The sequence below is a fragment of the Pyrus communis genome, chromosome 13, assembly GCF_041283825.1.
Source record: "Pyrus communis isolate YQ-2024b chromosome 13, ASM4128382v1, whole genome shotgun sequence".
NCBI classification, from domain to species: Eukaryota; Viridiplantae; Streptophyta; class Magnoliopsida; order Rosales; family Rosaceae; genus Pyrus; species Pyrus communis.
The window spans coordinates 20359039-20424316 of NC_142577.1; the positions used below are offsets into that span (position 1 = coordinate 20359039).

At 36.5% G+C, this 65278-nt stretch overlaps 8 protein-coding genes and 2 pseudogenes across 15 annotated transcripts; 4 read left to right on the forward strand and 6 right to left on the reverse strand.

The window, feature by feature from the left end:
• Positions 1–265: 265 nt before the first annotated feature.
• On the reverse strand, positions 266–4230 carry LOC137738283 (acyl carrier protein 1, chloroplastic-like; annotated as a pseudogene). The gene is made up of 4 exons (XR_015955339.1): positions 2855–4230; positions 1704–1811; positions 948–1070; positions 266–620 (listed from the first exon to the last, which is right to left on the reverse strand). The product of XR_015955339.1 is annotated as an acyl carrier protein 1, chloroplastic-like (transcript).
• A 643-nt stretch (positions 4231–4873) lies between these two features.
• On the reverse strand, positions 4874–6536 carry LOC148691918 (uncharacterized). Its single transcript, XM_088683581.1, has 6 exons — positions 5993–6536; positions 5807–5883; positions 5660–5722; positions 5516–5578; positions 5203–5292; positions 4874–5118 (listed from the first exon to the last, which is right to left on the reverse strand). The coding sequence occupies exons 1-6, from the start codon at positions 6438–6440 to the stop codon at positions 5068–5070; spliced, it is 792 nt and encodes a 263-aa protein (XP_088539707.1). The 5' UTR covers positions 6441–6536; the 3' UTR covers positions 4874–5067.
• Positions 6445–10266, reverse strand: LOC148691919 (protein FAR1-RELATED SEQUENCE 5-like; annotated as a pseudogene).
• On the forward strand, positions 10049–13675 carry LOC137736646 (uncharacterized). The gene is made up of 8 exons (XM_088682215.1): positions 10049–10452; positions 10604–10674; positions 10879–10960; positions 11360–11475; positions 11557–11739; positions 12078–12410; positions 12914–12991; positions 13257–13675. The coding sequence occupies exons 1-8, from the start codon at positions 10398–10400 to the stop codon at positions 13371–13373; spliced, it is 1035 nt and encodes a 344-aa protein (XP_088538341.1). The 5' UTR covers positions 10049–10397; the 3' UTR covers positions 13374–13675.
• A 382-nt stretch (positions 13676–14057) lies between these two features.
• On the reverse strand, positions 14058–18863 carry LOC137736644 (sodium/hydrogen exchanger 1). Of its 2 annotated transcripts, none has more exons than XM_068475879.2 (15): positions 18434–18863; positions 17867–18098; positions 17566–17684; positions 17072–17169; positions 16722–16781; positions 16592–16638; positions 16310–16504; positions 16173–16219; positions 15936–16002; positions 15739–15839; positions 15521–15622; positions 15263–15401; positions 15110–15172; positions 14806–14889; positions 14058–14705 (listed from the first exon to the last, which is right to left on the reverse strand). In XM_068475879.2, the coding sequence occupies exons 2-15, from the start codon at positions 18041–18043 to the stop codon at positions 14349–14351; spliced, it is 1656 nt and encodes a 551-aa protein (XP_068331980.2). In that variant the 5' UTR covers positions 18044–18098; positions 18434–18863; the 3' UTR covers positions 14058–14348. The 2 variants fall into 2 exon arrangements, with proteins under 2 accessions (XP_068331980.2, XP_088538340.1); XM_088682214.1 differs by having other exon boundaries at positions 17867–18354; positions 18434–18654.
• A 5805-nt stretch (positions 18864–24668) lies between these two features.
• Positions 24669–31479, forward strand: LOC137738214 (uncharacterized). 3 transcript variants are annotated; one of them, XM_068477846.2, is made up of 13 exons: positions 24669–25096; positions 25388–25610; positions 25741–25827; positions 26103–26149; positions 27361–27418; positions 27883–27996; positions 28276–28401; positions 28868–28979; positions 29680–29768; positions 30254–30337; positions 30551–30672; positions 30806–31019; positions 31162–31479. In XM_068477846.2, exons 2-13 carry the CDS (start codon positions 25529–25531, stop codon positions 31212–31214), a joined length of 1188 nt encoding a protein of 395 aa, XP_068333947.1. In that variant the 5' UTR covers positions 24669–25096; positions 25388–25528; the 3' UTR covers positions 31215–31479. The 3 variants fall into 3 exon arrangements, with proteins under 3 accessions (XP_068333947.1, XP_088539084.1, XP_068333948.1); XM_088682958.1 differs by having other exon boundaries at positions 24738–25096; positions 25435–25610; XM_068477847.2 differs by having other exon boundaries at positions 24738–25096; positions 25482–25610.
• Positions 31480–35804: 4325 nt separating this feature from the next.
• On the forward strand, positions 35805–39198 carry LOC137737125 (tubby-like F-box protein 3). The gene is made up of 6 exons (XM_068476511.2): positions 35805–36521; positions 37208–37295; positions 37553–37682; positions 37771–37950; positions 38190–38663; positions 38905–39198. Exons 1-5 carry the CDS (start codon positions 36216–36218, stop codon positions 38659–38661), a joined length of 1176 nt encoding a protein of 391 aa, XP_068332612.2. The 5' UTR covers positions 35805–36215; the 3' UTR covers positions 38662–38663; positions 38905–39198.
• A 1837-nt stretch (positions 39199–41035) lies between these two features.
• LOC137736684 (inactive beta-amylase 9) lies at positions 41036–43796 on the reverse strand. Its single transcript, XM_068475916.2, has 3 exons — positions 43373–43796; positions 42269–42751; positions 41036–42168 (listed from the first exon to the last, which is right to left on the reverse strand). The coding sequence occupies exons 1-3, from the start codon at positions 43595–43597 to the stop codon at positions 41287–41289; spliced, it is 1590 nt and encodes a 529-aa protein (XP_068332017.2). The 5' UTR covers positions 43598–43796; the 3' UTR covers positions 41036–41286.
• A 6155-nt stretch (positions 43797–49951) lies between these two features.
• LOC137736718 (putative serine/threonine-protein kinase At1g54610) lies at positions 49952–54072 on the reverse strand. The gene is made up of 7 exons (XM_068475956.2): positions 53199–54072; positions 52599–52883; positions 52157–52474; positions 51725–51952; positions 51435–51535; positions 50899–51010; positions 49952–50566 (listed from the first exon to the last, which is right to left on the reverse strand). Exons 1-7 carry the CDS (start codon positions 53574–53576, stop codon positions 50270–50272), a joined length of 1719 nt encoding a protein of 572 aa, XP_068332057.1. The 5' UTR covers positions 53577–54072; the 3' UTR covers positions 49952–50269.
• A 4674-nt stretch (positions 54073–58746) lies between these two features.
• On the forward strand, positions 58747–61814 carry LOC137737110 (uncharacterized). Of its 4 annotated transcripts, none has more exons than XM_088682488.1 (9): positions 58747–59100; positions 59210–59313; positions 59411–59583; positions 59868–59961; positions 60161–60271; positions 60388–60477; positions 60611–60696; positions 61202–61266; positions 61365–61814. In XM_088682488.1, exons 1-9 carry the CDS (start codon positions 58911–58913, stop codon positions 61469–61471), a joined length of 1020 nt encoding a protein of 339 aa, XP_088538614.1. In that variant the 5' UTR covers positions 58747–58910; the 3' UTR covers positions 61472–61814. The 4 variants fall into 4 exon arrangements, with proteins under 4 accessions (XP_088538614.1, XP_068332589.2, XP_088538616.1 ...); XM_068476488.2 differs by having other exon boundaries at positions 58867–59100; positions 60161–60268; positions 60385–60477; XM_088682490.1 differs by having other exon boundaries at positions 58911–59100; positions 59206–59313.
• The last annotated feature ends 3464 nt before the right edge of the window (positions 61815–65278 follow it).

Below are 65278 nucleotides of genomic sequence, written 5' to 3' on the forward strand. Positions count from 1 at the left end.
CATGGCAATTTGTCCGTCATTTTGCACTCAAGTCTGAATTCCTCAAATTCTTCTATTGAATACTAGGGCAATTGTCCACCATTCTGCAGTTAAGTCCGAATCTCTCGAATCCCCTTCCCCGTAATTAATTAAAATAAGAATTTGATTTGTTGAAGGGGCTTCTGAATTTGCACAAATTAGTGTTTGTTATTAAATCATACAAACTGGTGCTTGTTGCATTGAGAATTGTCTCGTCCATGAGATTTGAACTCGAATGCAAATAAAATTTAGCACATTAGCAAACAATTTTTCATTGTTTTTCTCGAGATAAAAGTAAACAAATACAGAACATTAGAAACGCCACTAACGATCGACCTTCAAATTAAGAGCACTAAAACATCCATAACAAAAGATTAATAAAAGTACCAAAATCATAGTATAAAACTCATACAAAGAAACTAAAAGGGGAGAAAAAGGGTCCACATGTTTGTGTTGGTTCTCTCTAAAATTCATTAAGCACTTTTCTTTGCAACGAGATCCTCGATCAGATCAGCTGCATCTTGAACAGTAGCGATGGTCTGGGCATTTTCTTCCTCCACGGTGATGCCAAACACCTCCTCAAGTCCCATCACAATCTCAACCTATATCAATGGGTGGGAATATATCAATCAGGATAACCAAGTAAACATAGAAAAACAAACATCTGTAACAAGTTGCAACCAGTTTTGCACAAAGAAACACGTCAAAAAATGTTGTAATCTGAAAGTGGTAAGGAAATTTACTCTTTAAAACTAATTAGAGAGGATTTAGAGATAATCGGACTCCATAGAATGATGTATATATCCACCCTATAAAACCCCTATAATTTTGTAATTCTAATTGCATTCTAGAAAAGGAAAAACAATATAAAGCTAATGATTAATCAACATGGTAGAAAATGAGAGCAACAAAAGATAATTGGTAATTACTGTGTCAAGAGAATCGACGCCAAGTTCTGAAAACTTTGAGCCGGCAGACACATCAATGTCTTCTGCTAAAGCCAGCTGCTTCTTCACTATGCCACACACCTCAGTGATAGTCTCCGGTTTGGCCTGCAAAAAGTTTTTAATACCATATTACTATTATAATTGTTACACAATAGGGATCTGAGATATTTCATTAATATAGACCACTAATCACTGTTACCTAACTTGTACTCGACAGAGTTAGTACCTTCAAAGAACACAAATGTTTTCATAGACAACACAAGGCTAAGCATCATATCACATGGTTATGATATCCAAAGGATAATTTGTTTTGTAAATTAAAGAAAACTATGGAAGAGTGTAGGAATCATAATGAGCCATGAGGGGATGGATACAAAGCACTGGCTTTTTGAGATGCCATTATTTGTTATCAGGCCCTCTTTTAGCAAAATAAAGAAGACAATCTGAGGTATGCGTTAGAGGAAACAACACTCCATGTCTCTCCCTCAAAGGATAATTTCTTTCATTACAGAAATCTTCTAAAAAATGGAGCGGAAATGTTAAGGCAAAAAATGGATTTTCCAACTTGTCCAACCAGCACTATATTTTATCAATTCAAAAGAAAATGTACATTTATAAATTATAATCTAATGCCACATCACAGGAAATGAAGATACATTTACAATGCACAAATTTATGTATGAGAGAGACGACAACAAAACTAAAAGTTACAGTAGCTTTATGATCAATTAAGCTTACCACACAAGAAACTTGGAAGGGCCCACGTCAGGAACTGATGGATGGAAAACGCTTTCCAGTAATGGAAAAGTAAACTGATTTCAAACCAGAGCTCCTGCTGCTGGGTGCCTAATTCAACATTAAACCATAAAAACAAAATGTCACGAATGAAAATATAACATATGAACTTGAAAAAATAGCAGCATCTAAGAAATGTTGTAAATATGAATTAAACAAAACAACAAACTAACTAAAAACAAAGTTCTAGAGGGAGAGAACTCGTGGAGTGGAAAAAAACCGACTCAATACCGTATTCCTGAGAAACACATTGTATTCCTTCGGTAGTACTTGTACCATAAGATTCTCCAAGTACAATACACGCAAGTGTCCTTTTGGAACTAATTAAAGTAAAAAAACACGAGAAACACAACATATCCCTTCAGCAGTACTTGTACCATGAGTATCTCCAAGTACAATGCATACAACTGCCTTTCGATATCATTTTCAATGTCATTAGCTTCGATAAATCAATCACTAGCATTGGTTAATTTGAACTAATTGTGTAAACCAACTTAACGAATTGTGTAAACCAAATATGATGTTTTGGTTAATCTAACTCAATGCATACAACTATCAGCACAATCCAATAAACGATTTTCGGAACAAGGTTATTTACTGTTGTGCCCAAAAGCTAGAACTAAAACAAAATCATGAAGTTCAAAAGCTGCACCATTATATCAAAGACTGATAAATAGCTTCAAATCACCAATGGGACCCATCAAATGTCTAACCCAACTAGGAACATGCAAACATTTTCCATTTCCAAACTTCAAATTAGCAGATGATATTATTCTAAAAAATCAATTCAATCATAAATGTTATACTCAAGCTACTCTCATATCATTAAAAGCTCAAACTTTGTTAGCAGAAAAAGTAAAATTTCAAATCAAATCAATTTCAATTAATTAGAAGTGAAAGCAAAAAGCTTCTAGGTTTACACCAAAAACAATCAATACCCAGCTCAGAAAATCTACCCAGATTCACAAATTCCACAATCTGAGGATCCAAATCTACACCCACAAACCCAAATCCAAACCCAAACCCAAATCCAAAACACAAAACAATAAAAATAAAGAGGAGAAGGAAGAAAGACGGAAACTTTATCCAATTACCAGAGTGGGCTTGAAGGAGGTGGAAAGGGCAGTAGAAGCTTGGGCGAGGGAAGCCATTGGAGTCGACAGAGGAGAGATCTGATATCGAAAGAGGTGAGAAATGAGGGAGAGAGAGAGGGGCGGCGAGCACGAAGAGTGTGAGTAGACTATAGAGAGAGAATGTAGGTTTATGATTTGGGAGAAATTTTTTAGAGTGACGGGAACACCAACTCAACAAAGCCAAGTGGTGTTCCCAACCTATTAAATTTTGACAGTTAGATGTTGTCATTTGTTCACTTAAAAAATACTTGAAAAAGCTGAAAACTCAAAAACCAAAAGATTCCTCATAACTCTGTTAACATTTCCGTTTCTTTGTTTCAAATCAAAAGCTTCTTGCGAACTTCAAGGGAAGTTGCAGACTCAATTCCCTCTTCTTTCTTTGAAAAATAACAACAATTTCCCTCTATTTCTCACAAACTCAAACACAGACCAAGGTATTATGGATGGAGACTCAAACCCAGACCAAGGAATTACGGATGGAACCTCAAACCTAGACGAAAGTAGCTTTCTACAGGTAGACTCAAACCCAGACGAAGGTAGACTCAAAGAGGTGGAGGAGGAAGAGGAAGAAGAGGAGCCCCGCATGGAGTTCTAGGACGAGGAACCGGAGGGCTAGAGGTTGAGCTGGGCCCTGGAACCGTAAAGGATGATGGCGGTCCAGTTGTAGGTGCGGGCAGCGTCCTCGGTAGTGGCGAAAGTCCCGAGCCACTTGCGCGTGCGCTTACGCGACTCACGGATCTTAGCCATCCATTTGCCCCAGCTCCGCTTGATCACGCCGCGGTACCAGAACTTCTTGTTGTCAGGGCTTCCGTTGCCCTTGCACTTTCTGTTGTTGTTGTTGGTTATTTTTGTTGTGGCGATGGAAGTAGTGATAGAGCTGCCCTAAACCCAATTTAGTTTTCTGCAGGTATGATTTTTAATTTTGTTAGATTTTCATGGGTAGAATAAATGGTCTGAAAACCTTAAATGTTGAAGTTGTTTTCTCAGACTTAAACCCAGATTTCAATTGAAAAGCTTTTGCGCAGTCAGGCGATCACAACAGGGCTACTGCCAAATTTTTTTGCTTTTCTAGTTTAGGGGTTTTCCAAATTCTGGATGGAGACTTGGCCTCATCACAACAGGGCTGCCAGCAATCTAAAGTCCATCTTCTTCCTCATCCTTGTGGTTTTTAGTCTTTGACATTAAATTGGTGTAGCTTTGCTAGGATCTCTGTTGTGGCAGTATGTGATTAGTGCTAATGTAATTTCAGCATTGTTTCTGAGCTATTGTTTGAATTGTTATATCTAAGTATGCATTATACATTCAATTGAGCCAATGAAGCATGTGTGCCAACGAATTTTGAAGAGTTCGGTTTGGTTTTCTCTCTTTGTTCTTTAATATTTAAGTGTGAGGCGCCTGTTTGTTGACTAACTGAGTCCATTCTCTAAGTTTTTTTTAGTAGATATTGTGTAATTTGCTTTTATGAGCACTTCTTTAAGTTGTCAAATTCCCAAAATGTACAAGGAGATACCAAGTTTAATAAGTCACGAACTGTGATCAATCCAAATGCAGTGAAATTAAGGATTTTACACTTAAAAACTCAGTTAGCTTTAGACCATAGGATTAGCATTTTGCACATGTGAGTATCATTGAACACAGCCTCTGCTTTGTTTCTTCCTTATACAACACTTGCAGAACTTCAAACAAACTCTGTTTATCAACTTCATTGATCACCTCTAGTCTCCACTAAATGGTTGAATATATCGATCCAATTCATTAAACAAATGTCGCCCCAGGATTTAAGGAAGGTAAAGTTACAAGACTTCCCGTGTCCGTGTCCTGCATTCTATCTTTGCAAATTTGACACTTTAAGCACTATCTGGGGTTAAATCTCAAACTCATTTCTGTTTCAGCATAAATAGTAACTGGGGTTAAATCCCAAACTCATTTATGGGGTTAATCCAAACTTCCTGTACCATCACATTTTAATCTAAAATCAAATTTAACCATTTTCAAGTCACATGTATTCTAATGTCAAATTCCAAACTTCCAAGCTACATATTCTAATGTCAAATTATGGAGCTTCATATTTATGATAACAATTCCGACATAGTACAACAAGAAAACATTCTTTCATGAACTTGATGTTTGTCAAAACCATTGAAATCTTGATGTGAAGTCTAAAATGATCAGAATTAGGAGTTACAAGCATCTTGATGTTCCTCAAAGCCATAAGGAAAGGCATCCTGCATTACATAGAATTTAACTTCAACAATGAATTTACACAAATACCTAATTCAAAGCAAAGGATAGAAGGAAAAACACAATACCTGATTCAAATGTGTCATACAGTTTTGACTTTGGAGCACATTGGTAAAGACAAAGTTTGGTCGGGAACATGACCAACTGTAGTTGGGACTCTGAAAGAAAAAAGAAAATTGTAATATATAAATATTGAGAACACCAACACAAATTTCAAACCTATAAACTTGTTTACTTGATTAGATAAAGGCAAACTAGTCTTGACATTGGTGGTTGACAATCTCGTGATTGGATAGAACTACAAACATTGATACGAGACCCAACGTAAATAATTAAATAAAATATATAAAATATACTTAATCAAACATAGAACTAGTTTACCTTATTAGATGAAGGGAAACGAGCATGTGCATTGGTGGTTAGCAAACTCAGTGTTGGATAGAGCTACAAACATTGATACGATATGGAACATGAATAATTGAACAAAATCTATAAAATCTTGCTCAAAAATATAAACTAGTTTACCTGATTAGGTGAAGGGAAACAAGCATGGGAATTGGCAGTTGGCATTGTCATAGTTGGATAGAACTACAAAAAATTGATCGATATCGAATATGAATAATTAAACAAAATGTATATAGAAAATCCAAATCAAACATACATATTAGTTACCTGATTAGTTGAAGGGAAACGAGCATTGGCATTGGCAGTATGTGAAGGACCACCACTACTTGGTGGTTTGGTTTTCTCTGAACAAGTAAATAACAACAACTACTATTAATATATATATATATATATATATATATATATTAGAAGAATAACACAGATGTAAACATTTAAAATGCATAAGTTTCTTACTAGATGAGCCAATACTTATTCCCTTTGGCCTCACACTCGGAAGATTCAACACCGGTGCCTCATCAGATGAGTTATTGACTCCATCAATATCACAAACAATAGCATCATTCAAAACGTCATTGCTTTCTTTATTAGCAATTTCTTCCCCATTTGACTTCATTTCTTTGTCAAGCAATTGTGCCATTTCTTTCAATTTTTTCATTGCAATTCTATGACAACTTTTTGTCTCAGCTCCCATACTCAATATACCATAAGCAATCCGCATCAAAGTATTCCGACGCAACGTCACTGACGAATTGTCACTTACATGTAAAGATTCTCCATGCTCATTTTCATTCCATTCTTTCTTTGCGTTTTTCGTCCACCATTTCAATATGTATTGATTTGGTATTTGAGAAACTTCTTTTACATTCATTACTCGTAGAGCATGACGACATAACAAACCCATGGATTCAAACCTCTTGCAACTACCTGAGATGTTGAAAGTTGAAAAGTTGAATTTGACAACATAAACTGTTCTGTGACCCTCCTCATTAAGTTCAAAGGTTTGGAGGGTTCCATCACTTTCAACTTCACGCATTTTTACCGCCAAACTACCAACAAACTCATTCTCAAGAAATTTATAAATTTTTCTCGTGTAGACACTTGCAGCACGTTTAAGAAAACCACTGTTTTTAGCTACTATAGAAGGCAAACCTTGCTTGCAACGAAAGGTTTCTTCTAATTCTTTTGAACACATGCCATTTGCTTGTTTTTCATAATGAAGCATAAATTCAGTAAGAGTCATCGTTTTAGTAGACATACGATGGAAAACATTATTCATGCTCTCACTTCTTTGTGTGGATTTTATCCTCACAGAGAAAGCATCTTGGCTAAACACGGGACACCACTTCTCACGAATGGCATGAAGACCTTTAAGCCATTTGTTTTGTGCAACATTAAATTCCTCAATCATTGCATCCCAAGTATGCTGAAATTCTAACTCTGTTTGACATCCGTCAAGACACTTGTTGAATAGCCTCTTGAACTCAGGGATTCCATAAAGTGTTGGTATATTTCTTGTAGCATTCGTTAATATATGCCATGTGCATAAACGATGGCATATCCCAGGAAACACCACCGTAATGGCATTTGCCATAGCTTGACACTGATGAGTGAAAATGGTTGTAGACTTTCGATTCCCCATTGATTCTAAGAATGCCTCAAACAACCATTCAAATGTAGCAGTCTTCTCATCCAACAAAAAGGCATAACCTAGCAACACATTGCTCCAGCGATGGTTAACTCCAACAAAAAGAGCACAAATCATGTTGTACTTATTGGTTCGATATGTAGTATCAAATACTACTACGTCCCCGAAGCACTCATAATCAATTCTAGACCTTCCATCCCTCCAGAAAAAGTTAGTCATTCGGTTTTCTTGATCAACTTGCACCATGTAGAAGAACATTGGATCTTCAGCTTGCTTGTGCTTAAAATGATTCAAGTCGGTGATACTTCATCAGCTCCTCCACGTGCTGCAACGATCAAAATCAACCCACCTGAAAGTGCTTGACCAAACCCTAGCACCGATCTATTCACACTAGGCACATAAATTGTTGAAACATCTTCAATAAATGTACATACTTTTGTTTGCTTAGTTCAAATTGTGGGTGCATATAATTTGTTGCTTTAGAGCACAATGAAGTTAGATAAACAAGAATTATATGGTGTGTAGCCTTTGACTTTTGGTTGCTTTTAGCTATAAAATTCCTAATTAACCAACTGAAGCATGGCTTAAATGTTAAGGAAGATTGTCTAGTTGTTAGGAACGCCTAACTTTGCCTACACTTGCCTACATACATTGCCACCGCTTCATTCCATAACAGTCTGTTATGATGGGAAAGCAATTTTGGCTCATTTGGGAACTTATAGCATGATAAAAGGCAAATTTCAAGGGGAAAAGAATATGGAAATTGGGGATGAAGATTCTCTGAGTTTAATTTTCGTCTAGATAGGTGAAATTTCATAATTCTAACTATGAAGAGAATTGCAAATTCATATGAAAAAAAATCCTTCGCACATCAATTTTCATGATTAGGGCACCAAATTTCACTATAAAAGGGCTGCATAGTTCACTTTGTTCACTCTCCAATCTTCACGATAAAGGGTGATGCTTTTTGTTGTGAGTTATACCAAAGAGTGTTAGTATGTTATTTTTGTGTGTGGAAATAGTTTTTTTGTTATTAGACAAAATATATAGTTAAATGAAAGGATATAATAAAAAAATCTAGAGACGCTGCTACATTTGCTGTCTTTTGCATACTTTATTATTTGCAAGGGATCCAAAACTGATTTGCTTCTTTTGTCCATCTAAGTGCCTCTTGGTAAAGCATTGCTTAATTAAATATATAATTTGAGTTTTTCTTTACAAATTTAAATATTATTGGATTTGTAGTCTACAATCAATTTGCACAAATAGCATGTGAAGTAGTATCAAAGTGGAGTTAAAAACATGTATGAGTTTAGGGTAGTGCTTTCTATATACTTATTTTTACTTTTTACGCATAATTTTTAATTTTCAGTCGTCGAATCGAAAAAATAGAAGAGAATTAATGGCAAAAAATTAATAAGAATACGTGGGAGGTAAAATTGAGTATAACTAGGACCTTGCATGAGTTTAATAAATTATTATTTTTTGAACTGAGTTTTCTTGGGTGCTACATGACACCAGACGGCACCAATCTGTGGACTGTTGAATTTCATCTAACGGTGGAGAATTAATGATCGGATGACCTTCTGCAGACTATTATAATGGAGGCATTAGGAAAGCTAGGAAAATCATTAGAGAATGGTCAAAATTCGTCTGTGAGCAAATGGACTAGGATTCTCTCTCCTCTTTTTTTTTCCATTCCATTACATTCTCTCCTCTTACACTCTCTATTTTGTTTTTCTCTTTCTATAAAAAATTAAAATAAGATGTTGACGTGGCTTAACCGTGACCGTTCAAATAGGAGGGGAGGGAATGAGAGGAAAAAAAAAGAGGGGAGATAATCTTTCTCCTGTGCGAATATGACAAACCCAACAGAGGATTTGACGATTTGTGAACATACAAGTCAATGAGTTACCATGTGGGGTTGTACAAAAGATGTAGTCACTGTTGTCTGGAATCCAACCCTCCCCGCGACCCTTTCGTCACCAATGAGTACCGCCACAACTTCAACCCATTCCAAAACAAAGAAAAATGACAAAAGATTTGTAGCTCAAGTAATTATAAAGGTATATCTCTGCATTTGAGGTCTTGTGTTTAAATTCTTCCTCCCTTAATATTGTTCGTTTCACAAAAATAAGGAAAATGAAAAAGAGGAAATTATATAATTTTTGACTTCCAACCTTTTCCTTTGAAAAAGGAGAGGAAAAAGGGCAGAAAAAGAAGAAAAGCTTTGTTATTTTTTATGGCTTCTCCTTTTAAGCTTTTTACTTTCGGTGGGGTAAAAAGGGAAGGGAGCTGTACAGGTCCATGTGGTACACAATGGCCAGCAGTCTTGTCTAAGTTTGGTGGCTTTGCCTTGCTACTTTTCTTTTACCCTTCAATAGGGCAACTTTAAGATTTGTGGTTAAAAACTTCTTAACAATGTTCGTGTGGTAAACTTCTTTTCTTCGTCTCATTTTCCATTCAAATGATATCCAATTTGGACCAATGTGTCTTTCACTTTTAAGTGAAAAAAAAATTCGATGCAAGTCTAAATTTAAGATCCAACAGGTTTATTAATATCTTTTATTCAAGCAATATTCTACTTTAAACTAATCTGAATCGAGAGAATAGAAAAACTCTCAATCGAGTGCATAAGTCTATATAAGTTATACAAGCATACTATATTCGCTTATATATAGAAAAATACTCCTGCGTAACAAGTGACGTCACATGACAAATATATATTAGATGATTGAAGTAATTTTCGAACAGATAACAAATATTCAATGGAGGAGTGATGCTACTTGAACTATGCATTGGTTACAATTAAAACGTAACCACAAATATTTACCTCACCATTTTGGGGGGGGGGCAATTGGGTCAATTTGGATTGCTTGGGTGTTTGCTAAGAAAGAAAATGAAAGAGGGAAAAGCGGGTACAACCGTTCAACTTCAACAGTTGAGAGAGAGAGAGAGGAGAGAGAGTGGCAGTGTTCAGTGGTGATATTTCAGCAACAGCACCACCATCAACATCTCCCCCACAAATCCTTACTTGCCTTTCACTGCTCTGCTTCACCTTCTTCAAATAGTCCTTCACCATCACCAACCCACCAAACCCATTCCTCCACTTCCAAACTTTCTCTCTCTAGAATCCCACACTCTCTCTCTCTCTCTCTCTAGTTTCTTCATCTGGGTTCTTCTCATCCGCCTGCATTCTCTCAAGAACTGCTGATGACGACGCCGCCAGAACTTCTGGAAGTTCATCCCCGCGAGCTCAAATTCACATGTAATTTCCATTCCCACTTTTAATTTTCTGGGTTCATAACTTTAATTAGTAAATTAGTATAATCTCCAAGAACCAAGTGATTGCACTTTCTTGTTTAATTATTACTATTATTGTTATTTAATCGTGTCTTAATTTTCTTTCCCGATTGCAGTTGAAGTGAAGAAGCAGAGTACGTGCTCGATTCAACTCGGAAACAGGTCCGACCACTATGTTGCTTTCAAGGTATTGCACTTCCTTCAATTTTTTTTTTAATTATTTATTGTTTTTTGTAGATTGTGTTTTGTGTGCATGGAAACATATATGATTAGTCAATCTTCATGAAAATGTGGCCAAAATTGAGATAAATTTGGGTTTGATTTCAGATTTAGGAGATCAATTGGGTGTGCTTAATGTTTTGGTTTGAAAATTGGCAAAATCTATATGCAGGTGAAAACCACTTCCCCGAAGAAATATTGTGTGCGGCCGAATGCAGGCATTGTAAAACCCAAGACAACGTGTGATTTTACAGGTCTTGTGTTCATCTCTCTTCTTCTTGGGTTTTTGTGTTTTTGTGTTTTTCTGTAATGTGTTGTTGTCGCTGTGGTTTCAATCCCAATGCATACATTGATGATATGTTGCTTCACGCAAAGCATTATCCGTTATGTTGTTTGATTGTTAACACGGATCAAATGTTGGAACACAAATTTACTTGATTGGAATTGATGGTCTAGCAACGTTTCACAATGCAACATGTACTGTAATGAGTTTGTTTTTATAATTAAAGTAGATGATCAAGGGCTGTACTGGATTAGGAGAAAATAATGTCAAGCCAAAACTTACATCTGCACTGTTTGTCGCCTGTTATGGCTGACCTAAAATCTAGTGTTGAAACTAAATGGATTTTCACTCACCTTTTTGGTCAATCCAGTTACTATGCAAGCTCAGCGTGTTGCTCCACCTGATTTGCAGTGCAAAGACAAGTTCCTAATACAGTGCACTGTTATTCCATTTGGGACAACTGAACAGGAGATAACATCCGAGATGGTAAGAAGTTACAAATTATTGGGTGTCTCTTGGTCTAAGTTGTTCGGTGAAATTCTCATTTTAACGTCTCGTTTCTGGCAGTTTTCAAGAGGTAGTGGACGAAACATTGAAGAAAGGAAGCTAAAAGTGTTGCTCATTAGCCCACCCCCGTCCCCAGTATTTGTACCAATTAATGGGGAGTCGAAGCAAGATCCATGCTATGAAACATCGGTGAAAAAGGATAGAGTTCTGACTGAAGTTGAAAACATACCTCCGAGTCATAGGGTAAGAGCAAAAGCAATAACGTTGTTCGTTGAACTGAATTCTTGACTGATTGCTTGTACTTCTTTGTTTGTTTGGTATTCCTCTTTTATTTATAGTTTACTTGCTCTGTGTGTATGTGTTTGAATATTAATTTATCTTGATTATGTGCATGCGTCTGTTAGCGCCAAACGATATCTGCAGTAGCATTTTGATGTGGTAGGCAGAAAAATACCACATCAGTTTGTATTTCTAGCAAGATCAGTTTGTATTGTAATCAGTTCTGAAATTAGACTTGTCAAAAAAGAGTTGTTCTCATATTATAATAACCTTCGCACCATAATCTGTTTTCCTTGTGCCAGGTTGCTGAGGATGTTGACGTGTTTGAAACTTGTAAGGACATGGATGAGTCAAGAGCAGTTAAGGATGTGGTGGCATCGAAACCAGCTAAGGATGCGCAGGAATTGAAACCAGATAAGGATGTGGAGGAATCAAAACCAGCTAAGTATATGGAGGAACTGAAACCAGTGAAAAATATGGAGGAACCAAATCCAACGAAAGATATGGAGGAATCGAAACCAGCCAAGGATACGGAGGAATTGAAACCAGCTAGGGGTGCTGCAGTATTGAATTTAACAAAGGATTTTGAGGAACTGAAATCAAAGCTAAATACGGTGGATTCAAAGCTAAAAGAGGTCTGTTTTTCTCATCTAGATATCTTTATAGCATGGTAACCGTGAAAAACTTATTTTTGGTAGAAGGTCTTGTAATTCTCATGAAAGGATAGTTGGGAAAATATCTGAATTTAAGAAAGCTGACAGGGGAATAACGTGGGAAGAGGTTACTATTTAAACACGTTGAAGTGCTGTAGTTAACTGATATGCGAAATGTTGCGGATACGCTCACCCTCTTGTCCTTCCTCTTCCGCATTCCATATCCCATTGTGGTGGACTAGGCTTATAACGCATCAATTCTTCTCATTCCTGGGTACGAAGATCATATGATTTTATCCCATACATGGCCCAATTTTCTTTGACAAAAAAAAAAATACATGGCCCAATTCCAGGTCTGCATGCTCCTCAAATTTCCATTGGGTGGAGCCGACTTTCTAGTACTCATTGTAATGTTAACCTTCGTATAACCCCTCCTTGAAACTGTAAAGAGAAGTGATTTTATATTTGTCATATATTCTTTGCAGGCTGAACTCACCGTCACGAAGTTAACTGAAGAGAGTAGCAGGTCCACTCGAGAGAAGAATATGCTTAAACATGAATTGGTGAGTAATTTATTCCGTGAATCCTTTGGTTTTATATTATCTTAATCCGAGGATAGCCGCATAAGCTGTAAGTGTAGTATATGCTCTCACCCATAACTGCCTTTGAATCAAATAGTATGAAGAATGAGAGAGATATGGATGAGTAGTCATTTTCCATCCAATCAATTCATTATTTTGTTTCAGTCTTCTTTTTTTCATAATCAGAACCTTGCTGCTCTTTTGTGCCCCGGTCTGGAGATCTGATGTTCGCGTTTTCTCTTTATAGGAGTCATTGAGGAGGAGGAAGAACAATTTAAAAAGGGTTACGGTTGGCTTCCCTCTCTTTCATGTTTTTATGGTTGCCCTTATCAGTCTAGCATTCGGATACTACATCCATCCGTAGAGAAAATTTTCTGTGCCAAATATTAGACAGTAAAACAAAGTTGTTTCTCCTTCCGTGACTGAGTTAGAAGGATCTGCGTGCATGTTTCTGACGCCATAGGTGTTCTTCAATGTGATGTGTAATATATGGATCCATCTGAATTCTCCATGTAAGAACTGCTCCTAAATAATGTTTTGTTTTGTAAAAAATATCTTTCTGTGGATGCCAAGTTTATTTGAAGCTTATGCTGCAAGAAATTGAGTGATCAGATGAGTGTGATTACTTTTTTGAATGTTAACAAAAAAGTTGATAAACATTCGAAATTGGGTTGACAAGTACCACAAAACTAAGAGTTAGTCGGTAATCTCTCTTTTGCAGCAACGACGTTCGGCCAAAAGGGCATTTTCGTCCATTAATGGTTGAGTGCCTTGGCATTCAACCATAAGAGCTAATGTCTGAAAACGACGAGTCTCGAGTATTCAACTAAGGGGGCAATTTGTTTGATATCACGATATCTGAAAACGACAACTCATGTGTACAAACGACATTAATCTCTTCTATACATGATGCGAATGATAGCGACGAGCTGCAAGCCTCATCTTATTTGTCATATAACGGTTGTAAAGATGCATTAGATCTCTATATGCAAGATCTAACCGTTGATTTTTAAGATTACCCAGTAGTACGCACATGCAAACACAAAGCTAGTTTAACAATGCAATATCCGAAGTCAAAAATTTGAAAGATCATTACAATAATATTCAGTACAACACCAATCCCACAACTTACAAGGCCATCAGCTGTGTTAAGGAATTAACCTAATCAGCAACCTATGCAGACACTAAAATTTCCGAACCACCACACGAAACCAGCAGCTCATCCTGTGTACAAACAAATGCACACCGCAGCCACTCCCAAGCCCGACCTAAAAATTACATAAATTAGTGCTCATCTGCAAACGCGTATAAATAGTTATACATGTGTGTTAGTTCCTTCTCAACGCCATTGGTGGCCAATTTCTTCAGCAGGTGAGCCTGGAACGAGAGGCACAAAACCCCGCCCACCAAAAACAGGCCTCATGAAGGCATTATCAAATCTTCGCCAGTAATGGTGGACAGTGTGAGAAGAAGCGCCTAGGAGCATTCGTAAACTACTTGGACGGGGGATGTCCACGGGCCCTATGTTTGCCTCTGAATCTTCCACCCCACGGTTCACTTCTGAATCTCGGCCATTGCTGAGTAGTGGCACAGTGATTGATTTAGGGCTAGATGGTTCAGAAGATATCATACTTGAGACGTGTTTTGATACAGGAAGCAAGATTCTCACAAGTGGTTTAGTCATCAAACCAAACACCTGCATAAACAAAAGTATAATATACAAAACCAGTCATTTGTGGGCTTATATACAAAATGTGTCCCGAATGAGTCTGGTTTTTAAGTCGCCGGTGTCTTACCACTGTACTGAAAAGAACAACTGTGATGGTACTGGTGATCATGGTCGCATTCGCACGCAGGTCCGTGTGGCCAGAGCTATTAAACTGCATACGCATTCACAACAAAATATCAACTTTAGTGCGACAAAACTTTCCCAAGCTTAAAACTGCTCAACCACATTGTGAGAGCAGCATAGAACAAAGATCACAAGTACACAGTCATGAATTTATTCTCACTTTCGTCCAACTGTCTTAAAAGTCCCCAAAGACTATAAATATCAGTTTCATAGGCAACAGAAAGGACTGTGTAACGTTCAATCTTTACCTGATTATAAGCAAGTGCCATAGAAACAGAGCCACGCATAAGCCCTGCCCACCAAACTGTAACCTGAAAACCGGGACATGCATGGAGATCTGTAATATTTCATTTGATTCAAAGAATGTACACCAAAAGAGATCAAATAAGATAAACTCTTACTTGTTCCTTTAAACTGAGCTTGGCTTGTGGAGATTTCTTAGTCAAGTTGGATAAGAAAGATAAGGGGAAAACAAAGGCGGCTCTTCCAACCAGAACCAGCGCCAACAGAATCGAACTCACTGCTATGGATTTTCCTGGGCTGAACAAAGAAATAAAGCAAAGCAAAATTAACCTAATATCGGAGAACAAGTAAACATGATGTACATGACGTAATGAGTTTAGAAGGATGCCAGTTTCCATTTTATGCATGAATCATACCTATCACTCGCAAATCTCCATTTGTCAATGTCAAGGGCATCCATGCCGACATAAAGAAAGATAAAGATCTCAGCCACAAATGACAGAGTGGCAAAAGTATGCCTGCATTAGTTTGTACAGAGAATTGAAACATCAGAAATGATTTCCATAGGTGTTGACAGATCGAATGAGAACGCTTCTCAATTGTCCAGGAAGATGTTTATGGATATTTAACGTACTTGGTTGTCACTCTTGAACTTTCAGTCACGTTATGCCATGTGTAGTGAGACATAACAATTCCACAAAAGAACACAGTGAGAATGGCACTCAAATAAAATAGCTGCAAGATAGATCAACATTTTATTTTATGGTCAGAGCCCCTTTTCGATAAGAAAAAAAAAAAAAGAGATGATATACAAGTTGTCAGAAATCTGACTTCAGATAGTATGTATGAAAGGTAAGCCATGAGTATCATAAGAGCGACTTCACGATCAGTTGAGTGCCTGATTATTGTAAATTAGAAAAAACAAGTATAAGAGCACTACTCAAAGTCACATTGAAAACTACGTCTTTCAGCGTAAAATTATACAAACTTGAGTTTGTTATTTTTGCTCTCATTGATTGAAAATGCTATTAGAAGAAAAATACAAGTAAGACACTAATTTTTACAAACCTGCCGAAGTAGAGCTTCTTGATGATATATGCACTCAATAGTCCAGCCTGCAAGAAAATGGCGTAAGAAAAAAAGACATGTGTAGGGAGGAGGGGAGAGAGAGAGAGAGAGAGAGAGAGAGAGAGAGAGAGGCTTACTGCGACTCCTAGCATTGTACTTGTAGCAAACAAATATAAAAAGTTTCCAAAAAATTGCAAAGCAGTGCTTGTATTGATGTTAGAGAGGTCGAAGCTCTGGATTGCATTGAAAAGAACTATTGATGTAGCATCATTAACGACACCTTCCCCAAAAACCAGGCTGTACAACAAAGGCGTCTCATCCTGATTAAGCACCTGCATTCGACAGTTTGGATCAATTCAGTGGTCATTACCAAGTCTAAAACAGAACCACATCTTCACATGACACAAGACCATGCGTACCTGTAAGGTGCAAACAGAATCGGTTGCTGAAAATATCGCGCCAAGTGCTGCAACCAAGGGACTGATCCAATTAAGCAGAAAAAAAATGAAAGAAAAACAAACAGCAACCATTTAAAGTCATAAAGTATACCGAGATAATCTCCAATCTTGAGGGAACCAATATTGAACTTGTGAAAAAAGTGCATCGCACCTGGTTCAAAATAGAAAAGAATTCATGACCACAAGTAAAACCATGATTGAAATTATCCGCTGGTCAATTGAAATCGAAGAAGCTAGTGGTACAGAAGCTTGTTTGAAACCAATTATAGTGAAGAGGCAGTCCTGCTCAAACCTTAAATGATCTATTGTTTCAAACAAATATATATATATATATATATATATATAACGAATATCCTAACATGCATAAAGTGTCTCACATCTTTAAACCTTATAGCATAAAGCTAAGCTACGAAATCTAAAATCCTCAGGTTGTCGAGTTACCTAAGGATATGATGGTAAAGGATATGAGAGTGCCAACAGCACCAAACGTCATGATAGTCATGAAGTTACGAAAAAATTGCTTCTTCTTTACCTGGAACCTGATGATATATTGCAAAGAAATATCAGTTATAATCTACTACCACCTGTTGAATAACAGTTTGAAACTAGATTTTTACAAAGTCCATTAATCTACTCTTTGAAAGATTTATACTGATCAAATGATGACAAATCATTGGTAGCCTTTTTTCCGAAAAATAGACACCCTCATTGACTCATCGCTCGCAACTCAATCATGCCACATGTTAAGCTTATAGCCAGAAGCTTTTGTTTTTTTAACAGAACTCCAATCATTTGATACCATTTACGTTAATCAGAACAGTTATCAAAGTGTGTAACAAACCATATAACAATTGCATACTTTGTGAAACTTGTTACACTGATTAGACAAACCCGTAATTACAACAACTACATCCATAAAACCAAATTTAACTTACCCTGCGTTGAATATGATAGGCGGAAGCAGATATATAAAGAAGAGATCTTCACTAAACTCTAATAAATGTGAGCTTTTTCCTCCAGTTATGAGTAAAATTACAACTCCAGTGCACAGTCCCTGCCCACCAAAATAAAAAAATTCCAACAATATGATTTCCAATGCTCCATAAAACACACACACACACAACGGCAAAAAATCAAAAAATCAAATATGATTTCCAATTCTTTATTTTCCGGCAGTTGTACAGAACATATATCAAAAAATCATATACAGATATCGAAAAACCAAGGCTGACTCACAATGGCAAGGGCTGTGATGGACTCATTCATCCATCGACTTTCCTCCAGCAAATGACCGAGTAGAATACAAGCGCAGAGAAGCGCCACAAAAAGGTTCATAGAAACCACCGATTTGTGGTCAGAGGACATCAGAATTCCCATTGATTCCGTTGCAATTGAGCTCGCATCGACCGCCATTACTAGCAGTACTAGAGCTCAATTCAATTCAATTCAAGCCTCCGCTTCTGGGAAGCTGAAATGTGGAAATTTGTAAGAAAAGTATCTTAAACTTTTAATTTTATTCGAGCGATATTCTACGCTAAGTTAATCTATATTATTCGAACTTGAGTAACTACTGGAGCATGCTGATCTGACCAACCCAAAAAGGAAGAGAATCTGAAATCAGATATTTTATCAGTGGAAAATATCTCCATTTGTGACTGTTGATAACCCCCAAGTCAAATTTTCCTCCATTTTCTCGCCAGCCAAACAGAGACCAACTATTTCACCTTAAATTGTGGAAATTGAATAAAAAAGAATCAATTAACGCTTAAAAAAACAGATAAACTCAGTTTTTGATTCACTCACCAGTTTTTGGTGCTCAAAGTTTTGATCTTTGAACAAGAAAATTGAGCCGACCAATGATCGAAATTTGGATCTGGATTCTGATATTCCAATTGCAAAAGCTATCAAATTTCAAAGCTTTAGAGAGAGAGAGAGCAGAGCAGGAAAAGCAGAAGTGTTGGGAAGAGGAAAAGAGACCGCCAAGGGGAGTTGGAGCAAAAGTGACCGTTGATTCAGCAGGCGGTATTGAAATGGAATCCAACAGGAAATATTTGTACTTGTTTGTTCTGTTGTGCAACATCGTGTTTGTGTTAAGGATCTTTTTACATTTTATTTATTTATTTTATTTTTGTAGAAGGTTACATTTTTGTTTTTGCATGTCGACAAAAGCTTTAGTACATTAAATATAGTGATTGTAAAATTTTTTTTCAAAGCATGTACCTAGTTGTGTGATGATTTTTATTCTCGACATACTAAAAAATATATTTTACATGAAACACATAGACATCAATACCTCGGTTGAACCAAAAAAAAAACAAAGATTAAATTCAGGTTTTTTTTATTAACACCCTACATAATATTAAATGCACCTCACATTAAAATTTAATATTAAATAACTTGTGTTCCTTATTCTAAATACATTACAAATCACTTAATGTATTATTTATCTTCTTCAACTATCAAAACCTCTTTCCACCTTTCATTGTTGAACAAAACCCTAACTAGCAAAACTACAACATGTTGCTTGAGAAAAAAAAAATTTGATGAATGGAACACGAAATCGATGTTTTAGAAACTTCACATGAGGTAAACCGAAAGCATGCGAGAATCATTTAGAGAATGCATCCCGAGAAAATGACAAGTATTGACGGATATTAAATAGAACCAAAGAATCTGGTCTTTTCCAGCCATATATACTAGTTAAATTGGGAACACAATGGCGCAATAACACACCTAAAAAATTATCTTAATACACTCCACTTACTTCTCCATAATACCCTCACACTCCACATTCTCAACTTACACCTTACATTTTCACATGCACCCCACATTCATTAAATTTTATTATATTAAAGTTCTGTTAGTCGATGCATCTGTTACCTTAAATAAAACATTATAAAAAATTGATCTGAGCTTATATTCTTGCTTATGTGCCTTTCATTATTTTCCATGGAATGATCTTTCGTTTCCTTCTTTTTGTCCGACGGATAGTTTTGCTACTTTGACTTTCTCCTTTGCTTCTATTTAACATATTGAACTATCTCCTCTCGGTGACTAGGTGTTGGCATCTTGGTTGGGGATGATGGTATTCACTTGCTTTGTTTAAATACCAATTTAGCCATGAAGATCTTTTTTTTTTATTAGAGCTCATAATTTACTAATCTATCTAATTGTCAAATTCGAAATGTTCAGTGCCCACAACCAATTTAGCCATGAAGATCATTTAACACTAAATATTAAGTGGAGTGTATTCAATAATTTGTGGGATGTTATTAAAAAAAACCCGTGTATTAAATATGTGGGATTTATTCAATAATTTGTGGAATGTTAATATAATAAGCTTTAAATTAATTAAATTTTTTAAGAAAGTTCGTTTTCATGCTTGCCATATGCGCGGTCTTAATATGAATGAAATGGGGATCTTAAAAAGTTTTTTATTATTTTATTCATTTTATTGTGCATGGTAATATGTTTTTGTTTTATGTCAAAAGGAATCATATTTGGCATCGTGTCCGGATTGGGAGGTGTCACACATTGAAGAAGTGACAAAATTTAATAGGATTTATCTCTAGTGGTTCTAATTCTAATTATGTTAAATACACCCTCACTTACCGTATTGTGCAAGTAATAAGACACAAATTGAATACAATATCAATGTGTTTAGTAGTAGATAATTGTCTCGTCTATCTAAAATTTGAGGAGGATTCTCATTGGATTCTCTTTTGTAAGGATCATGGGGATCCTCCAATCACATCCGTTCATTGTACATCGTGCGGTCATAAATTATTGTAAATTTTTTTTATTTAAAATTAAATATAAACAGTACCTAATAAAAACTGACCGTACAATGTACAATGAACGAAAATGATTGGAGGATCCCTGAAATCCTCACAGAGAGAATTCGGGCGATATCCTCTCTCTAAAATCTTAACAAAATCTAAGTACGTTTTGCTCTATAAAATATAGAGTAGGTATGTGGCAACGTGGCAATCACTATAAACTAAATTCTTAAGTACACACTGATAAAGGTACTAATACCTTTTTTAATGCCTAATTTGCAAAGTTCTATGCATGAAAATATTGAGTAGGACCATTGAAGAATCTTAACGTATGGGCCAAGCATTGCTCCCCAACTTAACACTGCACCAAACTGGTTCCCCACGTTCGCAAGGCACGATGCTGGTGGAGGGTTCGAACAGCCACCATCATAGAAATCATAATATCCACACCAGTCTCATCCAAATAATTATGACTTATTCTCTGGTTGTTAAATAATCGGTCATACTATTTGAACACACAAAAATGATACGTTCATACTACGGATTCTAATATAGTAGAATTTATGTAAATATCAGACCATGCTAAAGCTTATATGTATTAAAGAATGTGTCAATTTGTGTACTCAAATAATTTGTTTATGAATCGTGAACCCTGACATTGACATTCTAAGGTGAGAGAAGACGGTGAAAAATAGAAATCGAAGCTGATACCCTAAAGTGAGAATTGTATGTCAATTAATTTGTCGTGCATGCTCTTTTATGATGGCCCATCTGTGGGTGCAAAGCTGTGATAACTGGTTAGCTTAATGCCGGAACCTTTAAAGATCGATCCATCTATTTATATACAGGGGCCGACTGAGTAGTGGAAGAAGAGGAATCATCATTATATTGGATCAATCAATCGCATGGTCCACAATCATCACCATTCAATTGACACGTGGTTACGTACGCATGTTCATCGGGTTAGAAAATATTTCGGACGATCACACTATCGCATATAGTGGCAGGGTCAGAATTTTAAAACAATAAGGTCATAATTTCAACCAAGAAAAAAATTTCATTGCACTATTCTGTCAAGCATTTGGTGATCGCCTATCCAAATTTACCAACATTCGTCGAAAGCTTGTGATGACATCTATCAATAACTATTGTGTTCTTCTGACATCTGCATCTGTCATGGTGTGCCCAGGATAGCAGACTGTCAAGACCTGCTTGCCAAGACTTTTTAGGGAAGCATTACGTGGAGTGTGTGGTGTGCACCATTGGGTTGCACACAAGAGAAATGAGAAGGAAGACATGGGAAAGAAAGAAGAAAATTGGAGAATCAAGAAGCAACAATAGGTTGTAATTCAACATTGTTCACTCTCATTAGTTGGGGTCAAAGATAAATATACCAAAAAAAAAAAATTCATGGATGAGGAAGCTGTTGGGGTTATGAGCAGCCATTGACACCAATCTAACTCCGCTACTAATTAATCACATGACGTGTTATAGAAATACTCACATTAGAATATAGTGATACATCATAAAAAGGTGTAAAGATCACATAAAGGAAAATTCGATTGGAGAAATTTTTGACAGGGAGAATGGCTTAGGTGGAATGGGCTCACAGTTGTCATAGTGTTTCCAACCACTAATACAAAGATAAGAGAGTGTTACCCATAACCTTGTATTAGTAACTCGTGATGCCGCTGACTCATGATACCACTATAACGGCAAACTCCTTTCATATAAGTCTCTCTCTTCTAATAGACCAATAGTAGTACATACCACATTGCATCATGCATGGACCCATTGTTTGCATGAGTTTGCTTCCTACCCAAGTTGTACCATGAGGGGTACCCTATATCAACCAAAACCCTTCTCACTGATTCTGTTTCCCAATTAAGCTTCTAGCATGGATATATGCCTAAGCATGATTATTGTGTTGATCTTGTCTTTGACAACACTCCAAATTTTTTCATTGTTGGGGCGTGAGATTAAAAGTTATCTCCCCTTTTCGTGCATGATGTCAGAATTTCAAAATCCAATGCTTCGATCTCTTCGACTGAACCTAAAGAAGACTTCGATCATTCAACTTTAGCTTTTAAAGGAGTAAAAAATATATACGTTGAGAGGGTTATCTTACATCATGAAAGTAAAATCTTGCATCGCATACTAAAATATAATTACACTTGAATGTAGCATGTTAGTGGTCGTGGATTGCTCCAAACTAGAAATACACTATTTTATTGTTCTATACCTCTCACGTACAATGTTGAAATCAAACAACAGTGAGAATTACAGTATCATAAACATATGGAATTGGATCCCATTGGGATCCACTTTGTGGGGATCCCACATCTTAGACCATAGGATCCCCACATCTTAGACCATCTCCAAAGGAAATGTCAAATTATAAGAGTCAAATTACAATTGATCGTTGATGTGGCAATCTGAAGCCTTATGTCAAATTTTGTACTTCTCCAACCAAATTATAAAATATTATTTTATTATTTAGATAGAACTTTAAATGATTGTAATTATTAAAAACACGTTGAAACAAAATTTTTATTGGTTGAAATATTAGTGGAATAAGGGACCCACTATTAAAAGGAATTAAAAATAAATTTGACATTGATGTCAAATTTGACATTAAATCACTAAGCCGGTAAATACAGTTAGCAAATAACATTTCGGTTGGAGAAACTTTTGATGTCAAATATGTATAGTGGCATTTCACCTAGAATTTTGACATCTCATTTGGAGATGCTTTTAGCCATTCATTGTGTATCGTGCGGTTAGAAATCATTTAACTTTTTTTTATTTAAAATTAAACACAAATAGTATTTGACGAAAACTGACCACACTATATACGATGAACGGTTAAGATGTGAAAACAAAATGGATATGGAGAGGATCCTCTTCATGAACATATAAACATATTGTAATATGACACTAATAAGATTGCCCAAAAGCTAGATCTTATTATAATGGGCCTAAGAGGAACATCACGAAGACCAATTTCAACATAACTTCGTCACCATGGCCTTAACCAGCCCAGAAGGTTGATCTGGGCTCATTAGGGTTATATGAGGAGTTAGGCTTGGGCTATATAGTCAATGGGCTTGGATCCCATAGCTCCATGTCTAAGCCTGTATGGATACTTGTTGGGTTGGTTTACCACCATCTTCATATTGCAATAAACTCAATTTGGTTTTCAACCCAAGAGAAATGAAGGTAATAAAAAAAGAAAGGAAAAGAAAAGAAGAGTTGGCGTTGATGCACAAAACTAGGTAGACTTTGAAATAATGTAAAATGTTAAAATTGTGACCTTCGTTAGGTTGCTTCAGTCACCTAATGAGAGTAATCGTTGCGCTTCCTTATTGTTTCTTTACACTATTTTATTATTATTATTTTTTAAATTGAATAAATCAAATGCAAATTTTAAAACAAAAACATAATTATGGGTACAAAAAGCGCTGTGTATAATGTGGAGACAATAAAAAAGAGAACTTACCAAATGTTATTACTATGAGAACAATTTACATGTCACATATACACTGTCATACATCCCATGCAACGAAACAAGAGCATATAAATAAATAAATATTTATAAATATTTTATTGTATTGACACGAGAGTCAAAACATCACCCAAATAGGATTGTTGCTATCTTTTTTGCCACTTTTGTAGTTGCTGAAATTATGTGGTATGGTTCAACAACTACCCTGATTGAATTATTTGGTCCCACTCGTTATCAATAGGATCAAAAATATTTCCAACAAGAAATATATGGAAAAATTGGTGCTTGGTTAGCTGAAAATCAAAGTTTAGTAATAATGTATCCATACTTTTCTTGAATTTATTTATTTATTTTTTTTTTTAAAAAGAGATTAGCTGGTGACTTCGTCATGACAATCCACCTTTTCAGTAGTTGGAAAGATTCACAGAGGCATTTCAGCCTTTTGTTGGTCACCATCGTGTGATTCACCAATGTTATGAATCAAACTCAGGATGTGCTGTATAGAATACGAGCTAAAATTTAGAGAAGTTTAACGAAAAGCTCCTAATACTGTTTACTTTAATGAAAAATCATATTTTTACACTAAAAAGTCAATCCTAGTACTATTTATTTACCTTTTATTTAGTTCTTATTATTAAAATTCATAGTTTTTTAGTTTTTGTCATTAGTTTTTCTTAAAATTTATCCCTAACTACTGGTCCGTGATAGTTCTTCTCCTGAAATTTGTTTGAAACCCTTGGGGGCCGAGATACACGTGTCGGCAGTTGGCTTACAATTTCAAACGCGCGGCCAAACAAATTCAGGAAAAAGACAAAAATCTATCGGCCGTCCCCAGCTTTGCCACCTCTTCTTCTCTCCCTCTTTTCTTCTCCCCCTCTCTCTCGGAGGAGCAGAAAACGGAAAATACAGAAAACCCACCCACACTCAATTATCGTTTTCCGGTTTCAAATCTCACTCCAAAAAAGGAAACAAAAAGGAAAAGTGAAATTCTCTCTCCCCTTTCGTTCTAGGGTTTCCGCATTCGCGCATTCTCTTCCTGCTCCGCTACTGCGAGCATTGACTGCTCCGGGCTCGCGGAGACTTTCGATTGCTGCCGATTCGGATTCTCCGATTCGGTGTCGTTTCCGATAATTGCGAGGGCTTTTGTTCGGAGGAATCTTGCGAGCACGGACTGAGGTGTAGGTGAGGTTCATCGGCTGCTTGATTTTTTTATTTCGATTGTTTGAGGTGGTTGATTAAGCATTTATTCGAATTGATCTTTAGGATGAAGGTTTTGATAGGGTTTTGGATTGCGGTCGCACATTGATGAATCCCTTTTTTTTTTTTTTTTTTTTTTTGCTAAATTTGGGTTTAGAGCAGCGGTTAATTATGTGCTTGAATTGCGAAAAAAGATAGGTTCTTTCGTGCTTGTAATTGTGAATTGGCCATGCATTTTGAAATGTGCTTGCTATGTGAATTTATTTTTACTTGCAGGCTCACAATCCGCGTAGTGATTTTCGGTTCTTCTGTGGTAATGCAAGGCTGGATAATGTTCGTACGTTTTTACGTGGATTCATTTTTTCGACAGTGGAAGTGAGTAGTGCTGATTGTTACCTACCAAATATACGAGTCTCAATGGTCTGTCCACTTGGAAATGGGACGATGGCCGTCATGGCAAGGCTTCTGGCGGGCGTGAATGTCTCACAGAGCATAACAGGTACTATATGACCTTTGCATGTAGTCTTGTTCATTATGTGGGATTTCTACACTCTGCCTCACTATAGTCTATGGCATTGCATTGCCTGTTTGGTTTGTTATGAACCTCATTCCCTGTATGATCCGTACAGAAGGAGTTGGCCATCACAAGTTTGCTGCTCAAATAATCTGCAGAGAATTAAGTGAGGCAAATGAAGCTAATTTACTTGATGAAGAAGGTGATATCTTTAATTAATTCGGACACGGCTTTAATAAATAAGTGTACTTGTTCTACGGTCACGAGGTTAATGATAATCGCCTAGGAACATCTTTTATTCGACATTAAAATACTATATATCCATAAACATCGTTAAGACCATTTTGATCAACTTTGGCAGATTAATGTGCAACTTTAATTATTTTCATTCTGTTTCTAAAAATTTAGTTTTCCAGATGCATATGTATCACAGTTCTTGGTTCAATTTTGTTTAATGATTTCATTATGGGTCTGCAGATATGCATGTGTTTGGTTTGAAGCCGATGGATGATCCTCTACATTTGGTAAGGTTTAGATTACATCGATTTGCCCATGTATTCTGAGTATTTCTGCTTTTGCACAGAACAAACTTGTACCTAATCATGTACGTATGTAATACTGTTCAAGATGGCACTTTCTTTATATCTCCAGTCATAAACATTAGAAACTTATATTTACTACCTGTGTGCTTGTAAGCGGTCATAAGACTCATAACTTCCTCTTAACTGGAAATAAGGGAGACCTTAACCATCTAAGTCTCTAGTGACTTCTTTTGCTAATAAATGAACATGAATTTATTTTCTCGGGGTGAGTAAACTTCAAGTAGTGGATAGTTGCAGTAACACATTGAAGAAAGTAAATGATCGCGAAGTCATCAAAATTCAAATTGAGTACACTGGATCAGTGTGATGATCAACAATTACTATGGTCTCTGTCTGTAACAAAAAATAATTCGTTTTATGTACAAATAAGTCAATATGAATTATGGTGCAGTGAGAGGCTGAGTGGAACTTTATACAGTTTTCTGTGTGATCGCTGTAGGAACCTTATGACTTCTTGGATATAGTAACTAATATGGAATATGATTTTGTGGTTAGCAGAAATGTAGGTAAAGTACCTTGGGGTTTATATCCAGGGACCAGGGGTTGAATCTGGCCTTTACCTTGGTTTGAGGTCTTGTGGATGAGAGAGGACTACCATCCACTGTCCTTCACTGGACTGAGAAATTAAGACATTTCTCTCAGGTTTAGATTATATAGGTCAAACAGGTATCATCACCCGATTAGTGACTACTTTAGCCTGTGAGAGTGTTTGTGTCAACAATAAGACCTCTGCTTCTATAATCTGAAGACACTGTTACTCCAAGTATTTATGTGAATGCATATAATGACTAAAATCTTTATCAATATCCCGGAGGGACAAAAGTACTTAAAATTGCGCCTTTTGTCTCTCTATGGTCTATTACGTATCAAAATGCCATGGTAGAATCTTCAAAAAAAACAAAAAAAAAAAACATGATATTTTGATTATGCACAAATTGCCTTTACTAGATGGATTGTGTTAGATATGAATACTTTTGTGTTTTATATAACTTATCTACTTTAAGTAAAAATAAAATAAAAAAAGGTACCTAACTTTACCTAACTGATCTGTGTAATTGTTTATATCTACGTGTTTGTGTGGTTATCTCTATGCATAACCTCTATCCAATTTGATTATTTAACATACTGTGAAGGTATGTTGCAATGGTTGTAAAAAACCGGTCAAGGCCAGTCAGTATGCAGCTCATGCAGGTTTGGAGGTCCTTTTTTCTGTTATTTCCTTCAAATAGTTTTTTTGTGTTACTTAAGCCTTTTATATGCAGACGCACATGTTTTTTCCCCTTTGTTATATGTGTATGTGTGTCAGCGCAGTATTCTTGCGCGTTATAATTTGAAGCATGCTACCATGTAAAAAAGTACTCGATGCTATCACCCAATGGAAACCTTTGGATGTGAAGTAGTTCTCTTCACAATATTTATTGCTCAAATGTTTGTATGTGGTGTGTTGCATGCTTGATGGAGAAAAAAAATTTGTTGCATGCTTGATAGAGAAAAGAGTGTTGCATGAATATTCACGTTCCAATCTAGGATCTCTCAATGTGGCAGAGACCTTATCCATGTTTATTGGACTGCATGTAGTGTTTGCTAATTGGTTCCTTCCTAACTCTTTAAGTCTGCCGGTTTAGCCCGGTGCTGAAATAGCCCGAAATTTTCAGAACTTTGTAGGTTATTAAAATCTACGCAGGAAACTACTTTGGAGCTTGATGGAAGTATGGGGCAAAGGAAGCCTCCAAGAAAGGAGAGGAAAAAGTCATCAACTGCTCATGCTAGTATCCTACTTTTTATTTATTTTAATAGTAAAGTTTAGTGTTTCCTTGTTCTTTCTTACATTTCTTACTGATGCCTCATCTTGTTTCTCTTATTCATTTCTATTTGAACCAAAGTGTATTAAAGTTTAGTGTTATGGAAGAGTTAATAGCAGTTATTATGTTAACACAATTTTCTAAGTGTTCTGCAAGTAGCATCTTGGTGGTATTTTTTTTTTTTCTGAATCAGAGGATACCGTTTTCTAATTGCGTGACACTTCAATGGTTCTTAACCTTTTCTAGACCAGGCCACTTTAGTTGGAGAGCTAGAACGATCTGAATCTGTAGATGCAGACGCTAACTCTGTGTCACAATTCCAGTTGGATGGGCAAATTGGAATGAATCCTGGCTCTTTTATGGAGGCAAAAAGTAACTCTTTCTTGCACTTATTCTTGTCTTCAATTTGATATCTTGACTTTCATCATTTCAAAATTCTGCTTTGTTTTATCACGCTTCTCCTTTCCTTTCCCTACTTGTTACTTTTTCACCATTAGGGTACAATTTGGCATTTAAATCATGTTCCTCAACAAATTAATCAGGCTATAACTTAAGGCCTGGTATGTGAAGTATTTGGCATATTGCAGACTCTGTGTATATATAAGATTCTCCCTGGAGTTTAGTTCTATTCTTGGTATCATCTAGCAATGTTACAATAGCTTTCTTAAGTTGATTTGCTCAAATCTGCACTCTTCCCTCCTTTATTTTCTTCACTAGGGAGGAGTGCATAATGACTTTATCAGAGAGCAAAAAAGATCTCCCAAATAAAGCAATAAAATAAATTATTATACAGCTATTCTGCATAAAGATTTGTTCAATTATGTACCATTTCATACAGTGAATTCAGCTTATGCGGACGCGACGTACATGATTGATGGTTCTGGAGTTAGTCCAGGAAATACTAATGGCTCAACATCTGTGACCCTTCCACCGACAAAACGATTTAAAATGTATGTTTTTTATTCTTGTAACCATTAATCATCCTTGCATTATGATTATATATACATATCTTAAGTACCTTTTTAGGCCTCTATTTGAACTTTGAACATATAATGCACATTACTGTTCTCGCTGTTTTCCTTCAGTCAGTTTCTTTCGCTTCCCCAGTTCCTCTGATCACACAGCCAAGTACCGTAGTCAATTTTCTTTCCCTCTTTTAAGGATTTTGAGTACTTGTGCATTGTGTTTCTGGAGCAATTTAGAGGAATGGACTCGTAGTGGCTTTTGACATATTTCCTGTAGTGGGGTTAGAAAGAATGTCTAGACAATGTGCGCTTAGGAATGTGATCTAGGTGAATTCTTCTTTTAATCGTTCCTGAACCTGTGCTTCCCTTGGCTTCTTCTAGAGATAAGGGCCGTGTTGCTACTTTTGTTGATGCCTTAAATTGCAAAGTTTTTTATCTTTATTTATTTTTGTTTATTAGCTACCTACCAATGGTGGGTAGGGTGAAATTGCAAAGTTTCAAAAGTGGGATACATTCTTGCATCGTTTATATTAGTCAAAGGCAATGGCTTATTGGAAATGTTCAGTTGATCTATTTTTTTTATTTTTTATTTTTGTATTTATTATAGAAGAAGCCTTTAAATGCTGTTAGATATTTGTCTTTCTTTTCCATTAAATGATGCAAATGCCTTTTTGCCCACTTGTAGGATACCAGGTCAGCAGCTGCCTTTATCAGATGATATAGGAACAGCATTTGCTGTATCAAAACTTGCAAGTACTGAGGATGCATATCCTTGTGAGGATCTTTAATTCTTGGAATTTTTATATTTAATCATCTTCTTATACATTTTTATGTAGCTTGTCAATTATCGAATATCCAATCACTTTATTTTATATTATACTTATAAATCCTCCCTAATCTTAAAATTTAAAATAGAGGGTCTTTGCATTTATAACTTTTCATGTATAGCTACCCTCATTACTTGGGAATGAGTATATCGCAACCATTTTTCGTAGTATGAGAAGTTGGATATAGTTGATTTTGATGTTTGATTCTCATTACGCATTAATTCAAACTTTTTGATTTCCACCCCACACCCTAGAGGAAACGAAGAACTGAAATAGGGAATAAACTACAAATGGATTTCATTGTTTCATTATTTTATATATGCATAAATATGGTAACTATCACCTCTGATGTTACTAAAACTTTTTTGATTCTCTAGTTGCTTCTAAATTTATGGTGTATTCACTAGGTATGTATTTCTTGAATGTGCGCAGATAGGGATTCTCCAAAAGGAGCCATTTCTGCTCTTAAATATAAGAAGTCCGGGCAAGCCCTTGATTGCTGCCTGCCAATTAAAGGTATGCTAATAATAGTGTCCGTTTGGTAAGTTCTTTTACTTTCCATGCAAAGATTAACAATAAGGTCTTGGATTAAAGATGAATCATCATATGTACATTTTGAACTTCAATCAACTTCTTGGGAAAGTTTATCCTGATGACCATTCCTTCCCAATAATCTACTGTACGTGCTCTCTGCTCACACTATTTGACAAAGAGTTTTGTGTTAATCAGATTGTCCTCTTCCCCTGGCTACTAAAGTATATTACTCTCAAAGAGGCAATCGGCTCCGATCAGATCTTAGTCATCTATACCGTGAGGCAATGGCATCAACTGAGGAGCTTTGTAGTGACATGGTGAGTCACTAGTATTAAGGTGTTAAATGAGTATCAAAACAAGATACGCAAAATTGTCTCCCCTCTCCTTTTTCCATCAAACTTTTTAGTGACAGACAGCTACTCTGAGATATAATTACTTATTGTAAAACAGAGAGACTCACAGCCTTTGCCTTCTTTGCGGAAACCTGACCAAATTCTCACACAAAATTCAGAAGTTTGTTTGGAGAACTCAATAGGTTACCTGCCTGATGGTGACTTCTCAAATCAGTTTCCTGTGGATAATGTTCCAAGGCCTCAGGTGGCTGGCGTTGGTTTAGCAAGAAGCAAAATTCTTTCAAAACCTTATTCTTTTGCGGGTAACTCAGGTATTCTTGAATCCTTTGTAAGATGTTTAGTCTAGTGTTTCGTTAGAAGTGTACATTAGATTTGATCATACTTGTTTGTTCTGTAACTACTTCCACAATGGTAAATAAATCCTTCACCCAGACAGTTTCATTGGTTTTGTAGGACAATCATTGGGGACCATGCAACAGAAAACTGGCAGCGTTCCCGTTATATAGGAGTCCTGGTAGGAATTTTTGCTTCGGTTAAGGTTTAATTTTGACCTAATACTTGAGGTTAGGACTTAGGTTTCATTTTGAAATTGACTAAACTCATCATTAAAATGTTCATTCTAGGCCTCTACATAATAGTCAACACTGAACTATGTTTGTATATCAATTGCTGTGCACGCTGTCCTAAGTTTCCGTCGAACAAATGCTACTCTTGAATTTGTAAATATGAATACTTGGAATCTTTTTAATTGATGCAATATTCTTTCTGTTACATTAGTTTCGTTAATATCGTCTTCCTTTTACTACAATTCTTCTGTACACTCTTCGATCTGTTACATGGAGAAACATTTCACCTCATCGTTTTTTTTCCTCTCCCGTGGGCCTGTGGCTATGGAAAGTCTGGTGGAGATGGAAACATGTTGCTCCAATTCAATCTGAAATTAAGTGGGAATTCTCAGTTGGTGGGGCCCTGGTAAGTTTGCATTTGACATTTATGCAATGAAAGAAGCACAGGCCTAATCCGTGATAACAGCAGACAGCACAAGACGTGTGTGACAGCAACAGATTTAGACAGCTTCTTGTTATTGTGGTACAATATTTTTAAATATCTTGCTTAATTATAGAGGTATTTGTTGATTCCCCCACCCCGCGAATTTGTATGGAGCTGCCAATTTTCTCCCTGAATTTTAATTTTAGCTGATTATGCTCCTGAACTTTTATAATTGGCCAATTTTCCCCCTGAACTTTAACTTTCGTCGATTGCGCCCCTAAAATTTTATAAATAGCCCATTTCCCCCTTGACGTTGGATTTGTAAAATTTTCATCCAATTTTCCATTCTTTTTGCCCCCATGCAATTATCATATGTTGTCTGCGTGATCAAAATGAATGGAAAATTGGATGAATTTTTTTTGAAAATCTAGCAGCAAGGGAAGAATTGGCTATTTACAAAAGTTTAGGGGTTACTCGGCTAAAATTAAAGTTCAAGGGGGAAATTGATTATTTAAGTTTGGGGACAAATCGACAAATATGCCATAATTATATTCTAGATATTTTGATTCTTTAGATATAATGGCATGCCAGTTAAAGTAATGCTAAATTATGCCCCTCCATGTTCTTGGGTGTGTGATGGGTCTTGTTTACAAAAACATGTCTAGATATTAAGATAAAAGAATTACGTATAAATGCTAATCATGTCTTGGATCTCTTTAATTTGATGCTTTCATTTGTTTATTGGAACAAGAAATTGTTAATCAACATCTTCATCAGTAAAGCATGTCTAGATATCAAGATAAAAGAATTGCCTAGAAATGCTAATCATATCTTGGATCTCTTTAATTTGATGCTTTCATTTGTTTATTGGAACAAGAAATTGTTAATCAACATCTTCATCAGTAAAGCATGTCTAGATATCAAGATAAAAGAATTGCCTAGAAATGCTAATCATATCTTGGATCTCTTTAATTTGATGCTTTCATTTGTTTATTGGAACAAGAAATTGTTAATCAACATCTTCATCAGTAAAGCATGTCTAGATATCAAGATAAAAGAATTACCTAGAAATGCTAATCATGTCTTGGATCTCTTTAATTTGATGCTTTCATTTGTTTATTGGAACAAGAAATTGTTAATCAACATCTTCATCAGTACAATTAGGTGTGTGATGGGTCTTGTTTCCAAAAGCATGTCTAGATATCAAGATAAAAGAATTACCTAGAAATGCTAATCATGTCTTGGATCTCTTTAATTTGATGCTTTCATATGTTTATTGGAACAAGAAATTGTTAATCAACATCTTCATCAGTACGAATTGTAGGAGCAATTATTTACACTCTAAAAAATTCATCTTGTGTTTTTCACACCCGGGAAAACACAAATGAGAAGCTGCGTTTTAGAGGGTGCATGATGAATTTTTTGGAGTGTCAATAAAAATTCTTTAAATTACGTAACAAGTGATTGAAAGATGATTTAAGGCTGATGTAGGTGTAGGTGTAGGTGAAGGATGCTTTGAGAAAATCATATTGGTCATGTGATTAATAAGACTGGCATCCTCTTTTTGCAATAGTGCCCCCATTTAAAAAGTTGGGGAGTGTCACTTTCCTAATCCTACCAATTGTTATGTGGGCTCACTTTTTTTGTGAGCAAATAAATGAAGAGTGGGTGGTTTTTGGGGTTATCAACATCCTTTTATGTTGTGGATAAATCACAGTTTGACGTGTTTGAAATTTTTTTCTTTTTGTGATCGTAATGACTTGGTTTTGTATCCGACTGTGATTTGCAGATGTCTCTAATGTAGTATTCTTAAACAAGAGTCAAATACAAACCTTTGTGCAAATCCTAAATCCTAAATCCTCGCAAGGGAGAAAAAGGTCAATTTTGTTCCTCTTCACATCAGGTTTGGCTCCTCCGAAAGAGGATCTCATATATGTCTCAAAGCATTAGCATTTGCCAGTTTGTTTGTCTGGTGGTTTCTGATTTCAAGCGTTTTCATTTAACAACCGACAAACAAAGTGTTCCTCTCCAATTCAATTGTCTTCATTTACACATGTTTTTTTTTCCTCATTTGTTTCCTTTTGTTTCATCCCTTTATCTTTACGAACTTTGCTTGCCGTTTAAGTCTCTTGTGGATAGAACTTACATAGAGCTAGTTCCTTGGCTCATGAGGTTTCGATATACAATATGCTTTGCCGTGCGTAAGTTTTGTCTTACATGACAATGCGTATTGGACTGAGGTGTCAAAGATCCGATGAATCCAGTCTATGTAAGTTGCTTCCATAAGAAGTAAGAAAAAAGGTCGAGTTTAAAATTCATAAAAATAAATTAAACAATAAGATAAAAAATGGAATTTAGGTTAGGGATTCCCGTCAGAATTTGTACTAGGGTCCTATGTAATATGAAAAACAAAAATAAGGGCTGTAATAGTCGTAGAGTACGTAAATTTAGGATACTACTTTTGCAAGTAAACAAAAATTCGTGTGTGTATAAAGAGGAAGGGAAAGCCAATTTGTGGATTAGTCGCAAATTGTTTTATAATACCTAGATTCCACCTACTTGATCAGCCGGCAACTTTGTGCTATCCGCGGCTCCGCCCATCGAGTTAGACTGTGATTATATATCCATTTTGGGTGTTGTGTCTCTCCGCACAACAACTTTACTTAAGATTTTCTCACGATAATCTTGTTTAAGACTTTATCGTCTGATTGAGCTTGTGGATTTCACTTTCAAGGAACTTAACAAGATGTATAAAGTATGAATTGAATTTGAAAATTTCCATCTGACTTCTTGAATTGCATTTTCACCGGGCAGCAACTGAATTAAATGAGGCTATTAGACCAAATTATTATTATTATTATTTGGTTGGAGACTCAATTATTATTATTATTATTTGGTTGGAGACCAAATTATTAGTTGAAATATGGGTTAGGCTTTGTCTTGCTTAGAGTATTTTCAACACCCTAACTAAATGAGACCTTTTGGCTGCTTCGACAAAAAAATGCAGAAAAATCAAACTCCAACGGGCTAGGTAAATGACTATAAAATTATCTAAAAACTATAAAATTAGATTGTTTCTGGGCTTCGAGAGAAGAAAAAGGGGTCTGGTTGTCAAGTTTTGAAAAAATATAATACTAAAATATATTAACTTAAGTTAAAATAGCTAGTATTGCTGAAACTTGTGATACCTAAATTAACATTTGATTTTTTTTTTTTTTTTGAACAAACGATAGTATTTAGATTAAGGGAGGAGGTGAGCATAGCTTCACAATGGACTATCAATAATGTGATTCAAATTTGTCTTTGTCGAGAATCAAACATAAAACCTCTCATTTATAAATGAAGAGGAATATCACTAAACTGTAGATACTAAGTGACAACATTTAATTCATTTGGCTAGCTACAATAATAAAAAAATTAATTAGTATTACTGGAGCTGGTCTTACAAACGGGGGGAATGTAATTTTTTTTTCTTTAGGGGGAAGATATTCTTCATTAACATTAAAGTAGAAGGAAATCAACTAATTTGCATTGAAACAAATTTCCCCAAATTAAAAGATACTGATTATTTCTTCAAACACCAAACCAAAGTTAACCAAATCCGATAAGATTAGATTAGATTGAACTTAATTTGGTTAATTAGTTTGGTTAAATTGTATTGGACTTAAAAACTCTTACCTACCGCTGAAGTCCAACCTAATAAAACATCCATTCATTTTTGGAATAAAATTTGGGTACAAGTGCTATCATTTGACGTTACTAATTCCTTTATTACTTAACGGTAAATAAAATTTTATATTTAAGAGTATGATTTTAATAAATAAAGAATAATGCGAGTCACAAAAAATTTCACTTTAAATTTGTGCATCAAATAATATGGCACAAATCCAATTGATAATTCAATTTAAGTTGGAATTTGATTTATAATTACGATAAAAATTTATATGATGTCGAATGTGCTACATTAATTGGTGCATGAATTTGGTGTACGTACCACCGTCTCTAAATAAAATATGCATTCTAACATAAGTAGTTCGTAACATGTTGGGTAAGACGGTTTCACCGAAAATTCACATATGTATGCGTAGATAAATAAAAGAAAAAGAGAAATTGAGAGATGCATATCATATAAGAGAAAATTATTTGTGACATGATAAAAATATGGTTGACATTGCCTAATCCATTTTTTTCCACATCAGGAAGAATATAAAACAAAATCACGTTTTCCATTTCACAGATTTCAATTTTTGTTGAACAATTTCGAATAATTAAATTATAAAATCCCCCCCCAAATAATTAGAGAGTATAATAATATGGACCCCAGAAAAGAAAAACACTCACCAAACAACAAATAAGAAACAGCATAAAATAACTGAGAAAAATTATGAAAAAATATGCCTAGGTGCTCTGCCCGCTGGATTCTTCTTCAAAATTCCCGCATCCTCCATTTGAAATCCAAATCTAATTTCTCATCTCATCGTCTTCTTCTTTGTCGTGGAGTTTGACTCAGTTGGGAAATGTCGATAAGGAGTTTAATCCAGGACATCAAGTTCTCGCGGTCGCAGCGGGTGGTGGTTTCGGCGGCGAGGCCGGCCGGCGAGGCGGTGGGGGAGCCGTTGAATCAGATGTGCTGGGCGCAGATGCCTCAGGAGTTGCTCAGAGAGGTGCTGGTGAGAATCGAGGCCTCCGAGGCCGCTTGGCCGCCGCGGAAGAGCGTGGTCGCCTGCGCCGGTGTCTGCCGGAGTTGGAGGCACCTTACCAAGGAGATCGTCAAGGCGCCGGAGTTCTCTGGGAAGCTGACCTTCCCCATCTCCGTCAAGCAGGTCTATCTCTCCACCCTCTCTCTAGGAAAAAAAAGGAAAAACTTTATATTGATTGAGTTCTTGTTCTTCTCTAATTGTTTGAGGCTGTGTCCAATATTTACATTTAGGGTGCAATTTTTATTGATTTATTGATTATGACTGCATTACAATTGGGTTTCGGTAGAAATTTCATTTCTTGATTTGTTTGGGATGCTTCTGGAGTGTGATTGGAATTTGGAGTGAAAAATTTAGCATAATTCTTGACCTTATATGCAAATTTAGCCAAATTTTCAGTCGTTGTAATGTTTGGAAAGCAAATTTCTTGCCAATAAGTAGAGGTGGCAAATCAACCCATTGGGTTGTTAATGGCTATCATCACCACTACCAATCTCACCTCTATATTATGGTGATATCAAATTAAATGGGTCTTAACGGGTACCCATTAACAACCAAATGGGTTTATTTGCCAGCTCTAGCTTTAAGTGGCTAAAATTGCAATTTTCAGTCTTTAGTTACCATGTAGTGTAAATGGATTAATAGGCGAGCGGAAGGGTGTAAGATCATGTGAATCATATTCTGAATTCTCATTATGTTGGATTTTCGGGTTGGAAAATCTTGGGTTTTCAAATTTTTTGATTTATTGTTCACTACCTTCATAATCGCAGTTGTACATATGCTCAGTATCTGTTTTTCTTTTCTGGTTGCAGCCTGGTCCGAGGGATGACCTTGTCCGGTGCTTTATCAAACGGAACCGTTCCACCCAAACATATTATCTTTTTCTTGGTTTGACCCATGGTGAGCATTTTCTAACTGAAAAAGGAAGTTCCATTGTTTTGAGTACATTTTGAATTACATGTAACTTTTCTAGGTTGTCTTTCAAAGATATATATTTTCCATATTTGCTCTGATTTTGTGTTAGGTCTTGTAGGTATTGATTTCTCTCTTAAGAAATCTATTTTGCTTTCTGTAAATAGTGGACCTGTCCTCTTCTGGTTTCCTCTTTCAGCTATAGGTTTTTGTTAACTTTTTTGTTTGTCTGGTGTCAATGGCAGCTCTAACTGATGAAGGAAAGTTCTTACTTGCTGCGAGGAAGTTTAAACGCCCCACCTGCACTGATTATGTCGTCTCACTACATGCTGATGATATGTCCAAGGGGAGCAGCAACTATATCGGGAAACTGAGGTGTGCTGAAAGGTGTATATGATTTAACTTTTTTCTTGTTCCCCATGAACATAAATATTGACACACTTTCCCCTCTCTCTCTGTGAAGATCAAACTTTTTGGGAACAAAGTTCACAATCTTTGATGGGCAGCCGAGTCATTCGGGAGACAAGATTGCAAAAAGCCGCTCCACTAGGCTTGTCAATTTGAAACAAGTTTTCCCTAGGGTCCCTGCTGGCAACTATCCAGTGGCTCAAATCCAGTATGAACTAAATATGATGGGCTCCAGGTAAAATTTATGCTTGTTGACAAGTTATTGAACCATACTTTAGAAATGAAATTATAAGGGTACATCTAGATCTAGTATTCCATCTGCATAGGTGATGCTTTCATTTTTTTTCCTATAATTCTTCGCAATCCTCACAACAACATTGTGTGTGATCATAATTTTTTCGGTACACTTGGGGTGCATTTTCTTTTTTACAAACTGAGGATACTAAAAAGCTCACAGAAAATATTTATAAGCAGGGGTCCAAGGAGAATGCAGTGTACCATGGATTCGATTCCATCCTCTTCAGTTGAACCTGGAGGAGTGGCCCCCACACAGGCAGAGTTTTCACATAATAATGCAGAATTATTTCCATCCCTCCCATTTTTCCGATCGAAATCAAACCGCGTTGAGAGTTTTCTGTCAGGGCCTTTGGCCAGACAGAAAGATGGGGTGCTGGTGTTAAGAAACAAGTCTCCTCGGTGGCATGAACAACTCCAGTGTTGGTGTTTGAACTTTCATGGACGAGTAACAGTTGCTTCAGTGAAAAACTTTCAGTTGGTGGCTTCTCCCGAAAATGGACCTGCAGGACCAGAACATGAGAAGATCATCCTCCAATTTGGGAAAGTGGGCAAGGATTTATTTACCATGGATTACCGGTATCCAATATCAGCATTCCAGGCATTTTCAATCTGCCTCAGTAGCTTTGACACCAAGATTGCTTGTGAATAAAGGTATTGATTTATTAATTTGAAAGCTATTTTTCGTGATAGTAATTAGTTAAATTTGAACCTAACTTCACCAACTATTATATGCTTGAACACAACTCTTTCACCCTAGACACTCGTAACACTTCCAGAGTCCATACGGTTGTTTGTGTGCTTTGTTTGTAATGTTGATGGAGTTGGTTGGTCTTTAGGTGCCAATATCTGTTTAAACGAGCATGATTAACCCTATCCTTTTCTTGCGGTCCAGGAGCAGCTATAGTGGGTTGATTCAATGAGGCTGTTCGCTGAAGGTGATTGACTGATCTAAGTGCTGGGATTGGCAGGCATACAGCATGCTCAGACGCTCCAGCCCTTCCTGGATCATGATTTTGCCAAATCCTGGAGGAGTTCTGGAATTTAAAGATGGAGAGCTTTGGTTCTTGGTCATCCACCATGTGCTGTAAATTTTACTTCTTAAATGTACATAGTAGCCTATGTTTACAAACCCTGTTTTCCTGAAATTTGACCACATTTGATTTTATACGTATATTTTGTTTCGTCAGTATAGGCTGTTCAATCCCCCGTTGGATTCAGACTTCCTTATAACTAGTTTGCTTTGCAAAGCTTCGTCGATGAAGGACGGTGGCTCTTCCACCGCTGTCCCAAACCTCACCCGTCCTTTCTTGTAGTATTTGCTATGTTAATGGAACGACGTGTGTTTCTGCTAACGTAGAAATTTATCGAAGAATCTACGCGCATTTTGACAGTGGTACCAATTTTGCGAGTTTTCTGAACAGGGCTGAGTTGGGTTTTATGGAGTGATGAGGCACAGCATGCTTGTTGATCAAACTCCAGCATTTGTGAAGTGTTTGCATGTCATTTGGTGCAGAGGTTGATACCAAACCTTGGCTCTTTGGTATACGTACGGCATAAAACCCGATTACTTACTGTTGCACGCCGAGGAGCACAGCGTGCTTTGGGATGTGGGGGAGCTATTATCGGCGACCCCCCTAACGTAAAGGCGGCACCAGGTTCAGACCGGAGGACATGGACGACGTCTAATCCTCGTCGCTGCAATGTTGGCAACCTACGACAACATGCTTGAAGACCCTTGGTTCTGAAGTTCGCTAGGCCTGCCTAGTTAAGGCAGCACTCTTATCGAATGGGATAGCACGGTGTTGAGTCGGGTGGCACCAAATTATAGTGCTATCCGATGCATTTGTGAGGTGCCCTCTAGAAGATGTGGTCGGACAAAAATGGGTTAATACGATACAGCTTGTAAAAATTTGGTAGCCAAAGTTGAAGTACTTGTTGAAATTTTTTTAGATCGACGGGGTTGGGGGGGGGACGAGACCGATACTATACTTAACTTTATTATTTTTTCAAGGGATTTTACCACAAAAGGTCTCAGTACCGATACTATCCTCAACTTTATTATTTGCCCAAGAGATTTTACCACAAAAGGCCTCGGTATAAGTTAGAATAGGGCAATCATATTTAAACCCATTATTTTCTTTTGCACCCACTTATGTGGGATTCCAACACTCATCCTCACGTGTAACCTCATTTAGTGGTTCACACATGGAGATCCACACATCGACAATTGAAACTCAGAGGTCGGCTCTATGCTAAGAGTCTAGACTTGTTTTCAATGAAACTCAAGGGCTGGCTCTCTGTTAATAGTCCTGGCTTGTTCTTGGTGACAAGCTCATTGGCTTGCACGGGCCCGAACTTTGCATTTGATACTATGATGAAATTTTTTAGATTGACAGGCCTAGGAGGGCCTCATTCTAACGACACCGATACTGTTCCCAACTTTACCACCTACCTAATCCGTCAGGTGTGGGTTTTACCGCAAAATGCCTCAATATTAGTTAGAGTAAGGTAATCATATTTAAACCCATTATTTTCTTTTGCATCCACCGATGTGGGATTCCAATAGTCCTATGTACCAGAGAGAATAAAAGCCTAAATTTGCTCATATGACCATAGTTTTTGGTACAACGTAACGCAGTGATATGATGTTGTTCTTGTTATGATTTGAATTATATCACTATTCTAAAAATCCCTGACTAACGCAGCCTAGGTCCTGCTTAGGCGCTAAGTGGTTAATCACCGTCTCAATTAATGTCTAGGTGTTTGAAAATTAAGAAATAATGCCTAAACTTGCTGAGGCGCCTGCCTAGACTTGCTGAGGTTCCTACCTGGACCACCACCTAGCCCGCCCAAACCTACCTCGGTTGCAACTCACTTAGACAAAATAGAAAACTTTCATTTTGCATTTTATTTTTTCAGTAAGGATTTATTGAATACTTAAATGAACACACATTATATGCTTGTTTTTCATGTTTTTATTATGTTCTAACACTTCATAATGTATATGTCATTCTATTTTGTAGTTTATGATAAAATTATATATATTTTAAGTATAAACACACAATTATTTACACGAAATATAATACATTTACTTAAATCCGTCTAGTCCGCCTAGGCGCCTATGTGTTAGGCCTCAGTCCCCCGCCCAACTAACGCCTACCCAACTAGCACCTAACGTCTTTTAAAACCTTAAATTATATACAATTCTGCGTCGGATACACATATAGGAGACTAGTTTTAGATATACAAATACAACCACAAATTCTAACTTGTATTAAGCGGTTTGCATGCGGACGACTGATTCCGAATTCGTAGGTACGGACTCAACAGCTTCTTCTTCAATAGGTAGATCGTCTGACTGCAGCTGCGGTTGGTTAAGGCTCCGAACAAACTCAGAAAACGAAGGAAAATGATCGGGCGAGAAGAAATCAGCTCCCATTCTCTGATAAGTGAACAGGTTGATTGCATTCTCTCCCAACAAATTCTTCTTCATCTGTTGAAAGCCTTCGCGAGCTCCCGAAACTGATGAGTTTTGGCCTGAAATCTCAACCCCATGCTTTCTGCAAGCGGTTTTAATTTGTGATAGTAATAACTCGGGACTCGAAAGGGAGTCCTGTGGCTGATGTTCGTCCGATAGGTCCATTCCAGGCAATATAATTTTGCACGAATTCCTCGCAAACATCTCGGCAACTGCTTGGTAACCATCTCTGGAGGACGTGTTATAGAACCCAGAAGTCAGCTCAGAAGGGTGAGACCTTGTTTTGTACCAAGAGTGCATTAGCGGGACCTTGCCACAAATTTCCACTTCAGTGTCGCTGAAAGTTGAAGAGACAAGGTCGAGGAGGCGGTCTCCGTGAGAAACAAGCTGGTTTGAGTACCAGGAAAGGAAGAAATCACCATATGGAGACTCCCATGAACCGCCATCATCCTTGAAGAAGTTGTTTGCGTTTGGGGACTGGTCGTAGCTAGGAGCATCATGAGGACCACCAAGACCCCACAAAGGGTTTCCGGCTGCTTCAGCGTGTTGCTTGAGAATGCTAAGCATGTGTTCATCATAACATTGGAATTCTCCAACCCCAGGAGTCTTGCTCTTGCCTAGCCGGCGCTGAGATGGATATTGAAGCTCGCCATCCGGTCCTAAGCTCATTGAGATGCCCTGAAATTGACAAAACGGGAGAGAATGACAGTTTAGTACGCGTACAAAACATGAGACAACTAATGTTTCGTTATAAAGCTTAAGCATCGTGGCTTCTTACCGTGATTGTGGAACCCAGGAAAGGCTCGAACGAAGATTTAAAGCTTTCGCAGAAGTCTCGGTAAACTTGGGTCGGAGTCTTTCCATTCAGAACAGGAAGTTCATCCACAGCAAGCGATAAGCACTCTTTGTAATGCTGCCCTGACCGGTCCTTGAAAAAGATACTAGGCTGGGACTCGCCGAGGCGAGATACCCACGCAGGGAGTGGGATCTTCGGTTGTTTAGACGCATGGAAGCAGAGTGAGACATGGAGCTTGAGGCCGGCTTTCTGAACCATCTCCGCAACGGCCAGATAGCCTGTCCACTCATACTTCCCCATGGCTTCTTTCTCAACCATTCCCCACCAGACCGGTAGCTCAACGCCGTCCACCCCCAACAGCTTCAGAGCCTTCAATCCGATCGCAATCGCTCGAGCATGGTTCACCGCGTTGCAGTCTGAAACCGTATCTAGAGGTAGCCCAACAAATAATCTCACTCCATCGTTCTGCATAGCATAGCACATCAGAAAAACAAGTCAATTAAGTTACACAACTCATGCCGGAAAATCAACAAATAAAATATTCAACTTCTCAAACATGAACAGTTGCTAAAGTTAAATTAAGGATTGTTTTATTTGGGATTTAGATCCTCTCCGGATCCCTCACCGAGGATCCCAAGAATCAATGCATGGTAACCGTTCTTAAAACAACGTCCGGCCACAATTGAATATTTTTTATACTTTTAAAAGTAAATAGCTTCGTTTTGCGTAAAAAATTAAAAAAAAGAAAAAATTATGATCGCACAATTTTGATGAACGGTTATTATGTATTGACCCCCGGGTCGCGGTGAGGGGATCGGAGAGGATCTGAAATTCTAGTCTTCAAACGAACTAAGGACCTTGAATTCTTTTATAATTTCATAATTTAAGATCAAATATATAATTTCTTAAAAAAAAAGGTCAATTATATGAATCAAAATTTGAAATTTAATCACAACCTTACAAAAACAACTCCAACCTAAGCAGTTATTTGAAATTTGAAATTTAAATTCCTTTTCAATTTTCCTCCAATTTTTTAGAAACCAAACAAAAATCTAACACAACGGAATTGAAGAAGAAACCACTTACCGGTTTTGATTTTCTGGCAGGTCCCGAAACTTTACCGGACCGAACCGTTTCGGATTGTACGGCCCTCACAGTAAACTGAAGCCGCTCATTTTTCCAGCTCGTGCTCTGACCAAAACAGATGTTGGTCTTCAAATTTCCGTTCAATTTACAAAACCCAAGCTCCGTTCGCCCCAACTCGGTCTTTCCGACCGCCGCCTGAGAGCCGCGAAATACCGAAACCTGCATTTCCCAAAAACCCGGCTACCCGAAAGACTCAAACTTTTCACAACCCAGAAAAAAACAATTGAAAGATTGGTTTTTGTGGCTTTAACTTCTGAAAATCCAGAAAGTTTGAGAGCTTCTGAATGCAGATGATGACGAGTTTTGAGAAGTTAAGGTAACGGCAACCTGGAAGCTGACCTTTATATACACCCCAAATGTCCTCATACGCGTCTTTTTTATTTTTTATTTTTAAAGAAAAAAATTGAAAAGCCAAAAGAATCTGCCACGTGTCGATCGCACAGGAAGCCATATAGGTTGTTTGAAAATTTCTGTTTTATCTTTACGGTTTTTGTTCAAAATTTTGTGCTTGTATGCATTTTTGCTTACATCTTGTTTATCATCGTTAAATAAATTTAAATTTTAATATTTGTTTCTATTCAATGCACATTTCTCCAAAATTTCTAAATTTAAATTCACCTGTGATGAGCATTATTGCCAACCGAATGTGGTGAGCAAAAATATTCCACATAAATTTTGGTTTTCCAATCCAAATGGTATTAGGTGATGTTTGCTAGGTTACTAATAATATAGGACAGGCATGTGGGTGTGGTTGTGTTGATACGTGGCGTTGAGGTTATGTGTTGTCTCATTTAAGATTTAGAACTGGCTCATCCATTTCTGTCATTCCAAAAACAAATAGTATCCTTTCAAGTTTCAACCACTCAAACCTTTAAAAAGTCAAAATTGTGTGCACATCCGATGGATCTTGATGCCATTATCAAGAATTCACGTTGTCATGCGTCAATCATGGTACATAAAGAGATATTATATAGATTTTGTTTGTAATATATTGGTAATATACGATAGAATGAGAAAAATAGAACGAATAGACAAAGCTAAAGAACGAGGATTAACATTACTAGCCTAAGAGAAAGCATAGGTAATGCGTAAGGACCTATTGTCTTTGGTAATGCGGCCTACCAAGTAGTTTGACTTTTTAAATATTCTTCACCGTTATACTTTTTTTAGAGTCAATTTTCACCATTTATTTTTTATACGACTAAACAGTCCCAAACTTTTAAAAAAAAGTTGAATATATTCAACAACAAAGAGTGTTATTTGTTATTAGAAAAGTTCAGAGTAAATAAGTTTACAACATTTAACCAAGAATTCTGTAATTGTCATCCTATCCTAGAATTCGAATTAATTAAGAATTTTGTGAGTTGAATAGATTTGGGTGTGGTGTGGAAAACATATATATGTGGAGAGACATCATTTGTGGACATGGACAAAGATCAGAGGGGGAGTAGTCATAGTCAAGTAGTCATCTCTTCTTTCATCAATAAGATTCATTCTTAACATGTTCTCTTACGCATGATGAATTTTCAAGTGTAACATATGGACAACAAAACAATGTGTCATGGAGCATGTGTGACTGTTGAACTTCACACACAGGATAACTTGGCTTTGATACCATGAAGGAAGCTGAGGCTCTACTATAAAACTAATTGACAATACAGAGAGTAGTCTAACTTACTTATAAGTCTATACAATACCCCTCATCACTCAATATGAGATTCATTCTCTAACAGTCTTGTATACATACAAAAATTTATCCTCCACAGGGGCTATATAAACCCTTCATGAACTGTATATTGGAGCTTACCCAAAACAGAACATTGATCATGAGGAGTGAAGCTTTAACAATTTATTTCACAACCTGTTAATTCGACACGAAAATAACAGGTTTCAGGTCAATTTGTTGTTAACGAGTTGGGATGTTATGGATCACCCATTAAGATCCGTTAACGAGTCAGATCACTATCGGTACACCTATTAAGAACTTGATTAGATATTGTTTGCTTGATCTATATATTAATTAAGCATGACCGTTAACCCGACACGTCCTGTTAACGAATCGGATAGTTATCGGATCACTTATTAAGAACCCGTTAAAATAACATATTTGACACAACATGATCTATTAAGATAACGAGTATAATACGAAAACAACGTAAAATGATTTTTCCAAGCCTAGTCATGGAGGATGAGTTGAGTTGCGTGGTGGTTTTGGTTTACATGGACTACTAGGCAGCCACCTCATTCCAAATTCAATCAGCCACAAAACCGACTTCTCTTTCCTTTTTATTTTTATTCCGAAATTATTCAAAGATTGGATCATGTTTTGGAATATTGGAATGGATGTTTGGATTGGCGTGGCATCGCATGTGGTAAATAATTCAGGAAGCAAAGCAATCGTTCACGGTGCTGACTCAGCTCCAAGCCAGACTGCTTCCTATTTTATTTTTATGGACACACTGAGTTCCTATTTTTTATGCCTCCGTTTTTGTTTTTGTTTTTATTTTTTCCTTTTCTTTTTCGGATGAGTTTGATTAATTGCCAACCGCACACGTCTTCGTGATAAGAACGTGCATGATATACTATCGATATGATGATGCTTTATTGCAATAATGAAATGCGTTAAATATAAGTTTTTTATGATTTACTCATTTGTGCATATGAATTGTGTGCATAATTTACACATGATAATTATAAATAAAGTATTGACACCGTAACTCCACCATATTAAAAAACAATTCTGGTTTCACCTCTGACCATGTTAATAATATATAAGTATTGTCATTATACTATCAATATTGTAGTGATAAGTCGTCAATTCAAATCATGCGCATATAAGAAAATCTGTAAACGAAAAATTCACTTTCACATTGCTCTTATCTTTGTTGCAATAATGAAATGCATTAAATATAAGTTTTTTATGATTTACTCATTTGTGCATATGAATTGTGTGCATAATTTACACATGATAATTGTAAATAAAGTATTGACACCGTAACTCCACCATATTAAAGAACGATTCTGGTTTCACCTCTGACCATATTAATAATATATAAGTATTGTCGTTATACTATCAATATTGTAATGATAAGTCGTCAATTCAAATCATGCGCATATAAGAAAATCTGTAAACGAAAAATTCACTTTCACATTGCTCTTTCACATGACCCACAACATTACCAGCCCTCAGAGATGTTGTGGTTGTGGGTTTGAAAAGTTGGGATCGGAGTAGGAATGAATAAAAGAGAGATTCTGGATTTTGTTTGGTTACACATATCCAGTCATCACAAGGCGAATAATGCTTGCAATTAGCCCAACTGGTGTCTGCAAGTTTTGAGTGAAGCTTCTGGAACATGCATTTTTAGCCTTAACTTGCAAACTCCGACATGATATCAGCCTCGATCAGCCACTTGTTTTCGACGTGTTTGTGGAGGGTTTGGTGCATTGTTCTTGCTGTCAATTGGTTCTACGAGGAAATTTGAACTTTCTTCGCGATCATATATATAAATCTAGCTAACCCACGAGTATTAGGATAAAAAAAGTTGTATTAATACCATATCTCCTCATCTCTAGCTTACTGTGTTCAATTATCACCAGCATCACCGGTATTGTCTTTACTTAATTACCTATCACTACATGTAAGGTTTATCATAATAGGGTTTGGTGTTAGCAACTGTAAAATCTCCCATATATTAATTGTATGTTATTTTGTCATATGCCAGATATGATATCCTATTCTGCTTACAATATATGATAACTTCTTGGTACAAATAATGCGAGATTATATGGGAGCTAAATCGCATAGCGAGAAACAAAAGAAACTTTGCATTGCTACTCTGCATATTGCTAATTGATTTCTATCGTTATAATTCTGATTGTGATGCAAAACGTGAGTCATCTCTCTAATAATTTCATGATGAAAATGATATAACACCAATTGCAATGGTGACAAATGTTAAACGAGAACGTCAAGAAAGGTAAGCTCTGACGTTTGACACGAGTTTTAGGTTGGATAAGGCATTGTCAAACTGTTGGCAAATGTTGAATTAGTGCTTTTTCCATGCAATGCAACTATCTCTTTCCTTCTTTGCATATATTATGGCAAAACATGTATCATCTTTCATATTTCTCTTGTTCTAATTAGTAGTGAGAGCGATCGAACTAAGAGATTAAAGTCTTGCATTAAGTGCTTAAAAGATTATGGGCTCATTTGAATATACTTTTAAAATAACTGAAAGCGTTTTTTGATAAAATGTTTTTGGGTTCCAAAAGTACTTTAAGTGATTTTTACAAGAAGCACTAGTTATGTGCTTCTTCCAATAAGCACTTTAAGTGCTTTTCAATAATTTACTAGCATTTTTACTAAGGATTGTTTCTAAAAATATTTTCACCAAAAACATTTTCAATTATTTTAAAAGCATATCCAAACAATCTCTATAACAGATGTGAGTTGAGTTGATTGATTACGGCAGTATGTGATCTTTTGTATTCAAGTTCAAACTTATTTTTTATACAAATTACTATGTATAATAAGAACATCGTTTTGTTAAAAGAATTAAGTGCTTAAAAGATATCACTATGTGGCTAGTTTTGTACTTTTATAGACAAAGATTAACTTCATTACTATTTTAAATCTCACGTACATCTGTTGACTTATTTATATACGTGTGAACAATTAATCACACGTCCAAATTTAGTATCTATGAAATTCACATCAATCAACGATTTTGAGTCGATGATCAAACTAACCTATTTGGAAAATAGGGCTAAGTAATTAACTTGGAATATTTTAGGGGAACAAGAAAATATGAACAAGAGTAATCACTCTCTCCCTCCATGAGACAAATCATTTTCTGTATTTATTGCAAGCGAAGCAGTGAACAAGGATCCAGGCCCAGGTGACAGAGGAGGAAGAGCAGGTGGGCCAGGTGGCTCAAGGGAATCAAAAAGTGGGGCCCAGAAGTGGGAGACAAGCGGGCCAGCCAGTCAACTGAGGATGATGGCTAAAGCCCTAACTTGGATGATGATTGATGAGATGGGAAACTACTGTTTTTTCCTTTTTATTTTATTTTTATCCAATATTACATTTACTAGGCAAAATTACGAAATTTAGACTAAGCCACACAGCCTGCATGCTATAATAATTTAGTACTAAATTTGCCAAAAGTGAGCGTCGAACTCACGATCTTATACTTTCAAATAAAGAAGAATATCACTCGAGATAGTATTAAGAGTATCTTTAATGAAGTCCCTTCAATCGTATAGTCCTTAAATACAAGGACAAATGATGGGCCATAATTAAAGTCATCAAAGTATTTCAATACACAGGGACTTGCTAGATACTTCAAAAAGAATGTTCAAATATGAGAACTACATATAGTGATTCAAATAGTAGACTCCATATTAATTTTGAGTGAAAATGGTACAGCTCTTTATGTTTTTTTTTCCTTGTTTTTTGAACCCATCCAAGTGAGGTAATTTCTCATTTGTCTTTTTTTTTTTCTTTTTTTTTTCAATTCTTGAAAAATCAATGGTACATATAGTTTTTTATTTTTATCAATGGTTACAATATTTCAATGAAATGAATAATAATTCTTTAATATTTTAGTCCTATGTTTAGTGATTATACTATAAGGAATTTCTACTGTAGACAATATTCTTTTAGGGACTTGAATATTCCTCTAAAGCTCCTAAATGAGTCTTCAAAGGTGGTGATGGAAGTCCCTAAGTAAAAACTTCTATCGGAAATGCTCTAAGCAACTCAGTTTTTTTTTCAAATATAAGAGACGGTGTATACTAAATTAATACCGAAGTTAGGCGCAGAAAAGGAACACACTGCTCTCTAGTTAGTTGTCCGGTCTGCTTTCCTTCATCTTGATGACAATTATGAATTAGAAAATCACCTTCATTCTTTTCTCAATGCGTTTGCTTTGCTTTGGCAAAACCTTGACATATTGTTCTTGCTTTGTTCAGCATGACCAGTCAACATGGTTGCTCCTTTGTGCGACCACTTTGTCCTCTCAAACCTCATTCACTTTTAATGCCACTACAATTAAAATACATTATAAACATAAATGCAAAATATAAGAACAATGATTTTCGCTTTTTTTTTTTCTTCGTTCATGCATTTTTTCAACTGTTTAATTGAATAAATAAAAAAAGAATATTAAAAAAAAAAACATAAAAACATAGAGAAACGCAAAAAACGAATACAGGAATGCAAAAATCAATTCAAATTGAATCTCGTGTAAATTTAATCCCGACCCGTTCACCCTACCCTCCCCTCCCCTCCCCTCCCCTCCCTCACTACGAGATTAATTTGACATCTTATACATAAACGAACCAAAAAATGGCTAGTCTGACAAGCTGAACTTGAGATTTCTTTACCAACAACATTACTTTATCCTACTAAATGACGTCGGTTGTACAAATCCTAAAACGCCACTACACTTGAATTTGTGCCAAGTCTGGAAAATGCAGTTCACATCTTACTACACATAACAAAATTGGAGACGAAAATGAAACAAAAAAATTGAGTAATCAAGACACGTTTATCGGAATTACAACTATATCCTAAAATACAAGTGTTCGAAGGCAGAGAGAAATATGAGGAAAAAAGCATATACAATATAAATAAGCATCTCGTACAAAAATAATACAGAACAAATGGGAAAACTGAATTACAAGATACATAATTGTATATCACCTCCCCATGCAATTTGTATGGCTTTCCCGGCTCGGACGAATCGGCAGCATTTGCAGCCTCATGAATTGTCTCACCAAACGACAGAAAGTTGTTCTGAATGCCATTTTTCCTAACCGATCCGAGCTGAACCCTCATCTTTTTGAGTCTTTCCTCGAGGGCTTCGACAGCGAATGAATTTGTCCAGATGAGTGTTTCTTTCTCCTTGGAGCCCCTACTGCAGCAGGGTCTATCAATGGGCCAGACCATGTTTGGATGGATTCTTTTGAATACGAAAAGTTTGTGGAACTAAATGGAACATCCGGAAGATCAAAAGCAGGATCAATGTGATTTGATGAACCCAAGGGATAGCCAAGTGTTCCGTCTTGGTGTGGAGGAGGAAACTTCTCACTCTTGCTCTTTGCGTTTGCATGTGTGATTAGACGCCGCCTCTGCAATAGGACAAAACATAAAGAATAACAACTAGCAAGTGCTCAAGTTTAGGTAAAAAACCAGTTTAACTCCCCAAGTACTGACTACACAGTCCAAGGTCACCATCAGCTGCATCAGTAACTGAATATCGAACCAAGTTCATTGATTTTAGTTTCAAGTATGAAATCTGAAAGCACGTCAAGAGGATATTTTAGATAACATTTTTCACTTGTTGATAGAAACGTATGAGATACCATTGGATAAAGTTACCGTTGCATACTTAATTCTATGTTAATTATTAAAACTACAAAAGCAAATATTGTAGCTTAAAGAAGCAGATTAGATGACATACATCAAGATTGGCTTGAAGTTCAGCATTGGCTTCTGGAGCAGGAATTCCCTTGCGATCACGTGGTCGAGATTTCCTCACACCATCTGCGTTAGCTCTGCCAGCAGCTCTCAACCTACAATCATGAAACTCATTTCAGGTTGCATATAAAAATCAATTTTTCCCTTTTGGATGGAGGTGAATTAGAAGAAAAAAATGGAAATGACCGAGTGATTTGCAAACTGATGAAAGAACAACTACCTCATAAAGAAACATGAAAATAATAGCACCATTGAGATGATAAATATCAAAATTTAACCCAGATCAAAAAAATGAATCAATCATCCAAAGGGACAAATTCAACGGTCAAGGCAACACATTTGCTTCATCAAAATATTAGTGTGGATGATTCAGTACATTTTAAGATTTGTTGGTTTAAAGCTCTGCAATGGAATCTAAATAATACTGTAAAGGTTCATGTGAGCTGTGCGCCATGAATCTAACTAAAAGAAAATTGGTTAGATGAACAATAAAATAAATTATTAATTGCAATCATCAACCTTCTAGCTTCTTCATCCCGTAGCTTAGCATCCATCTCCTTGCTGGGTGGATATTTTGGGAGGCTCGAAGGTTCACAGGCATAAGGTTTGGTTGTGAAGAACTGCAAAAGACAGACAACCATCACATGAAAATATTCAACATATTTCAAATCGTAAGCAGATAAAGACTAAGGATGATAAACTACTACATTAAGATAAGAAACTACCCAAGATCTCATATAACTTATAAGGCACTAAAGAAGAAAGGAAACTGAACAATATCAATTTAATAGTGAAGTATAAAATCTCACTTCATTCCTCAATGCAGCAGTGGCAGTCCGACGCTCAGCTGGGTCAATTGCAAGGAGTGTCTCGATTAGTGGTAATGATGAAGGTGGAAAATCTTTAAATGTCTCTGCAATGCATCGTTTGTATGATTGCTGAGGCTTAAAAATGGTTGCATGAGGCAACTTTGACTTTTTCCAGTAATCATCAGAAGGTGAACCACATAACTTAAATATCTTGTGTAGTTGCTCCACCTATTTAAAGTAAAAGATAAATTAGGTGGAGTGGAAACATCCCTTTTATGCACAAACATAGTCAGAACACCAACAATTTAAATAATTCCATGAATCAAATAAAAAAAGCATCAAGGAAAACCTAAGCAAAGGATCTTCCGATGCCAAATACAGTGAAGAGAAGTGAAGGAACTCAGTGAATAAACAGAAGCATTTAAAACATACTTCTGTACGACCTGGCATGATCGGTTTTCCGGCCAACAGCTCAGCTAAAATGCAGCCGGCACTCCAGAGGTCCACACCTACACCATAATCAGTGGCACCTAGAAGAAGCTCTGGTGGTCGATACCATAAAGTGACCACTCTACTAGTCATTGGTTGCTTATAATTAGGGTCAAAGAAGGAAGCCAATCCAAAATCAGCAATCTTTAGGACCCCACCATTGTCAATAAGAAGATTGGACCCTTTGATATCACGATGAAGCACATAGCGGTTGTGACAGTGTTCCAGCCCTGATAATAGTTGGTTCATATAACACTTAACCTGCCATAGTTACATATAACAGATAAGAGAGAAGTTGCTCATTTTCCCAGCACAAGGGAAAAAAATGGTTTCTTTATCTGGCAACTAAACTAAATAAAATAAAAGCAAGAGACTATTGCAATACCTGAGGCTCTGTAAACTTGATTGCAGGGCTTGCAGCAAGTCCTGCCAAATCATGCTCCATATATTCAAATACAAGGTACAAACTACACGACATCCTCGAGGTCACTAAACCTTCCAATTTTACAACATTAGGATGATCTAGACGGCGCAGAATGAGGATCTCCCTGGCCATGAACTTTACACTCTCGGGCTCCAAATTATCAAACCGAACTTTCTTCAGCGCAACAATTTTCCCCGTCAAAGCATCCCTAGCTTTGTACACATTACTATACGTCCCTTGCCCAATCTGATCAAGATGGTACATGTATAAGTACAACTTACTAAGCCATTCATTTCCGGGAAAGGTAAGAACTTAATAAGTAAATCGCAAAATACTTCATTTAAAGTTCAAGTAATCCATTCACTAATGAAACTTACCAAATTGAGTTAATTGCTACCATTAGAAACCGAACATGTTCCATGAAAAAAAAAGAAGAAAGATTCAAACTTTTGTTTCCTACTCTAATTTCACATTAACCCTTTTTGTCTGCTTGCATTTTCTTTACAACCAAACAGTAATTAAGAAGCTCCAAAAACCATCAAACACTATATAAGCTCTCACCTTATCAAGCTTCTCAAATGTATCGGCGCGGCGGGGCGTCCAGCCATTGATGGCCTCGCCGGCGACGGCGGAGAGCCAGGAGGGCCAACCGGCGGCGACCTGCTCGCCAAGGAGGTGCTTGGGCGGATTGCTGAGCCTAGGATTGGGCTTGGAGGAGCGTCTCTTCTCCCCTTTAGGTCTCGAACTCCTCTCCTCCTCATTCTCCTTCCGATTACTGTTACTATCATCGTTACTAATACTATTATTCACACCATTCCTCACCTCACTGACCTCACCGCCGCCGGCGGTGGACTCTGCTTTCCTGGAAACCCTAATTTCGCCATCTCCGTCGTTCCCAACGGGGTTTGCGGACGGATGTCTGCTGAAGACGCACCCCATCTCCTCTCAGTCATTGACTCATTTCCTCTCTGCACATTCTGCTTCTGCAGCTATGAGTCAGAGCAGAGCAGAGCAGAGGAGGGGAAGGGGAGAGGAAAAAACCCTAATGACTTGGGGGGGAGGAATGCGGTGTGTGGAGGAAGGAAGAGGAGAATGGGAAAAGGGGGGGTTTTGATTAAAGAGAGTGGGAATTGAGGAGAAGGGCTTAGCTTTTTGAGACAAAAGTGGAGGAGAGCTATGATTTGGAAGGAGAGGGGAGAGAGAGAGAGAGAGGGGGAGAGAGAGAGAGAGAGGGAGCTGAGCTGCCCACAATTTATGGGCACACAAACACTACATAAAAAGGAAATAAAAGCAGGAAAAACAAAAGGAAGAAAAAGAGTAGAATTATTGTTGATTTTGTTTTTTAGACCCAAAAATTGTTGATTTTGTTTTTGTGTTTTTGGGGAGAGAAATTTCATTAGGAGCGTTACGTGGTCGGGTATGTAGAGCATGGTACAAAGAAGATGTTCATGATAAAGTGAGGTTTAAAAAGATGACGATTTTATTTACTGAATTTTCTTCGTATTTGAATTGATGAGAAGTGATTCTCACACTTCTTTTTTTTTTACTTAAAGGTGAAAAGGGAATGTAGAAATTACTCCACTAAATATTGAACTGATAACAAACTGACATCAAATTGTAGTTTAATCAAGGCTTATTACATATGAATTAGTATTTCTAATTTTCATTTTAATTTTGAAAAAAAAATTGTTTTAATTTTAATTTTGTAATTTGCTTTAATTTTTGTATAATTTTTTTCATAAATTAAAGCATAGTTTAATTTAATTTGTTGGTGACGTTGGACTTCAAAGATTTTTAATAAAAGAGAATGTTAGAAAAGAGTAAAGGATCATGGATTCATATGGATCCTCCTTTCAATTTTTATGCACTTTCTCTTTCTGTGTTTTTTTTGACCCTCTCTCTGTCTCTATCATCTCTCTCTCTCTCTCTCTCTGTCTCTCTCTCTCTCTCTGTCTGTCTGTCTCTCTCTCTCTCTCTCTCAATTTATCATATCAATATATATCTCCTTCCGATGTTTTTGGTAGCAAAATGTCGAAATTCTAGCCAATTTATGGGTTTTTTTAAGGGAGCCTATATTCTTTGCTGGTTTATTGTAAACATTTATTTTTATACAAACGATACTAGAGAAAGGAATTCAAACATAAGACATGGTGTTGAATTCGTCGTGTAAGGGTAAATATTTGATCACTTGAGTTGCAAACTTAATGTCAAAATTTTGACGTATTAAACAACTCACCTAAAGGGTCTAAACATAAGATCAAGTTCCGAAAATATCTATATATAACAAATCATGTTTCATGTCAAGGTTAGCTAAATGTCATTTGTTGTAGTTTGGTGAGAAGGTGCGATGGGTTCCACATGCATGTCCCATGTTGATTGAACTCTCTTGCCAAATATTCAAATGCACTTCACGGAGCTACGTATAAAAATGCTCATCTAATTTGTTTGAGATTGATTAGGTAAAAATGTACTCCCTTTTATTATGTTTTTTTTTTTTCCAAACGGGGAATTCAAGGCTCGTTAGAGGTGTCCTTAAAACGATTCAAAAATGTTTTTGGTGAAAGTTTTTTAAACTTATCTTCAGTAAAATCAAAGTGGACCCTTAAAAAATATTTTAAGTGTATCTTGCAAGAAACAAGTATACGGTACTTCTTCCAAAATACACATTATGAGCTTGTGAAATCCAAAATCAATTTCATAAAAAAAAACGCTTTTAATCATTTTAAAAGCATTTCAAAACATGATTTTAATATGTTCTAGCGTTTATTATTTTCGATTTTAAATTAATTATTCTACACCAATAGTCACGTGTATGGCGAGTCATCTGAGACTTGCTTTATTGGCCAGTCTGCCTAGCAAACTCCTTGCCAATTTACATGTTTATCTTTAGATTTGTTGTACAGTGAAGTTTACTAAAAGCTAAAAGAACTTGACGTACACACACAATTATTTAAGTTTGGTTTGGTATTGCTGTTCTTTGAAAGAAAGCTGTTTTTGTTGTACTTTGAAAGAAAGCTGTTTTTGCTGTGCTGTGAGAATAAGTAGCTGTGAAAGAAAGCAGCATAGTATTTGGTAAACTTTTTTGTAAAAGTGTTTTTGAAAAAAAAAAAAAAAGCAGTATTATAGTGTTTGGTAAACTTTTATGCGAAACAAATATGAAAAAAAGCCGGTTTTTCAAAGCTGGGTTTTGCAGCTTCTTGTTTTTGACTTTTTTTCATCCAAAATTGTGAAAAAAAGTTGAAGTTGAATGTTTATCAAACATAAAAATAGCTTCTAGCTTTTTTTTATACCAGTTTTTTTTCAAAATCACCTCAGTGCCAAACCAAACTTTAGTCCACCGTATTGCATGGGAATCTCGCTGCATGCTATTATGATCCATTATTAATTATAATTAAGGAACAAGCAGCTGCTACAAGGAGGAATTTTAAGGTAAATCAATTCAACCTAAATTATAAAATTAATAATACCGTCGTGTGATTGTGTGACGAACACATTCATATATTTTACCAACTACAAGCCATTTACAGTGTGTAGATAATACTACAATTTTCATTGACGTCACGCTGTTATATGGTGATACAAATTCATTCTTGTTATACGGTATAATATATACTTTTTTTTTTTTGAACAAATATGATATATACATTTTTCATTCAAACATTTGTATGATCTCACGTGATTTGTTAATATCAACAAAATCGACGATTCACATTAAAAAAATGTAAATTAATAATTTTATGTGAACGTGACAATTTGATCGTCAAACCTAAGTTTTTGTATTGATCATGTATTTTTTTTTCCTTTTTTTTTTTTTTAAAGGGGACTAGCTGGTGGCTTAGTCACATCAATTCACCATTTCGAGGCTCGGAAAGACTCACAGAGGCATTTAGCCTCCCTTGACCACTATCGTGCAATACACCAATGTCAGGAATCGAACCCAAGATGTGCCGTATGAAATACGAACTTGGAATTCGTCCCCAACCACTAAGTCGCCACATGGTGATTAAATTGATAATGTTTATATGTGCAATTATGTAATTAAGGTTATCTTATTTCAAAGGGAGGACAAGTAATTTGTATTTTCAAAGGAGTAAAACTAACTTCTAGTTTCAAAAGGAGGAGGGTTAGACAAGGACATGCACGGAAAGAAGGTTGTTAAGGTAGGTAATAGGTGACCATGTAATTATCCCTTTCAATGATGTTAACATTGAAGCAAGTTAGACGTAAACAAAACATAGGACAATAACGAGATTAATTGTTGCCAAAGAAACCTCATTTAACACCAAAGCCAAAACAACAGCATGAGTTTATTACGTTAAATAATGAGATTAGATGTTAATTATCGTTAGTAAACTTGAGGATTACGAAATTAACACAAATGTCGTGCCAAAGTCTCTTCCCCCCGCCCCCCCCCCCCCCCCCCCCCCCCAAACAAAAAACACTTTTTGGAATTTTTCCACCTAATTAAATTGAGGTCATCGCTAGTCTGATTACTAATTTGTATTTTGAAAGGAGGACTAAATTCTATTTGCAGAGGAGAGGACAAGGGACATGGAAAAGAAGGTTGTTAAGGTAGCTAGGTGTAGGATAGCTAATCTTGACTTTGAAGCAGCTTAGACCTACTCAAAAAATAGGACAATCACGAGAAAATTGTAAAGATGGTTATTTAATTTGAACCTAATTAGAGTAATAGTCCCTCAGCTAAAATTTATGGCTATTGGTTCCTTAACTCGTTAAAAAGTGTAGCTATAGTTATTTTCGTTAACTCCATCAGAATTTTCTCAAAATGAGTCATGTTAGAAAGATCATTGCTACAATTTGGTTATTGAGAGACTGTTACTCATATTGGGTTAAAATTGAGGAACCATTTCTCTAATTGGTTAAAGTTGAGGGACAATTGTTACAATTTTTTTCATTTGTATTTCCATATTTGCCATTTTATTCAGCCGTATGTGCATAACACATGACTCATTTTGACGGGAAGTTCTAACAGAGTTGATGAAAAGAACCATAATTACACGTTATGATGAGTAAAGGTAGCAAGGGTCATAGATTTTTGGTTGAGAGACCATTACTCCAATTGATTTCAAGTTGAAAGGCCGTTTCTACAATTTCCTCCAAAATTAATATTGGTAAAGAAAAGATGCATATCAATTACTTAATATAACATTACACTAAAAAAGAACTTGAGTAATTTTTCGGTATATCTAAAATACTATCATGTAGCATTACAATTCTACTTAAATTATAAACGTGAATTTATTTTTGTATTAATATTCACACACATGGTTCCAGTTATTTTTGCCCGAATTTATTCTTGAGCTATGTAAAACAAACACTTTTTTATTAACCAAAAATCTTGAACCAAAGTCTCCCTCCATAATCACCATTTGAAAATTTCACCACAAGCACTCATTTGTGTCTAGGTTGAATTGGTTGATTCATTTCTCAAAAGAAGTGACGGTTTGGATCATTGCAAGACAATGAACTCTGAACTAATCCTTACTTTATTCGGGCTCATATTCACCACTTAAGCTAACAACAAAGGCTCAAATAAGCCTTAACATTGTGTCAATTAACACTTAAATCTTCATTCAAGTCCCTATTCGGTCCTCAAGTTTGAAGCCCTCCATTCGAGTTTGAACTCACACGAATACATTTTTGGGGTGATCGACTTTGTTTCGGTGTATCATTTGACCCTAGGGCTAAAAGTATGCTGTCGTTTAATGCGTAATGAACTGAAATGAGATTAGTTTGTCATCAATGTGAGATGAGATATATTTTACGTTTAAAAAAACTTTATCATATAGTCTTGATTAAAAAATTTGGCAAATGAACAACTAGGAGTTAATTCAAATTTAGAAGGTTAAGTTAAAAAAAATTAAGGCTAAAAATATTTGATTTAGAAGCTTGGAAGTTTGAAGTTTGATATGCACTCCATCTTACTAGAGCTTTGAACCTGACGGCAAACACTTGAGACCATGAACCAAGTGCCACGTTCCAAATGAAACCAATTAAACAAGGATCAAACGACGTCGTTTGTGGGTCCCGGTCGACCAACCGATCCCATCTACCAAAAAATAAAATGATAGAGAACGAAATGAACGATACCTCCCATACCGTCCGATGAAGAATCTCCCAGACCGACGGCCACGATCACCTCCTCTTCCACCACGTTGCGATCAGTGATTGGTGGTGAGAAACGCCAGATAACCCATCCACACCTCGGGTTGCATTATCAAATCCTCCGAGAAGCCTCCGAGCTGGAAGAAAATGGGCACCATTGCTGGCATTATCCTCGCAACAACTCCGTTGACAAGACCTCGAGGACTCGTCGGGAATTTCCTGAATCTTCACTGCCCTTCCCTCAAATTTTCCCTATTCAGAACCACCTCCAACACAGCCATGGCCGCCGCGCCTTTCCATGTCTCCGCCGCCGCATCGTCGCCGTCATCCGCCATTGGTATAATCTCACTTTACTTTCTACATGTTCCCCTAATTTCTTCCCAAGCTTGTGAATTTTCAGTAATTTTGTATTTGTTTATGGTAATTTTTTGATGGGTCGGAGCCAGATGAAGAGAAGGAGGTAACTTCTTCTGGGAAGGTGGGAGCCGATGACCTGCTGATTGTGGGGCCGGGGATTCTTGGGCGCTTGGTGGCACAAAAATGGCGGGAGGTACTGATCTCATTATCTTAGTCTATCCGTATGTGATTATTTCAGTGATTAAGTTAATTTAGTAATGAATTAGTGGGTTAAGTATTAATGTTTGTAGGAGCATCCTGGGTGTGAAATTTATGGGCAAACAGTGACCGTTGATCACCACGAGGAGCTGAGTGAGGAGGGTATTAATCCATGTTTGAAGGGGACTAAAATGACCCACAAGTTTCCTTATGTCATCTTTTGTGCGCCACCATCGAGAACCTCAGACTACCCTGGTGATGTTAGGTGAGTAATTTTTCCAGTTCAATCCTCACACCGTCACGTTTTATTACCAATTGACGCGTTTTAAGTATATATGTGTACTAGCCTGTTGCCTAAGTACAAGACATATCAGTTCGCATGACAGTGTGACCGTCTTACTAAACAATTGCTCGTGGAAGTGATACCTGGGTAGTGAGAGTTTGGTTTTTTTAATTATTAGTAAGTAGTAGAATAACTTGTAATGCTGGAAATGGTTTATTTAGTGTAAGAGATTTGGTTTGGTCTTTTTTTTTTTTTTTAATAAGCAGAATGGCTGCATTGAACTGGAACGGTGAAGGTTCTTTTCTGTTTACATCAAGCTCTGCACCGTATGATTGCAACGACAATGGTCCATGTGACGAGGTAGACACTTATTTCTGGTGGTGGTGCCATTTCTTTACTTTCTTCTTTGGCACAGATAGGTTTCCTTGTCTACATTATTGTACTCAATCTGCCCAGTTGCTTTAGCAATATTCTTTAAACTTGTTGGATTTCATAGTCATGTTGGAGTTGGAATTTGGAGTGTTCTCTTTTGTCATAGTGGTCGTATTCCTTTTTGCAGGACACTCCAGTAGTGCCAATAGGGAGGAGCCCCAGGACGGATGTCCTACTTAAAGCAGAAGAAGTTGTGCTGGAGTTTGGCGGTGTTGTTCTTAGATTGGCGGGGCTTTACATATCCTTTATGAAAGTCGAACTCTGAAAGATTACTTGTACCAAAGAGAAAAACATTTCAGGATTTGGGGGATCTTGGTATTTTTTATATTTGAAAGTGTCCTTAATTATGCCTACAAATCAGATAGAGGTGCACATGTTTATTGGTTAAAGAAGGGGATCGTAGAAGCTCGTCCAGATCATGTCCTGAATCTTATACATTATGAGGTGATAGAATCTTCCTACTGTGTTTATGTATAATTTCTTTTCTATTTAAATCTGGTAGGAGTTCAAATCATGTTTTAGATGATTACACTTTGTCACTGTCAGTAATATATTTCCTGGTTCACTGCATTGCCAGGATGCAGCTTCCCTCTCTGTTGCAATCTTGAAGAAGAGATTACATAACCGGATCTTCTTGGGTTGTGACAATCATCCATTGTCCAGGTCCTAATCTGAACGTTGCATCTTTCAATATTGTTCAGTTGCATTGACTATATCACATCGTCAACAGGATCAACTGTTGCTGGTCTTCTGTGTGTGTGTGTGAGGGCTATGATCGATTCACTTTTATTTTTAATTTTTTGAAGGATTACTCTGTTTTTGGGCTTAAACGATAACCCCTAAGTCAAAATCTTTTCCATATAATGGTTTTCTATATTGTATCTTTTTGAAGTTGGTACATTTTATGTGCATGAGTAAACTGCTAATCCAATGGTTGAGTCAAACCTAAAACTGGCAAGTTTTGCACTGATGTCGGTTGATCTTGTCCTACACTTGCCTGCAAAGCACCCAGTTGTACGTACGTACGTACACACACACACACACACACACACACACTGCTAGATCACAACTGATACTCAGATACTTATTGTCATTTTGTTAATTTCTTCTTAATGATCTGCGTGAACTAGTGACACGAGTGTTTGTGGCCATGCCAATATCTTTGCAGGCAAGAAGTGATGGACTTGGTTGCTAAAAGTGGGAAATTCTCTAACACGTTTGAGGCCTTTACAGGTAAGCTTCTTGCTAATATTCCATAAATAATATAAAGGGGACTCCGGTTTTAGGATATTTTGAAATACACCTCACACCAATCGATGCTGTTTGTGCAGGAACCAGTGATCCCTTGGGTAAGAGATTAAACAACTCAAAAACTCGTCAGGAAATAGGGTGGGAGCCAAAGTACCCCAGTTTCGCACACTTCCTCGAGAGCATCTGAATTACTGCCAGCATCTATCTGCATTGTTGGTATCTGATTTAGTGTTGAGAAGCATTGGTTTAAGGCAACCCAAGGAACATTCACCATGGAGCTGCCAAAGAAGGCCTTGCATTATCCAACCATTGAAGCTGTTCGACGGGTTTGAACATTTAACTTTATGCATCTCTGTACAGGTAGCTGATGTATGCAATTGGTACTTGAGTACATGCATCACCCATGTCTCTAAATTTTTTCTGCGTTTAATTTGCTGTTGCATAATATTTCATCTTCTTATGTTGAACTGGAACAGAACATGTTTCTTCTTGATTTTTGCATGAATACTCGATGGTCGATTGCAATGCAACTCAGATATGATAAATGCAAGTAGCAATCACCCACCTGCGTGCGGTGACTCCCGGAGTCCCGGCCCTTGATGCCCTCGTGAGCGACTGTCCCACGCACTCTGCTCTCATTACAATGTGTGTTTGTTTCATGTCGTAGGTGACTTTCTACATGCTTCTTAACACCATGAACCATCAGCAGAATACATTAACATTATGCTGATCGATTTATAATGATTTTTAGGGTTAACTCTCAAGTCATCCATGGAGCTTTTAATTTCTAAATTGACGCATTTTAGCCAAGTAAATTTACAGTTTAACTTGGTTAAAGGGGTTGATTTGAGAAATTAGAGCTCCAAAGACGGTGATCAGATAAAATTAATGTTAGTATTTGTCCATCTCATCACTCAATTTTTGTAGAGTCATCACTTAATGTAGGTGATCGAATTTATGTCTAATTTTTAAAACGTTAGGTAATTATTTAAAATGTTTTAAAAGGTTGAACTAATTTGAAATCATTTCAAAAGATTTGTTAGTTATCCGTACTTAACCCTAATTTTAATTATTGCAATTAATGTAACAAGCAAGTTATATGCTTCTCTAATTTTGATTGAGACATGATCCCTTCTTCTGGTGTGTGCTTTTCTGTATTTTCTGAGATTGATTTTACGTTAATTATTTTATTATTAGGCTAATTAGATGGTTAATTACTTTTCGTAGGCTATTTACATGGATTAAAAGGTTGCCCCTTATGATATTCACACTTTTATCTTTCACCTCCCCAATTTAACTCTCAACAATAACATCAAGTGGTTCTTCGAGCAAATAGTAAATGCTACCAATATGTAAAATAAATCGAGCTCGCCGACGAACAACTCCATTAGTGCTTGACAGCGAATGTGAGTAAAACAACTTCCTTTAGTAAATGAAACTTCCACATTTGCACCCACTAGCTGACCTAATTCACGTTAATCTTGACTTTTATAACAAGTAATGAGTGTGCAGAAGTTGGCAAAATGTATCATCAATTGGTTAAGTTTGGAAATTAATTATCAAGTTTCAACTTGTGTTACTACTTACTCCTTCGAGGTAACGCAAAACTAGAATACTTCAAATATACAAGAGAAATGCGACGGAAACTCTATCAGAAATGGACTTTTCACGAACGTTCTGCCATTTCATGATTTTAGCACAATGTTTTAAAATGTAATGTGGTACGAAAATTAACGCTAATCTATGAAGTGACAAAGAGTTGTGTAAAATCCCACTTTGAAAGATTATTTTTGACATTTCTCAATTGGCAATTTATGTCAACTTGATTTCCTACTTTTATAAACGAGCACAAGTTGCGACACCAAATAAATCATCAAATTATTCAGTCATTCATTCATTCCCCTCCCTCTCAAGTAATCTCATACTCCATTTCCAAAAGCTTTCAAGAACTTTTGCATTATATATAGCACATATTTATATAAAGTGATGGCGAAGTTTTGCTGCTTTGAATGCGATGAAGGTGGTCTTGATCTCACGGCAGTTCTGGTGGTGATTGTGGTAGCTCTTGTCATCATGACTGTTTTAGCTCCACGGCGGCGTGGCCCCGTGGTTGCCGTCTACCGCTGCTGTTGAGTAGTTGACTTCTTTGAATGAAGGCCATGCCACACATATGTCAACCTCTCCTCTCCTCTCCTCTCTCAGAAATTTCTCACATTTTTGCTGCATTGAGGTGCATGTAATAAATCAAAAATCTTGTTTTTAGTGAATCATAATAATTGTTTAAATTTTGCTGTAAAAATTATGTGATAAGTGATTGTGACAAGGTCTTGTAATTCTGAGCTATTTTCCAATTGTAACGACAGATAATAATCTTATAAATTTATGTTTATTCCTCTCTCTTTCATGTTTTAGGCCAATTAAGTTGCATCACTAGTTGATGTAGTTTACTTGGAATTTCACTTTTGTGATCCTTCTATACTTTGTTGTATTTCGTCTTTTGCTTTAGTTTTAATATGTCATGTGACATCCCACATCGCACAGGGAAGTGATCCTTAAATGTATATTCCCATCCCCACCTAGCGCGAGGCCTTTTGGGAGCTCACTGGCTTCGGGTTTCGTAGGAATTCCGAAGTTAAGCGAGAAGGGGGCTAGAGCAATTCCATGATGGGTGACCCACTAGGAAGTTGCTCGTGAGTTCCCAAAAACAAAACCGTGAGGGAATGGACAAAATTGTGAGGGAATGGTAAGCCCAAAGCGGACAATATCGTGCTACGGTGGTGGAGCGGGCCCGGGAAGTGATCCGCCCCGAGCCGGGATGTGACATGTCAACTACATTCGATTTTCATTATGTCAACTAAGTTCGAGTTTCATCTATTTTTATGTCAACTAAGTTCAATTTTCATCTATTTTTATTCACATCTTCTCATTTGAAAAATTCAAGTTGGAAGGAGTTTTTTTTTTCCTTGTTTAATAGATTTGGCCAACTTTGGTAATACAATTACAAAGACCAAAGTGTTACAAAAAAAACTTACAAAATGAGGGGAAGTGAAAAATCCAAATAAATTACAAGAACTACTAGTGCAATTCAGTTTTTAAAAAATTTTGAAAGAACTGTTTTGCTTACGCTTTCATGTACATATATGTACAATCCCCAGCGCCAAGTTCATCCAGCTTCACAATACTCAGAGTTTTTATTATTTATTATTTATTATTTTTTAAATAAATAAATAAATATATATTTATAGTTTGGTTTTTTTCGTTTGCTGAATTTGCTTTTATTAAAAAAATAAAAAAAACTTGGGACAGCTACTTATCAGATATATACATTAACCAAATGAATGACAAATTAGCTAATAGGAACATTAGTAAACGCATCGATATTTATAAATAATATTATAAAAATAAAACTGTTATTGACATTCTAAGCAAATTAGCATACACTCTTTTTTAATAAAAAAAAATTAAAAAAGAAAGAAGTATGATGACTTTTTACAATGTTAATAACAATTTTTTAAAAAGAATTTCTTAAGAAAGAGGGGAAGATAAACAATCCCTATTTAGAGTCTCAATATTTCAAGTGGTCGTTTCTAAATTCTAATGGTTTGAACATTTCCCTCAAAGTTGTCCTAAGTTTGAAACTTTCCTTGGGTTTCCTTTGCTAGAGAAACTTCCTTAGTTGACTAACAAATTTGTCTTCAAGTATTTTATTTTTAGGTAATGCTATGGAGACTACATTTGTAGACTAAATTTTGTAAACTAAATGATATGGAAATTTTGCTGATTGAATTATTAGTTAAGTATTGATTAATACGTTTATTTTTTATTGATGACACATCATTTAGTTTGCAAATTTAGTCTTCCTAGCATTACTCAATATGTAAAATAAATCGAGCTCACGGACAAACAACTCCATTAGTGCTTGACAGCGAATGTGAGTAAAACAAGTAATGAGTGTGCAGAAGTTGGCAAAATGTATCATCAATTGGTTAAGTTT

Bases quoted from the DNA above. Each gene is read 5' to 3' on its own strand.
- LOC148691918 (XM_088683581.1), bottom strand. From the start codon at position 6,440: ATGGGTTTGTTATGTCGTCATGCTCTACGAGTAATGAATGTAAAAGAA. The intron at 5,884-5,992 runs GTAAGAAACTTA...TTACTTGTTCAG, and splicing joins AATAAGTATTGGCTCATCTA to AGAAAACCAAACCACCAAGT. The intron at 5,293-5,515 runs GTAAACTAGTTC...TTTTTCTTTCAG, and splicing joins GTTTCCCTTCATCTAATAAG to AGTCCCAACTACAGTTGGTC.
- LOC137736646 (XM_088682215.1), top strand. From the start codon at position 10,398: ATGACGACGCCGCCAGAACTTCTGGAAGTTCATCCCCGCGAGCTCAAA. The intron at 10,675-10,878 runs GTATTGCACTTC...ATCTATATGCAG, and splicing joins ACCACTATGTTGCTTTCAAG to GTGAAAACCACTTCCCCGAA. The intron at 10,961-11,359 runs GTCTTGTGTTCA...TGGTCAATCCAG, and splicing joins GACAACGTGTGATTTTACAG to TTACTATGCAAGCTCAGCGT.
- LOC137736644 (XM_068475879.2), bottom strand. From the start codon at position 18,043: ATGGCGGTCGATGCGAGCTCAATTGCAACGGAATCAATGGGAATTCTG. The intron at 17,170-17,565 runs GTAAGTTAAATT...ATATATCATCAG, and splicing joins CCTATCATATTCAACGCAGG to GTTCCAGGTAAAGAAGAAGC. The intron at 15,623-15,738 runs GTACGTTAAATA...AAACTAATGCAG, and splicing joins AGTTCAAGAGTGACAACCAA to GCATACTTTTGCCACTCTGT.
- LOC137738214 (XM_068477846.2), top strand. From the start codon at position 25,529: ATGGTCTGTCCACTTGGAAATGGGACGATGGCCGTCATGGCAAGGCTT. The intron at 27,419-27,882 runs GTTTGGAGGTCC...CGAAATTTTCAG, and splicing joins TCAGTATGCAGCTCATGCAG to AACTTTGTAGGTTATTAAAA. The intron at 31,020-31,161 runs GTATTCTTGAAT...TTGGTTTTGTAG, and splicing joins TTCTTTTGCGGGTAACTCAG to GACAATCATTGGGGACCATG.
- LOC137737125 (XM_068476511.2), top strand. From the start codon at position 36,216: ATGTCGATAAGGAGTTTAATCCAGGACATCAAGTTCTCGCGGTCGCAG. The intron at 36,522-37,207 runs GTCTATCTCTCC...TTCTGGTTGCAG, and splicing joins TCCCCATCTCCGTCAAGCAG to CCTGGTCCGAGGGATGACCT. The intron at 37,683-37,770 runs GTGTGCTGAAAG...CTCTCTGTGAAG, and splicing joins AACTATATCGGGAAACTGAG to ATCAAACTTTTTGGGAACAA.
- LOC137736684 (XM_068475916.2), bottom strand. From the start codon at position 43,597: ATGCAGGTTTCGGTATTTCGCGGCTCTCAGGCGGCGGTCGGAAAGACC. The intron at 42,752-43,372 runs GTAAGTGGTTTC...TATGCTATGCAG, and splicing joins CTGCCAGAAAATCAAAACCG to AACGATGGAGTGAGATTATT. The intron at 42,169-42,268 runs GTAAGAAGCCAC...TGTCAATTTCAG, and splicing joins TCCTGGGTTCCACAATCACG to GGCATCTCAATGAGCTTAGG.
- LOC137736718 (XM_068475956.2), bottom strand. From the start codon at position 53,576: ATGGGGTGCGTCTTCAGCAGACATCCGTCCGCAAACCCCGTTGGGAAC. The intron at 51,536-51,724 runs GTGAGATTTTAT...TGTCTTTTGCAG, and splicing joins CTGCTGCATTGAGGAATGAA to TTCTTCACAACCAAACCTTA. The intron at 50,567-50,898 runs GTATGTCATCTA...GTCCTATTGCAG, and splicing joins AACTTCAAGCCAATCTTGAT to AGGCGGCGTCTAATCACACA.
- LOC137737110 (XM_088682488.1), top strand. From the start codon at position 58,911: ATGGGCACCATTGCTGGCATTATCCTCGCAACAACTCCGTTGACAAGA. The intron at 59,314-59,410 runs GTACTGATCTCA...TAATGTTTGTAG, and splicing joins TGGCACAAAAATGGCGGGAG to GAGCATCCTGGGTGTGAAAT. The intron at 60,697-61,201 runs GTCCTAATCTGA...ATATCTTTGCAG, and splicing joins GACAATCATCCATTGTCCAG to GCAAGAAGTGATGGACTTGG.